Genomic DNA, 72089 nt, shown 5'->3' with positions numbered 1-72089 from the left:
TTTATCATTTAAAAATAAATTGGATAGTTATATGGATGGGAAGGGAATGGAGGGTTATGGTCTGAGCGCAGGTATATGGGACTAGGGGAGATTATGTGTTCGGCACGGACTAGAAGGGTCTAGATGGCCTGTTTGCGTGCTGTAATTGTTATATGGTCATATGGTTATATGGGTATATGGTTAATTAAATTCGAAAATCCAATCATCGCGGGCTGCTACATTTGATGCAAAAAATGTTTCAAAATGCACCAAATATGAGATGGTACTACATCCCATTATAGATACCAATATCATGCAATGAAGTTAAGCCCCTGTCCCACTTAGGCCCCTGTCCCACTTAGGAAACCCGAACCTCAACCTCTGGAGACTTTGCGCCCCACCCAAGGTTTCCGTGCGGTTCCCGGAGGTTGCAGGTGGTTGCCGGACGTTGCAGGTAGCGGAAGCAGGTAGGGAGACTGAAAAAAACCCTCCGGGAACCGCACGGAAACCGTGGGTGGGGCGCAAAGTCTCCAGAGGTTTCCGTTCAGGTTTCCTAAGTGGGACAGGGGCATTAGACACAAAGAGCTGGTGTGACGTTTCGGATCGAGACCCTTCAACCCGAAACGTCACCCATTCCTTCTCTCCGGAGATGCTGCCTGTCCCGCTGAGTTACTCCAGCTTGTTGTGACTATCTTCGGTTGATACCAGCATCTGCAGTTACTCCCTACAAATACCATGCATTGGTCGGAGTGCATTGGCACCAGCGAGAGGTAGGACAGTCATATATATTTTCTCGGGAATGCCAGAGGTTGCGGGGAGACCCGATAGAAGTATGTAACTGTATGAGAGACATTGACATGTAAGACAACCTGATCATTTTTCCCCTAAATATCAAATACCAGAGGAGATAGCATTGTCGTGAGATGGGTGGAAGTTTAAAAGAGTTGGGCAGGTCACGTCTTTGACACAGCGGGTAATTTGAGCCTGGAACGCACTGCCAGCCGTGCCGGTGGAGGCAGATACGATAGGTCGTTTACGAGGCTTTGAGAATGGCACAGGGAGACGCGGGGAATGGAGTGATATGGATTATATGGAGGCAGATTCGTCGATAGACAATAGACAGTAGACATTACGTGCCGGAGTAGGCCATTCGGCCCTTCAAGCCTGCACCGCCATTCAATGTGATTATGGCTGATCATCCCCAGAGAGAGTACAGAGGAGATTTACTAGGATGCTGCCTGGGTTTCAGCAACTAAGTTACAGAGAAAGGTTGAACAAGTTAGGGCTTTATTCTTTGGAGCGCAGAAGGTTAAGGGGGACTTGATAGAGGTTTTTAAAATGATAAGAGGGATAGACAGAGTTGACGTGGAAAAGCTTTTCCCACTGAGAGTAGGGAAGATTCAAACAAGGGGACATGACTTGAGAATTAAGGGACTGAAGTTTAGGGGTAACATGAGGGGGAACTTCTTTACTCAGAGAGTGGTGGCTGTGTGGAATGAGCTTCCAGTGAAGGTGGTGGAGGCAGGTTCGTTTTTATCATTTAAAAATAAATTGGATAGTTATATGGACGGGAAAGGAAAGGAAGGTCATGGTCTGAGCGCAGGTGTATGGGACTAGGGTAGATTATGTGTTCGGCACGGACTAGAAGGGTCGAGATGGCCTGTTTCCGTGCTGTAATTGTTATATGGTTATTATATGGTTAATCAGTACCCCGTTCCTGCCTTCTCCCCATATCCCCTGACTCCGCTATCGTTAAGAGCCATCAGGCTATTAAACCTGGCTCAGCCAAAACTTTGATTATTAATAACCAATTATCTGTTATTTGCACTGTATCATTTTATTTATTCATGTGTGTATATATTTATATCATGGTATATGGACACACTGATCTGTTTTGTAGTCAATGCCTACTATGTTCTGTGTGCTGAAGCAAAGCAAGAATGTCATTGTCCTATACAGGGACACATGACAATAAACTCACTTGAATTTGAACTGGAACTTGAACCCTCTGGAGCTCTCTCTGTCTTTCTCTGTTGGTATCTTGTTGGGCACAGACTGTAACGGGTATAGCTTGGACCCAACAGCAGCACAGCATCAGGCAGGTATAATTGGCAATGAACCTTATTACGATACTGTTACACAGAGTAGTAACACAGGAATGGGTACACCGTACTCACACAGAGGCTCAGGATTGAGCGAGGGTTCCGAAGAGGGGCAGGCAGGAGACGTAGTCGGGGTAGCGGAAGGTCCGGTAACCAGGAGATCCAACACACGATGCAAACAAACCAGCGAGGGACAGACGAAAGGAGAGTCGAAGCCAGGCAGGTAGTCGAGCAGCCGTTGCAGGGATACACCAAACAGCCCAGGAGAGAGGCAGACAGAAACCAGGAGGTCGGGGACCAGAAGGCTGAGGTGCTATCCGGGAAGACGACAGGACGGAATGGCCAGGGGCAGGCAGGTTCGAATCCGTGTAGGCAGTCGGGAAATCGCTGGAGAGTCTTGCATGAATGCTGAGAACAATCTGGCACTGTATGAACGGTGAGGAGAGTCTATATACCGGGTTAATAGGTGATCAGAGGCAACTGAGTGCAACAGGTGAGGAGAGTTGGGCTGATGAGAGGGGAGTGGCAGGCAGGCAGGTGAGGAGAAGGAGGGACCGGTGGAAAAGTACTGGGAGGTGAAGTGGATGAGAATGAGGAGAGGGCAGACTGTGACACGGACATTGTGGGCTAAGACTAGTTCCTATCCTGCTCCGTTTTATATACCTTTTACATAACTAGTTAAGGATGGGGTAACACACAATATCAATCACCAAAATGTGAAGCTCAACTCACCTGAAAACGACGCCATTAAATTGAACAGAGGGATCCATAGTCCAAACTCGATCATCATGGTTTATTGAACGTGATTCCTGTCATGTACATTGCCGCGACCTCATGCCTCCATACAGAGTCAAACCCGAAGAGAAAGTATTTGTTTTATTTTATATTGTAACGGTAAAGGTCGAAGCTTGTTCTACACGGTGGTACTTAATCGGTCGCCATTAACAAACCCTCTGCGCGGAGAGCGAAGACAAGAGTGCTTCGGAAATATGAGCGCAGACGTGCAACTGCAATTGTGCAACGCCCTCCAACACTCTCCACGCCCCCACCATTCATTCTTCCACGTTCCTTTTCTCAACGTTTGAGAAACGCCACCAAGCCTACCCATCACGTATGGTTTAGTTTACAGGGCGAACATGTTCATCTGGCATGACATTCCCCTGTTTCCCCTGACATTTCTCAGACTTCCTTTTTCCAGCTTTTTATAGTCGTCAACTATCATAAACGTTTTATTCTCGCCAGTGAAAGCAGCGACCGAATACATGTTCAGGTCAAACAGTACACGAGCTTCAAACAACGACGTTAAATTCCCTCCGTACTCTGGTTAGAAACATAGAAACATAGAAAATAGGTGCAGGAGTAGGCCATTCGGCCCTTCGAGCCTGCACCGCCATTCAATATGATCATGGCTGATCATCCAACTCAGTATCCTGTACCTGCCTTCTCTCCATACCCCCTGATCCCTTTAGCCACAAGGACCACATCTAACTCCCTCTTAAATATAGCCAATGAACTGTGGCCTCAACTACCTTCTGTGGCAGAGAATTCCAGAGATTCACCACTCTCTGTGTGAAAAATGTTTTTCTCATCTCGGTCCTAAAAGATTTCCCCTTTATCCTTAAACTGTAGCCCGCTACCCATTCCATTCATTTGTTATCTATGTCTCTATATCATCGCCTATATCTCTCGTTTCCCTTCCCACTGACTCTCAATCTGAAGAAGGGCCTCGACCCGACACGTCACCTGTTATTTTTCTCCAGAGCGCCGCCTGCCAAATTGAGTCACTGCAGCTTTTTGCGCCTATGTTCGGTTGAAATCGGCATCTGCAGTTACTTCCTACCCAAATATGCATCCGACGTCATTCATCGCATATTCCCTTTCAAGTAATCTGTACCGTAACCCATCAGGTCCTGGAGCGATATGAGGTTTAAAGTGAGCCTTCTGCTGGCCAAGTCAGACCCCCCCCCCTCCGTGCAGTAGAGTTTCATAGAAACATAGAAAAATAGAAAATAGGTGCAGGAGTAGGCCATTCGGCCCTTCGACCCTGCACCACCATTCCATATGATGACGGCTGATCACCCAACTCAGTATCCTGTACCTGCCTTCTCTCCATACCCCCTGATCCCTTTAGCCACAAGGGCCACATCTAACTCCCTCTTAAATATAGCCAACGAACTGGCCTCAGTTTCCAAGGGATATTCACAGGATGTTGCTTAGATTGGAGGACATGATATGCAGGGAGATTTGGATAGGCTGGCCATTGGACGATTGGGGCGATTGGGGAATTAGCATGGCTCCATGGAGGTACACAAAACTGCGAGGGCCATCGGTAGAGGAGGTAGAATACTCCCCATTGAACGTAGCACCGCCACAAGAGCGCAGAATGTGTGTGAGGCGGGCGTATTGACGGGAAATGTTTGCCACCGTATAGAAGCGTGAAGCATGCTGCCAGAAGTGCGAGTGGGAATAGATGAAATAGCTACGGTTTAGAAGATTTGGACGGACAACTGGACAGCAAAAGCACAGAAAGATGGAACCGAGTACCGGCAAATGAGGTTAAGACCAGATTGGCTAAACGTATTAGGCCAAGGATCACTGTATCTGCTGTACGGCTCATATTCCTATAACTGTCCACTATTGGACCCGGTTCCACTTAGGTATTGCATGGGTCGGGAATGTCGAGGCATGAATGCGCGGCCGAGTGAGGTAGTGGAAACTGAGAGGATAGCGGAGGATCAGAGGCGCTTGAGCATAATGTGGATAAATGTGAGGTTATCCACTTTGGTGGCAAAAACAGGAAAGTAGACTATTATCTGAATGGTGGCCGATTAGGAAAAGGGGAGATGCAACAAGATCTGGGTGACATGGTACACCAGTCATTGAAAGTAGGCATGTAGGTGCAGCAGGCAGTGAGGAGACGCAAATGGTATGTTAGCATTCATAGCAAAAGGATTTGAGTATAAGAGCAGGGCGGTTCTACTGCAGTTGTACAGGGTCTTGGTGAGACCACACCTGGAGTATTGCGTACAGTTTTGGTCTCCCAATCTGAGGAAAGACATTCTTGCCATAGAGGGAGTACAGAGAACGTTCACCAGATTGATTCCTGGGATGGCAGGACTTTCATATAAAGAAAGACTGGATAGACTCGGCTTGTACACGCTAGAGTTCAGAAGATTGAGGGGGGATATTATAGAAACTTACAAAAATCTTAAGGGGTAGGACAGGCTAGATGCAGGAAGATTATTCCCGATATTGGGGAAATCCAGAACTAGGGGTCACAGTTTAAGGATAATAATAATAATAATAATAATCTTTATTTATATAGCACTTTTCAACAAAACCAGTATTTGAACCAAAGTGCTTTACAGAGATTGATTAAATTAATTGAACAGATCAAATGTCAATAAATCCATAAAAACAAAAAAAAGAGAAAAAAGACACAGAACAGTACACTATAGAAATCAACAAGAAACGTCCCCCCACAGCAGAATTCACTGTGAGGGAAGGCACTAAAATTATCCAGTTCTCCCCCTCATAGTCCACCCGAGGTCGGGGTCTATATGTGGCCTCCTCAGCCAACTCGATGTTCTCAGGCCCTCTGCCGCGAAGCCGGATCATCGGCGTCGGGTGAACGATTCTTCAGCGGCCTGGACTGAAGCGGCCGCTTCCTCCCTGAAGACTGCAGTGTCCAAAGTTCTCAGGCCGCGCTGGCCGGACCGCTGACACTGGCGAACTCGGACACCAGGCCCCGCGGTGTTGAAATCCAGTGCCGCCCGCCCGCGGCTGGACGCTCTGCAGCCGCAGCTCAGCGATGTTCCCAGTGCTCCGGAGCTTACCCGAAGGCGACCCGGTAAGGCATCGCCCGGTCCGCGTTGGTGTTGGTGTCCCAGCATCTGCACCGCCGGCGAAGCCCCGCAGTCCCGGCAGGAAACGCCGCTCCAGCGCTGCTCCAGCTCGACGGTAGGCCGCATAGAGAGGACGAAGAAGCGGTTCGGAAGAAAACCGCTTCTCCGACCAGGTAGGACTGGGATTTAAAACTTTTTTTCCCCCCCCCCCCCCCCCCCCCCCCCCCCCACCCACCACATAAAAGAAGACTTCCAATTAAAATTTCACACGGACAGGACTAAAAATAAAAATAAAAAAGGGAGAAAGGACGGACTGCAGGAGGAGCGGCCATACACGACGGCGCATCACCCCCGCAGTCCGCCATCTTGAGGGAGGTCTTTTAGGACCGAGATGAGAAAATCATTTTTTACACAGAGAGTGGTGAATCTGTGGAATTCTCTGCCACAGAAGGTGGTTGAGGCCAGTTCATTGGCTATATTTAAGAGGGAGTCAAATGTGGCCCTTGTGGCTAAAGGGATCAGGGGGTATGGAGAGAAGGCAGGTACAGGATACTGAGTTGGATGATCAGCCATGATCATATTGAATGGCGGTGCAGGCTCGAAGGGCCCAATAGCCTACTCCTGCACCTATTTTCTATGTTTCTATGTTTCTATGAGCATGCAAGGAATTAAGGCAATGGGTCATGTGTGAGCAGGTGAGGCGTGTTCAATCTGGCATCATGGTTGGCACACACACGCACACACACACACACACACACACACACACACACACACACACGCACACATACACATACACACACACACACACACACACACGCACACACACGCACACACACACGCACACACACACACACACACACACACACACACACACACCGTGCTTGAACGGCGTATCCATGTACTGCGCTGTTCATGCGTCTACGCGATACTCCTTCCAGCCATTCACAAATTAACCATGAACCACCTAAATCGCCTGTCTCACGGTGCGAGTTGACCCACGAGGTACCCCGAGTTTAAAACAAATGTAACTCGTTGTAATCACGTATCATTAACGTAGCGGGAACGTCGGAACTCGTGGACGCAACTTAGCTACTCTTGGCGTTAACGGCACGAAACGTGTAGTAACGAAACTGCACCCTCTACTTCCCGCTAGGTGGGCCTCGTACACTTTGAATTGCCTCATTTGGAGCAAAGAAAACTTCAGCGCAAACTTTAATTGAGGCTCTGCTAAGAAGAGCGATGACGCGTGCGTGACGTGCGTAGGTAAGTCACACGTGCCCGCTGCGGCGCATCTTCATGAGATAGTCTTGCCCTCGCTGCCCCAGAAACTGCCGGCCGATCAGCAACTCCTGAAATGGAAATCACTCCCTATCTCGTCGTGGTGATGCTGTCTCGTGTGTTCAGTGAGTCTCTCTCCTGTTTTCCGTTCATACTAGATTAGGTGTACGTGTGGAAAACGGGCAGAAAGTAAAGGGATACGCGCAACATAAAAATGGGCAGTGAAAGGGGGAGATTTTGAACGTCAGCGTTTTAATTGTGATGGCATTTGCCAGGTCAACTGGGAATAATACGCTGCTTTTGAGCAAAAAGGCTCTGAACTCGGGTCGGGAAACGAGAGAGGGATGTTAACCTAACAACACAGCAAATATCTACTAACTGGGCGAATTGGCTCAATCTGAAAATCCCTGTTTGGGACTAGGAAGGCCAGCGGAGGGCTGAAGGGAACCAGCGAATGGTGGAAACGTTCAACAAGACAACAGGCGGCTGTGGAGAGCTCAATAATTAAGTATTGAGACCCGGGGTCCACGGTGGGCGCTGGAACGAATATGCTCGGCGTTTACATCATTTATATTGGATTTCCGCCATCTTAATTTAACGTACGCGATGAAACATAGAAACATAGAAACATAGAAAATCGGTGCAGGAGTAGAGGCCATTCGGCGCTTCGAGCCTGCACCGCCATTCAATATGATCATCGCTGATCATCCAACTCAGTATCCTGTACCTGCCTTCTCTCCATACCCCCCTGATCCCCTTAGACACAAGGGCCACATCTAACACCCTCTTAAGGCCAATGAACTGGCCTCAACTACCATGAAGAGGTGCAAACATTGAGGCAGAGACACGGGAATGGGTCGCTTGCGACTTCGTTCCATCTCACTCTCTCTGTATATATATATATATATTTCGAATATTTAAAACTAAATGCTGCAAAAACTTGAAATGTGGTTGTATAAAGATGAAAGTCTAAGGTGGGTGATTTCAGCAACCGGACAGCATCAATTGGAATACAGAATAGTTAGTAATGTTGTGTGTTGTGTTGTGTTGAGTAGGCCGTCGACAACAGCAACATGTATTGTTGGGTCGAGACCCTTCTTCCGACTGAGTGAAGGGAGAGGGAGACTAAAGATAAGGATGGGTGACGTGTGAAAACGTGACATCAATGCAGACGGTGATAAGGGAATGTGGAATGTAGACAAAAATGCTGGAGCAACTCAGCGGGCGAGGCAGCATCTACGGGGCGAAGGAAATAAGCGACGTTTCGGGTCGAGACCCTTCTTCAGAAATTTAGAACGGTTCATTGTTACCTGAGGGGAAGGCGACAGGGGAGCACACAATCAGTAAAATTAATCGGAAGGACAATTGAACTAGTCAAACTAGGGAGGGGGGGGGACGGGGAGAGTGTGAAAGCAGGTGTTACTTAGAGTTTGAGAAATCAATATTCATAGGGTTGTAAGCTGTACAAGCGAAATATGAGGTACCGTTCCTCTAATTGGGCCGCACTCCGGCAGCGGAGGAGGCTCAGGAGAGAAATATCAGCGTGGGAATGGGGGGGGAAGACAAAGTTGCCTTGAGGATTTGAGTATAGGAGCAGGGAGGTTCTACTGCAGTTGTACAGGGTCTTGGTGAGACCACACCTGGAGTATTGCGTACAGTTTTGGTCTCCAAATCTGAGGAAGGACATTATTGCCATAGAGGGAGTGCAGAGACTGTTCACCAGACTGATTCCTGGGATGTCAGGACTGTCTTATGAAGAAAGACTGGATAGACTTGGTTTATACTCTCTAGAACTTAGAAGATTGAGATGGGATCTTATAGAAACTTACAAAATTCTTAAGGGGTTGGACAGGCTAGATGCAGGAAGATTGATCCAGATATTGGAGAAGTCCTGAACAAGGGGTCACAGTTTAAGGATAAGGGGGAACTCACTTTAAAACGGAGATGAGAAGAACTTTTTTCACACAGAGAGTGGTGAATCTCTGGAATTCTCTGCCGCAGAGGGTAGCCGAGGCCAGTTCATTGGCTATATTTAAGAGGGAGTTAGATGTGGCCCTTGTGGCTAAGGGGATCAGAGGGTATGGAGAGAAGGCAGGTACGGGATACTGAGTTGGATGATCAGCCATGATCATATTGAATGGCGGTGCAGGCTCGAAGGGCCGAATGCCCTCTACTCCTGCACCTAATTTCTATGTTTCTATGTTTCTATGCTTCCTTCACTCCATAGATGCTTCTGCACCCGCTGAGTTTCTCCAGCATTTTTGTGTACGTTAAAGTTAGCAACCGGGAGATGGAGGCCAGGGCGGGTAAAGGCATCAAAGTATTCCCAAGAATTGTTTCTCCAATAATGCAACCGTCTCAGTCTCGTGTGTATCTTTGGCAGGACTTTGGGGTAGTAGGACTTTCGTACGAAGAAAGACTGGATAGACTCGGCTTGTACCCGCTGGATTTAGAAGATTGAGGGGGGATCTTATAGAAATTTACAACATTCCTAAGGGGTTGGACAGGCTAGCTGCAGGAAGATTGTTCCCGATGTTGGGGAGGTCCAGAACAAGGGGTCACACAGTTTAAGCATAAAGTATTTTAGGACCGAGATTAGATTTTTTTTTCACACAGACAGTGGTGAATCTGTGGAATTCTCTGCCACAGAAAATAGTTGAGGCCAGTTCATTGGTTCTATTTAAGAGGGAGTTAGATGTGGCCCTTGTGGGTAGAGGCATGTATGGAGAGAAGGCAGGTACGGGATACTGAGTTGGATGATCAGCCATGATCGTATTGAATGGCGGTGCAGGCTCGAAGGGCCGAATGGCCTCCTCCTGCGCCTATTTTCTATGTCTATGTGTCCTGGCTTGGTGCACTGTGGAAGACTTTGGTGAGAAAGGTCAGCAAGGCGCCTCAGCGCTACCTTGTTCACCATCAGCCTCCAATCTTTCCATTTTGCTCCATAATCTCTCACTAGGTTGCATGCATTCTAAATATCCGGCTGTCCATATTGCAGAAGGCTATTCTATTTGAGGAAGAGACACGTGCTAACAACGCACCGTTAAAGATAGTATTTTTTGGAAGATCAGCCATGATCATATTGAATGGCGGTGCAGCCTCGAAGGGCCGAATGGCCTACTCCTGCACCTATATTCTATGTGTCTATGTTTGGGCTGCAGTAGTCCCTTCCTCAATGCACCTCCTATTATTCTCCCGCCCTTTCTCCTAACAGAGGCCGCATCGGTCCCCGTGCTCACCCAACCGGGAACTGCTGCTGTGCAGGTCGGAGGAAATATCCGGTTCTCGTGCGAAATGACGGGGGGTTCCATTGACTCCTACATCATGTACTGGTACCGACAGCGTCCAGGGAAAGGACTGGAATGGACGACGAGATACTACGACTCCACCGATATCCAGTATGCTCCTGACGTGCAAGGCCGACATAAGGCTACAAGCTCCAACTCGAACCTATACTTGCACGTAAACCACGTCCGGGTGGACGACATTGCCGTATATTACTGCGCTGCTACCACAGCCGTATGATCGGCGGCTGTGCTGGTGAAAAACACCCGTGCGCAGTAACCGCTAGGAAAACCCAGAGGTAGAACCAGACAACATCACTTTTCGCCATCAACAGCTCAAACTGTCGAAGCGCCGGCCGTCCCCTCTCACAAAAGGATCGCGTCAACGCAGCAGCAGAAGTGATAGAAACATAGAAACATAGAAATTAGGTGCAGGAGTAGAGTCCATTCGGTCCTTCGAGCCTGCACCGCCATTCAATATGATCATGGCTGATCATCCAACTCAGTATCCTGTACCTGCCTTCTCTCCATACCCCCTGATGCCTTTAGCCAAAAGGGCCACATCTAACTCCCTCTTAAATATAGCCAATGAACCGTGGCCTCAACTACATTCTGTGGCAGAGAATTCCCCAGATTCACCACTGTCTGTGTAAAAAATGTTTTTTCTCATCTCGGTCCTAAAAGACTTCCCTCTTATCCATAAACTGTGTGACCCCTTGTTCTGGACTTCCCCAACATCGGGAACAATCTTCCAGCATCTAGCCTGTCCAACCCCTTAAGAATTTTGTAAGTTTCTATAAGATCCCCCCTCAATCTTCTAAATTGTAGCGAGTACAAGCCGAGTCTATCCAGTCTTTCTTCATATGAAAGCCCTGACATCCCAGGAATCAGTCTGGCGAACCTTCTCTGTACTCCCTCTATGGCAGGGATGTCCTTCCTCAGATTATGAGAGCAAAACTGTACGCAATACTCCAGGTGTGGTCTCACCAAGACCCTGTACAACTGCAGTAGAACCTCCCTACTCCGCCGCTCGGCCGCAGATCTACCCACTTCATAGGTTCATATGTTCATAAATTATAGGAACAGAATTAGGCCGTTCGGCCCATCGAGTCTACTCTGCCCTTCAGCCATGGCTGATCTAGCACTCCCTCTTTACCCAATTCACCTGCCTTCTCCCCATAACCATTGGCAACCGTTCCTACAAATTGGCGGATCTTTCTCTTAGAGTCACAACGTCACGGGGTCATGGGGTACTCTACCACGAAATATGCCCTTGGGTCCACCCTGTCCATGCCGAACAAGATGTCTAATCTTTGCAAATTCCAAAGCCCCGCACTGGCCCATTTCCCTCTAAGCCTTTCCTATACATGCACCAGTCCAAATGCCTTGTAGTTGTCGGTTAATAAGTCACATTCCTTCCAAGCAACTGGCAGTCAGCTCCTCTGGGTTTGTCATTGCCCATGGCGGAGGCCTATTCGTCCTGTCGCCCGTAAACACAGGGGCGACACAATGGCGCGGCGCATTCCACGCCGGGATATCTCGTTCTGTTCGCAAATTCACTCAAATCTACACACACACAAGGAGCATATTTACCTCATCGCGCTAACTGCATATTTCAACATTTGTTATCAACCTGCGTTTAATTTATTTCCAATTTTTAAACTAAGCAATTCCAATTTCTCCTGCCTCATTCTAGTCCCATCCTGGGAAGGAACGTGTAATGAAAACTCTTGATTCGATCATGGTGTATGGTATGGAGCAGTTTGTTTGTGTACTTGACACACTGTCAGTTCCATGTAGGTATCCCAGGGCTTGAAATTGTTTATAGTAAAGATGCGAGACTGGGGGCAGGACAACGGACGTCGTTAAAAGGTCTTGACCCGAAATGTCACCAATTTCTTTTATCCAGAGATGCTGCTTGCCAGAGATGCTGCTGAGTTATAATTATATAACCATATAACAATTACAGCACGGAAACAGGTCATTCTCGGCCCTACAAGTCCGTGCCGAATAACTTTTTTTTCCCTTAGTCCCACCTGCCTGCACCCATACCATAACCCTTCATTCCCTTCTCATCCATATGCCTATCCAATTTATTTTAAAATGATACCAACGAACCTGCCTCCACCACTTCCACTGGAAGCTCATTCCACACCGCTACCACTCTCTGAGTAAAGAAGTTCCCCCTCATGTTACCCCTAAACTTCTGTCCTTTAATTCTCAAGTCATGTCCTCTTGTTTGAATCTTCCCTATTCTCAAAGGGAAAAGCTGGTCCACATCAACTCTGTCTATCCCTCTCATCATTCTAAAGACCTCTATCAAGTCCCCCCTTAACCTTCTGCTCTCCAGAGAATAATGACCTAACTTATTCAACCTTTCTCTGTAACTTAGTTGTTGAAACCCAGGCATCATTCTAGTAAATCTCCTCTGTACTCTCTCTATTTTGTTGACATCCTTCCTATAATTGGGCGACCAAAATTGTACACCATACTCCAGATTTGGTCTCACCAATGCCTTGTACAATTTTAACATTACATCCCAGCTTCTATACTCAATGCTCTGATTTATAAAGGCTAGCATACCAAATAGTCACTTCATGCCGGAGTCACGCCAGCATGTTGTGACTATCTTAAGTATCACAGGGCAATGTCTGAAATGGATGCAAGAAATTTCGAAATTGAATTTTAACAACATAATTTCATTTCAAATGTGGTATTCAAGCGAGTCCATGGGCAGAACGAATATCGCAGCTTGTAGGACCACTGCCTCGCCGAACCACAAGTTCGACCGCTGTCAGCATGGGATTTGACGATTCTACCTGTGACCGTGCAGGCTTCCTCCGGGATGGTCCAGTTCCCTGTCGGACCACTTTCCAGACATTGTCGGGGAGAAACCAGGAGGAAATCTCGGGGCAGGACGCGTCCATCCGAGCGATAGGGGATACAGATGAGGAGAGTTTTGTTTGGCAGATGTCCGGACAACGGCCAGTGATGAAAACGCAAAAGGCTGTGAATCAAGAGGTTAAGAAATGAAGGGGAGGGAAAGGTGGCCCCAGAGGGAGGGATAAAGGTGGGTGGGGGCAAGGGGCCGGTTTTATGGGATAAATAGGTAGCCCTACAACTGGGCGCAGGGAGCAGATGGGGGAGGGCACGTGTTAGAAACATAGAAACATAGAAACTAGGTGCAGGAGTAGGCCATTCGGCCCTTCGAGCCTGCACCGCCATTCAATATGATCATGGCTGATCATCCAACTCAGTATCCCGTACCTGCCTTCTCTCCATACCCTCTGATCCCCTTAGCCGCAAGGGCCACATCTAACTCCCTCTTAAATATAGCCAATGAACTGACCTCGACTACCCTCTGCGGCAGAGAGTTCCAGAGATTCACCACTCTCTGTGTGAAAAAAAGTTCTTCTCATCTCGGTTTTAAAGGATTTCCCCCTGATCCTTAAGCTGTGACCCCTTGTCCTGGACTTCCCCAACATCGGGAGCAATCTTCCTGCATCTAGCCTGTCCAACCCCTTAAGAATTTTGTAAGTTTCTATAAGATCCCCTCTCAATCTCCTAAATTCTAGAGTGTTTGTTGGATAGTACCCCAATATTAGAGAATGCAATGTTCATGCCGGTAGGTTTTAGAAAACCCACGAGTAATGCGGGGTGCTGTTCCTCTAGTTCGCCAACAGCTTCAACCTTGCTGTGGAAAGAAGGCCAGGACAGAAAAGTCAGTACGAGAATGGGAATGGAAGTCAAAATGGTTAGCAAACGATATATCCAACAAGCCCTGGCCTACCGACCCCAAGTGTTTAGTGAATTATTCGTCTAGTCTATGCTTGGTCTCGCCGACGTAAAGGAAGGACATAGTCGTACCCCCGAAGGCAGTAAACGAGTGTAGTGGATCTCAATGTGAAGCTGTATATCACCTGGAAGGGCTACTGGAGTCTTGGACGGATCTGACGGTGGAGGTGGCGGGACAGATGTTACATCTCCAATGGTTGAATAGGTAAAGTACCTGGGGAGAGAATGGTTAGAGCGTGAAGAGATGGATGCACCGAGGCGTCGCGGATTGAGTCTTCGCCGTGGAAAGCGGAAAGGATTGGAGATGGGAAGATGTGATTGTTGCTGGGTTCACTCTGGACCTGGGTAGGGGGAATGTTGGAGAACCCTGCTTTGAATGCGAAAACTGGTCGGGTGAAAGATAAGCACCATAAACACTCCATCCTAGGTGAAGTAGGAATGTTAGCCCTGCATAGATTGCCAATCTAATCATGATTGAACAATCTAATTTAGATGTGTCATTTCCGGGAGGCTGTGGGCTTGGACCTCAAGATCCCTCTGTTGATGCTGTTGATGGTACTGCCATTACCTATACACGTTCCGCGTATACTCGACGTCGCAATGTACAATGCCTCATAATTGATCGGATTAAACCTCACCTGCCACTTCTCCGTCCATTTCTGTAATTGTTCTAGATAATAACCCCTCGCGGGGCCGGTCCCACTTCGATCGCCGGAGTCGTAGGGAGTTGTGCGGAGCTTGTCCCGACATCGCGCGGGGCTCCGAAAAACTGACAGAGTTCAAAACTTCCGCACGGCGACGGCCTGCCGGCCCGCAGCCGCCTCAACGCCGTACGTCACACACTCGACGGGCGTGCGCAGCGTCTTGGCGCCGTACGCAGCGTCTTGACGCGCGGACATCGCTCGAACTTCACGTCACTCACTCGACCTCCGCGCGCCCCCCGCTTCCGGTTTGGTCGCGCTCGCCGCATGCAGGTCGCATGCTCGTGGGACAGGCCCTTAATAAGTGTTTATAAGGGCAGAGCTGTAGATGCTGTATACTAGGACTTCAGCAAAGCATTCGACAATGCCCCACATGGTAGGCTGCTGTGGAAGGTTAGAGCGCGTGGAATTCAGGGAGAGAGAGCAGAATGGATAGAAAATTAGCTTCATGGCAGGAAGCAGAGGGTGATGGTGAAAGGTTGCTTCCTGCAATGGAGGTCTGTGACTAATGGTGTGCCTCGGGATTCGCAGCTGGACCCACTACTGTTTGTCATCTACATGAATGATTCGGCTGAGAACATACATGGAAAGATGACCAAGTTTGCAGAGGACACAAAAACTGGGCGGTTCTGCAGATAGTGAAGATGGGTGTGAACATTTCCAGCAGGATCTTGATCGATTTGCCAGGTGGGCTTGAGAAATGGCCAATGCAACTTAATACAGAGAAATGTGAGGTGTTCCATTTTGCGAAGTCTAACATGGGCAAGATCTACAGAGTGAATGGTAGGGCTTTAGGGGGTGTCGTAGACCAGAGTGATCTCGGAGTGCGGGTGCATGGTTCCTTGGAGTTGGAGTCGCAGGTCGATAAGGTGGTCAAAAAGGTTTTTGGCACATTAGCCGTCATCAGTCAGAGAACTGAATATTGAATATTGTTGGTCGTTGCAGTTGTATCACGAGGATGTTGCCAGGATGAGATGGTCTGGGCTACATGGAGAGAATTAGGCTGTAACTACATTCCTTGGAGCGCAGGGGGATGAAGGGTGATCCTATAGAGGCGTGAGATGAATAGGTCGGGTAAATGCACAGAGTATCTTAATAGTCTAACATGGGGCAAGATCTATAGAGTGAATGGTAGGGCGTTAGGAAGTGTCGGAGAGCAGAGAGATCTCGGAGTGCGGGAGCATGGTTCCTTGAGTAGCTGGTGGTCAAAAAGGCTTTTGGCACATAAGCCTTCTTCAGTCAGAGAACTGAATATTGAATATTGGGAGGTCATGTTGCAGTTGTATCACGAGGATGTTGCCAGGATAAGAAGGTTTGAGCTATAAGGAGAGGTTTAGGCTGTAACTATAGTCCTTGGAGCGCAGGAGGATGAAGGGTGTGATCTTATAGAGGTGTATACAATTATGAGAGGAATAGATCGGGTAGATACTCAGAGTCTCTTGCCCAGAGTACGGAATTCGAGGACCAGAGGACATCATCATCATCGGCGGTCACTCGAAACCAGTACGATTGGCCTCTCAAGGAGGACGCCTGTGCGTGACTTTGTTTAACGTGGGGAGACTGGTGCACAGCCAACCAACACACGGTCCTTTGATAGGTCTGGGTCAGAATCTAGTGGTATGGAGTCCAAGACGACCGGGGACCCTTTTCTGCTTCAGCCTTCATCCGCCTTCCCAGCCGTTGTGATACTTCCCTAAATTCAGCCATCATCCCCCGCCTGTGCCAGCGGACATAGGTTTAAGGTGAAGGGGAAAATATTTTATAGGAGTCTGAGGGCAGCTTTTTTACCCAAAGAGTGGTGGTTGTAGTTAATGGCCTACCAGAGGAGGCGTTTGAGGCAGGGACTATCCCAATGTTTAAGAAACAGTGAGACAAGTACGTGGTTAGGACAAGTTTAGAGAGATACGGGCCAACCGCGGGCAGATGGGACCAGTGTGTCTAGGACGGGCACCCAAAAGGGCTGTGTGCACGCTGTATCACTATATGACTTCATGTGGATTGTGTCTGAGAATGTCCCTGCCGGAATTTGAAGGCACACCCACGAAATCGATGGATGAATAAAATTGTTGATGTGGACTGGACGATCGCATCGCACATAGAAATGTAGAATCACGAAAATAGGTGCAGGAGTAGGCCATTCGGCCCTTAGAACCTGCACCGCCATTCAATATGATCATGGCTGATCATCCAACTCAGTATCCCGTACCTGCCTTCTCTCCATACCCCCTGATCCCTTTAGCCACAAGGGCCACATCTAACTCCCTCTTAAATACAGTCAACTAACTGGCCCCAACTACCCTCTGCGGCAGAGAGTTCCAGAGATTCACCACTCTCTGTGTGAAAAATGTTCTTCTCATCATCTCGGTTTTAAAGTATAATCAGGACACAGCGTATTGCTGCTTCGCCTTTGCACGCCCCCAATCTCATTGATCGCACCTCTGGTCAGTAGTTTTCACACACCCCACCCCCCCCCCCCCCCCCCCCCCCCCCCCCCCCCCCCCCCCCCACCCCCTCCTTCGCTCATGCGTACAACTCCAGGATGTTTCCACTGCCTTGAGAGCACTGCGCATGTCCTCGTGTGAGTCTGTGGGCAGCTGCGAGGGAAGAGTTTTTGTATTGAGATGTTTCACTGTGGGACTGGGGTACGCACAGTGACTAAAATGCCCCGAGCCGCCGTACATAAACCTCCCTACTGCAGTGCATCGACATCTCCACCACATCAGTTCCAATTCCGCTTGCAAGCGGAAACCTTGCGGTGTGCTACTCTTGTTCTCGCTCTGCACGGTTCCGGTTGCCTGGATATTGATGGGGGTTTTTCCCAGCGCTGAAACATTTCCGCCGGATGGAAGAACGAAGAAGAGTTGGAGCCTCTTCCACCCATTACAAACATAGAAACATAGAAATTAGGTGCAGGAGTAGGCCATTCGGCCCTTCGAGCCTGCACCGCCATTCAATATGATCATGGCTGATCATCCAACTCAGTATCATGTACCTGCCTTCTCTCCATACCCCCTGATACCTTTAGCCACAAGGGCCACCTCTAACTCCCCCTTAAATATAGCCAATGAACTGTGGCCTCAACTACCTTCTGCGGCAGAGAATTCCCGAGATTCACCACTTTCTGTGTGAAAAATGTTTTTCTCATCTCGGTCCTAAAAGATCTCCCCCTTATCCTTAAACTGTGACCCCTTGCTCTGGACTTCCCCAACATCGGGAACAATCTTCCTGCATCTAGCCTGTCCAACCTCTTAAGAATTTTGTATGTTTCTATAAGACCCCCCCCCCCTCAATTGTCTAAATTCTAGCGAGTACAAGCCGAGTCTATCCAGTCTTTCTTCATATGAAAGTCCTGACATCCCAGGAATCAGTCTGGTGAACCTTCTCTGTACTCCCTCTATGGCAAGAATGTGTTTCCTCAGATTAGGAGACCAAAACTGTACGCAATACTCCAGGTGTGGTCTCACGAGGGCCCTGTACAACTGCAGTACTTAAAGGGGCTGTCCCACTGCGGCGACCTAATCTGCGAGTTTAGAAGAACGTGTTCTCTTGTTTTCGCTCCGCACTGTTCCGGCTGCCTGGACATTGATGTGGGGTTTTTTCCCCAATGCTGAAACACTTCCGCCGGATGTAAGCTTCCTTGCCTCCTCCGCCCATTGGTCGCATCCCCCTCTCGCGCGGGTTCGCGTTTGGTTACTTTGCCCGTCGCTCAAGTTAAAGGTTCTGGGAAGTTTCTCTCCGTTCAATGCACTGCGCAGTGGAGCGTTCCGTCACGCGATGTTGCGGTCAGCAGCGAGGTGGAGGTTTTTGTATTGCTTTGTAACACCGTGGGTGGGATACGCACAGTAATACAAGTGCTATCAGCCGCCATACATTAACCTCTCCACTGCAGAGCCTCGCCTTCCAGTCGGTAGCTTGGTTCATATTCAGCGGTATTACCAACATTAGACTTAAAGTTCCATTTAACATTTATTTTGAGGGGTTTTTAACCATTCGTTGTCTTCGAGCGCACAGGAATCGCATGATGGTAGAGATAAACTCTCTTCCCAGACTAGTCTTATCATGGAGAAAGCAACACACACGGTTACCGGGAGATGTGGATGGAATCCGGACTGATCTACTTAAACTGAATGCAACAGGAGTGGTGCCAAGCTCACTTTTGGGGAAGGAACAACACTGTTCGTTGAACCCAGTAAGTACTTAACCTTCAACACCCCCGTCTGTTATTTATTGAAAGTGGGACCACGCAGCATCATCGATCGGGTATTTGACCAGTCGTACTTGTTTGGATGAAGAAGAGTTGAGAACGGGAGTGGGGGTTGAGAGGTATCGCCGGGGAGCCGAGTACATCGTCCCAGTCTCCTGGTTACCGAGTCAAGGTGGTTCGGTGAATGTCGTGGAATGTTTTCTAATGCAGGTCTTCAACTACATTTACATGTACAGTCGAGTGACGTTTGACCAACAAGTAAACTAAAGCATGGATGGCAATTTAGAAATACATCCCAAACGCCCAATTCATAAAACAGCAGATCGCCCGTAGTCCCTTCCACCTTCTTCCAAGCCGTTGCATAGCATTGCAGTTATTAACCCGTCAAGAACCGGGCTGCCCTCTCTGCATATGATACATTGGCAACAGTAAACTGGAGGTGATCAGAGCAAACCCTGGAGACGCAAGGAGCTGTAACTGTTGAAATCTTGAGCAAAACGTAAAGTGTTAGGGTAATTCAGCCAGTTAAGTAGTATCAGTGGACAGACTACGGTTCGGGTCGGGACCCTCATTCGGTCAGCCTGAACGTTTTTGTTTCTGGTCTGCTCTCGTTGGATCAAATGCACAAAGAAATGGCATTTAAGCATGTTGCTTCTAATGAAGTTGAAAATTGCGGGTGATTGTTTAATGCAAGTTGTCCCGTAATCGTATTGAATATTAAAATCCGACAATGTTGTACACCAGTTCACAAATTATCGTTCTGGTTCTGCAAATTTGTCTTTTTTTTTTACAGTATTTTGCTTGCTACAGTGATGCATTATTCAGTTAAGACTTTAAGAATTCATACTGAAATGTGGGGATTGCTTTTGCAAAATACGACACTGCCTCGCACAATCTTCCTTGAACGTAGCTGCTTCGCTCAGAACCATAATTATAGGACTAGGATGTCCCTAGTTCCACTGACAAGTGCGAGAAGTTTATGGAAGGTTAAGGTATTTCATTGGCAAGAAACTACCATAGAAACAGAAACGTAGCAAATAGGTGCAGGAGTAGGCCATTCGGCCCTTCGATCCTGCACCGCCATTCAATATGTATCATGGCTGATCATCCACCAGTATTCCTGTACGTGCCTACATTCTCTTCAGAGAATTCCAGATATTACCCCCTGATCCCTTTAGCCACAAGGGCCACATCTTGATCCCTCTTAAATATAGCCAATGACTGCAGGCCTCAACTGGCCATTCGTGGCAGAGAATTCAATATGATAGGGCTGATCCCACTCAGTATCTGAGTGCCTTGCCTCTCCATAACCCCCTGATACTTTTAGCCACAAGGGCCACCTCTAACTCCCCCTTAAATATAGCCAATGAACTGGCCTCAACTACCTTCTGTGGCAGAGAATTACAGAGATTCACCACTCTCTTTGTGACATTTTTTTTTATCATCTTGGTCCTAAAAAACTTCCCCGTTATCCTTAACTGTGACCCCTCCCCCCCCCCCCCACCCTGTTTCCTAGAAATTAGAAGGTGCAGGATAGAGGCCATTTGGCCCTTCGAGCCTGCACCGCCATTCAATATGATTATGGCTGATCATCCAACTCAGTATCATGTACCTGCCTTCTCTCCATACCCCCTGATACATTTAGCCACAAGGGCCACCTCTAACTCCCCCTTAAATATAGCCAATGAACTGCCCTCAACTACCTTCTGCGGCAGAGAATTTCAGAGATTCACCACTCTCTGTGTGAAAAGTGTTTTTCTCATCTCGGTCCTAAAATATCTCCCCCTTATCCTTAAACTGTGACCCCTTGTTCTGGACTTCCCCAACATCGGGAACAATCTTCCTGCATCTAGCCTGTGCAACCCCTTAAGAAGTTTCTATAAGATCCCCCCTCAATCTCCTAAACCGCTTTCCAACAGCTTTCATAGAAACATAGAAACATAGAAATTAGGTGCAGGAGTAGGCCATTCGGCGCTTCGAGCCTGCACCGCCATTCAATATGATCATGGCTGATCATCCAACTCAGTATCTCTCCATACCCCCTGATCCCTTTAGCCACAATATATCATTGGGGCCACATCTAACTCCCTCTTAAATATAGCCATTGAACTGTGGCCTCAACTACCCTCTGTGGCAGAGAATTCCAGAGATTCACCACTCTCACCACATCACCACTTTCCCTTTGATATCCATGCTGATTCGTCTCTGAATTGTGATTTATGTAGCGAATGAAAACTAATCGCTTATATTGACCTTTCCTGCTATGATCTTCATGCATTCTTTCGTATTGGATGCAACGTGGCTCTGGGGCCTTCATGTCACTGGCGTTATGCGTCTCTGCTTTGGAATAGGTTTTGTGGTGGGGGTTTAATGTAGTGCAAAGAGAAAAATTAACATTCGGCGCTGGGACTGAACTCAAGGTGCAACCAAGTGAGTAAATCAATATCAATTTCACCCTACAAACAGCTTGCAATGTTTACCGTAACATCGTTACTTGTTGTGTCATTCATTGTCCTTTACCTCTCCACATCATCGTCCCTATCTCTCCTATCCCTTATCCCCTAACCAGTCTGATAAAGGGTCTCGACCCGAAACGCCACCCGTTCCTTCTCTCCAGAGATGCTGCCTGTCCCGCTGAGTTACATAGAAACATGGAAACATTGAAAATAGGTGCAGGAGTAGGCCATTCGGCCCTTCGAGCCTGCGCCGCCATTCAATGTGATCATGGCTGATCATCCAACTCAGTATCCTGTACCTGCCTTCTCTCCATGCCCCCTGATCCCCTTAGACACAAGGGCCACATCTAACTTCCTCTTAAATATAGCCAATGAACTGGCCTCAACTACCTTCAACTACCATGAAGCGGTGCAAACAATGAGGCAGAGACACGGGAATGGGTCGCTTGCGACTGAGGGACTTCGTTCCACAAGGGCCACATCTAACTCCCTCTTAAATGTATGTTGGCGTGGATATGGTGATCAAAAGGCCTGATTTCTGCAATAGAAACATAGAAACATAGAAATTAGGTGCAGGAGTAGAGGCCATTCGGCCCTTCGAGCCTGCACCGCCATTCAATATGATCATGGCTGATCATCCAACTCAGTATCCCGTACCTGCCTTCTCTCCATACCCTCTGATCCCCTTGGCCACAGGGGCCACATCTAACTCCCTCTTAAATATAGCCAATGAACTGGCCTCAACTACCCTCTGTGGCAGAGAGTTCCAGAGATTCACCACTCTCTGTGTGAAAAAATGATTCCCTAAAGCAACGTATTCACTCTCATGTACCCCTCGTGTGCCGGGTGGTACATGAAGCATGCGAAATTTAAAGGGCATGTGGGAGGGAGGGTATAGAACTGGCCTCAACTACCTTCTGTGGCAGAGAATTCCAGAGATTCAACATTCTCTGTGTACAAAATGTTTTTCTAATCTCGGTCCTAAAAGATTTCCCCCCTTATCCTTACTCCAGCATTTTGTATCTATCTTCAATTTCACTGCAATTAATGTACTTGTGCGTGTTCCCCTATTGAGAGAGGAGAAACATTGTTCGTAGGGCATCATGGAAGACATATTTTGCTCATCACAGACTTGGTATACAGTGGAAGGATCACATTAAACGTAGACCTTACGTCTAGGTCCAACTGTTACCCGCTTGATTCCATTGGCCTTTACTCCATCTACCGCTTCCACAATCCACGACCCATGACCTCCCAACAGCTATTCATTGCCCTTGTTAAAAATCTTCCATTCCCATCCCCCTGGTAAAATCTCGCCAGCTCCCAGTCAATGGCTCTCCCATGCTTCCTGCAATGTTCGGGAGACATTGAAGAATTTTCGGCCCATGGAATCTCTTTTGACTCAGACTAATCCCATCACCGCCCCCCCCCCCCCCCCCCCCCCCCCCCACACATTCCCTTTAACCTTCGCATGCTTCATGTACCCCCCGGTACACCAGGGGTACATGAGAGTGAATACGTTGCTTTAGCGAATCATTGCAGAGCACAGATATCAGGCCTTCTGATCACCATGTCCACGCCAACATCTTTGCTGTGTGTACATCCCATTTGCCCGCCATAGCACCGCGTCCTTCTACGCCCTGTCCTTTCAAATACCTACCCTGCAATAGACACGCACAAGAGGCATAAGTGGTGAATGCACCTGATTCTCCCGCCTCCTCTGGCTTCGTGTTCCAGATATAAACCATCATCTATCCCTAAAAGAAACTTACACCCCCTTGCTATCTCCTTAATCCCACATTAAATCGATACCACGGAGGATTCTACAGAGATCCGAATCTGTGAAATTCTATGCCACAGAAGGCAGTGGAGACCAATTCGCTGGATGTTTTCAAGAGTTAGATTTAGTTCTTAAGGCTAACGGAATCAAGGGATATGGGGGAAAAACAGGAACTGATTTTGGATGATCAGCCATGAGCATATTGAATGGCGGTGCTGACTCGAAGGGCCGAATGGCCTACTCCTGCATCTATTTTTTTTTTTTTCTATGTTTGTATTGCCTCTTTCTGGATACTCTTACATGGGTAAAATTCTCCCAGAGTCTCAATATTCGACCAAGAATCATGTGTTCCCGATGTTGGGTGAGTGCAGAACCGAGGGGCACAGTTTAAGAATAAGGGGTAAGCCATTGAGAACGGAGACGAGGAAAAACGTTTTCACCCAGAGAGTTGTGAATCTGTGGAATCCTTTAACTCAGAAGGCAATGGAGGCCGATTATCTGAATGCTTTCAAGAGCGAGACAGATAGAGCTTTTAAAGATAGCGGAGTCAAGGCATATGGGGAGAAGGCAGGAACGGGGTACTGATTGTGGATGATCAGCCATGATCAAGGCAAGGCAAGGCAAGGCAACTTCATTTATATAGCACATTTCATACACGAGGCAGACTCAAAGTGCTTCACATAAAAACATGTCATACAATAAAATGAAATAATAAAATGAAATAAAATAGAACTAAAAGAAAAGAAAAGCAAAATTAAAAATGCATTATAAAAAGGGCAAAAGTTAAGAGTGCAATGTAGTTAAGATTTAGCTGAAAGCTAAAGTAAACATAAAAGTTTTCAGCCTTGTTTTAAAAGTGGTCAAAGTTGAGGCAAGTCTTAAATCTTCAGGAAGTTTATTCCAGCTATTTGCTGCATAGTAACTAAATCCTGCTTTCCCATGTTTTGTATTTACTCTGGGAATCACTAACAGATTGGTTTCAGAAGATCTTAGCGGTCTAGAAGTGATCACAGTGAATGGCGCTGCTGGCTCCAAGGGCCAAATGGCTTTGTCTAGTGTCTATTGTCTATCTGTGCATGGAATTACTGCATGGAACACAACCAAGCCGACCTTTCCTGATACCTAAACTATTCGAATACAGGTAAAAGCCTGTGAAATGCTCAATCTTTCAGGGAAACCAATCTATCAGCGTTATTTCCCTGCTTCTCTTTCTAGTGTAGCAAGAAATCAATGGCTGCTGACATTTATACTGACGCTCTTCAGAAATGGAAACCTGAATGGTCTACGAGACCATGGTGGGAAATTGGGACTAGCCCTGATGTGGCATCTCGGTCGATATGGGGCCTAAGGACCTGTTTCCACGCTTTAGGATTCAAACTTCTGAATCGGAATGCTCTAAATCTTCAATACAAATCCCGCCTATCGTCATTTGGGATGAAGTTCATCAACGTGGTCACTAAAACATACCCATATTGCCAACGATAGTGCAATGCAATAGACGCGACACGTTTGCTTATTCACGCTCATTTCGTCCTTTGGGCTGGCTTCATATGAGGTCGTAAGTGAATCATTCACTGGAGTTTAGAAGGATGGGGGGGGGGTCTTATAGAAACATATAAAATTATAAAAGGACTGGACAATCTAGATGCAGGAAAAATGTTCCCAATGTTGGGCGAGTCCAGAACCAGGGGCCACACAGTCTTAGAATAAAGGGGATGTCATTTAAGACTGAGGTGAGAAAAAAACGTTTTCACCCAGAGAGTTGTGAATTTGTGGCATTCCCTGCCACAGAGGGCAGTGGAGGCCAATTCACTGGATGGATTTAAGCGAGAGTTAGATAGAGCTCTAGGGGCTAGTGGAATCAAGCGATATGGAGAGAAGGCAGGCACGGGTTATCGATAGGCGACGATCAGCCATGATCACAATGAATGGCGGTGCTGGCTCGAAGGGCCGAATGGCCTCCTTCTACACCTATTTTCTATGTTCCTATGTTTCTATATGGACTCGGTGGGCCGAATGGCCTGTTTCCAAAAAGTGTCTTTCAATTAATCAATGTAGTTGTATTTAGTTGGACAGTGTCAGGGTGTAACATTCATCGTGGAGGTTACAATACACAGCAGAGGAGATCATTTGTTTAGTGGCTGGTATCCGGGCCCATTAATCCCATTTCAAGTTAATGTGTGGGCCATTACCACTGTGTCGAGCTAAGCTGATCTTCGGCGGCGGCACAAAGCTGACAGTTCTGCCAAGTAAGTGAGTTTAGTTTCCTTCAGGCCTGTGTCGTTTTCTGCTCTGTGATGTATTTTGCTTGTGGTCAGAGAAGAAGGGGGCGATCGCACAGCCGTCGTGGAACGTTAAACAGATGCTAGAATCCTGGGTCACAGTGAGAAAATGTAGCAGCAACAGGTACGCGTTCTGCATTAGCTTCCTGACAAGAGACCTATGATTATATTCAGTCATCGAACAGGGAACGTGGAAGAGTACAGTAATGGAGCAGGCCGTTCGGCCCACAATGTCCGCGCCGCACATAATGCCATGTTCAACTAACCCACTCTCCCTGAACCTGATCAATGCCCCTCCATGTCCTGCTGATCCATTTACCTATGCAGCCTCGTATATAGAAAGCATAGAAACATAGAAAATAGGTGCAGGAGTAGGCCATTCGGCCCTTCGAACCTGCACCGCCATTCAATACGATCATGGCTGATCATCCAACTCAGTATCCCGTACCTGCCTTCTCTCCATACCCCCTGATCCCCTTAGCCACAAGGGCCACATCTAACTCCCTCTTAAATATAGCCAATGAACTGTGGCCTCAACTACCTTCTGTGGCAGAGAATTCCAGAGTATGTGTGAAAATTGCCACTATCGTTTCTGCTCCTCTGACAGTGAATCCCAGGCACCCAGCACTCTCGGTGTAAAAAGCAGCTGCCCACATCTCCTCTCACCTTAAAGCTGTGCCTTCGGTTCAGGAGACTCGCTCAACTCTTAATTCGTGCCTTATTTTCACAGAGCCAGTGTGTCACCGCGCGGTAACAGTACAAATAGGTAGCCCATTCTCAGAGCAGACACACTCAACGCACACTAGTATGCACACTAAGGGCTCCAATTTCCCCCATCCAGGCAAGGGGACAGTACTCCACCCATACGTGTGTGCTGAAGGGTACAAGACCAGACGGCTCTTGATTTAGCAATAACTTGATGTCAATAAATTCCCGCTCTGCTTGATGTCAGGTAGATGCTAATTCAATCTAAACGACAAGGTGAGCATTAGGCTTAAGATAGTAGATCACTGTAAGGTGTCGTGGCTGGAGAGGGCAAAGGAACAGAGATGGGTTGCAGTCATAAGTCATAGGAGCAGAATTAGATCCTTAGGCCCATCAAATCTACTCCGCCATTCATTCTAATGGCTGATCTATCTCTTTCTGCTAACCCCATTCTGCTGTTTTCTCCCTATAACCCCTAATTAATCAAGAACCTATCTATCTATGCCTTCAATATGCCCATTGACTTGGCCTGCACATGCTACGGTTGCAAAAAATTCCACAGATTCACGGCGGTCTGACGAAAGGCATTCCTCCTCAACTTCATAAAGGAACGCCCTTTAATTCTGAGACCATGACCTCCAGTCCCAGACTCTCCCATTAGTGGAAATATCAGTCAAATCTGTGGAAAGGGTTGCAAGTTAATGTTACAGTTCTCAGGCTCTTCGCTAGGCCCAGACACTGCCTGTTCTGCTGACTGCTTCGAGAAAGATTCAATCCAGAGCAAACAACAGTGTTCATAAAGCGGCTGGCTACAGGAACATAAGGTTCACACGTGCAACGGGAGCTATGGCAGTTGGTTCATAAAGCAAGTGGATTGTTGGGATTTCCGTGGTGTGTAAAAACATGGACGTTGTGTTGCTCTTACAAATGATTACTTAGGCCATCGTGAAGTCTCAGAGCCATTCAGCACAGCCTCATTCACGCTAGACCCACTTCGACAGAGCTGACAGATGCATTATGAGGGGCAGTGATAGGGTGGGTAATGAGGACCTTTCCCCGGGATGGAAACATCAAATGACAGAGGATACAAATGTAAGGTACAAAGTTTAAAGGGAGTACAGATAAGGTTCACCAGACTGATTCCTGGGATGTCAGGACTTTCATATGAAGAAAGATTGAATAGACTCGGCTTGTACTCGCTAGAATTTGGAAGATTGACGGGGGATCTTATAGAAACTTACAAAATTCCTAAGGGGTTGGACAGGCTAGATGCCGGAAGATTGTTCCCGATGTTGGGGAAGTCCAGAACATGGGGTCACAGTTTAAGGATAAGGGGGAAATCTTTTAGGACCGAGATGAGAAAAACATGTTGCTGAATTGGAAAACAGTCCTGGGATATAGTAATGTTTGCACCAGAACTCGTCTCAACGCCTCCAATTTGCGAGGCGCTCCCTCTCTGCGCCTTGACCCAGAGTAGACCAGAGAATGGTCCACAATATTTGTGTGTTATCACTTTCGAATATCTGTCGGCCCACATTGTCGACGAGGAATATGATGCCAGGTTAAAGTAATCTCGGCCTGCACGTAATCCATATTCCACCATTCCCTATATATCCCATTGCCTATCTAAGAGTCTCAAGCACCACTATCGTATCTGCCTCCTCCGTGACCGCCTGCAGAGAATTCAACGCATCCACCACTCGCTCTGTTTATAAAACGTTACCCGCTCATTCCCTTTCAGTTTTGCCCCTCTCACCTTCGAGCTGTGCCTTCTAGTCTTTGTCATTTCCACCCTGGGGAAAACTGCTTCTGACTGTCAACCTGTTTACGCCGCTCATAATTGGTTGTTAAAACCTATCGGCCTTCATCCGATACATCTCCAGTGAAAACAACGTGCATGCAAACCATCACCTGTGGACCAGGGCAACATCCCAGCGTGTGACACTCGTAAACATAGACACATAGACGATAGGTGCAGGAGGAGGCCATTCGGTCCTTCGAGCCAAAACCGCCATTCGTTGTGATCATGGCTGATCATCCCCTATCAATAACCCGTGCCTGCCTTCTCCCCATATCCCTTGACTCCACTAGCCCCTAGAGCTCTATCTAACTCTCTCTTAAATCCATCCAATGACTTGGACTCCACTGCCCTCTGTGGCAGGGAATTCCACAAATTCACAACTCTCTGGGTGAAAACGGTTTTTTCTCAACTCAGTCTTAAATGACCTCCCCTTTATTCTAAGACTGTGTGTGGCCCCTGGTTCTGGACTCACCCAACATTGGGAAGATTTTTCCTGCACCAGCTTGTCCAGTCCTTTTATAATTGTCTATGTTGCTATAAGATCCTCGTGATGCAAATTCCTACAAGGTCTACACTGTCATGCCTCAACCCATCTCTTCTCCACCACCACCCGCCGAGTATGGACTGCATTTACATGTCATTGTTTAGCTGACGGGGCAGTGATACCCTTGGAACAATGGAGCTACATTGCCACGGTAGAAAGGAGAAGATGGCGGAGGAAGGGCAATATATTCGATTAGAAAGGAGATGAGGAGGGATGTATTTAGTCCAAAGGTGGTGAATCTGTGGTATTCCTTGCCGCAGACGGCTATCGAGGTCCAGGCAATGGATAGTTTTAAAAATGTATATTGACAGATTCTTAATGATTGAGGGTGTCAAGGGTTTTCGGGCAAACGCAGAAGAATTTGGTTGAACAAGTTAGGGCTTTATTCTTTTCAGCGCAGGTGGTTAAGGGGGGACTTGATAGAGGTCTTTAAAACGATGAGAGGGATGGACAGAGTTGACGTGGATAAGCTTTTCCCATTGAGAGTAGGGAAGATTCAAACAAGGGGACATGACTTGAGAATTAAGGGACAGAAGTTTAGGGGTAACATGAGGGGGAACTTCTTTACTCAGAGAGTGGTGGCTGTGTGGAATGAGCTTCCAGTGAAGGTGGTGGAGGCAGGTTAGTTTTTATCATTTAAAGATAAATTGGATAGTTATATGGACGGGAAAGGTATGGAGGGTTATGGTCTGAACGCAGGTGTATGGGACTAGGGGAGAATACGTGTTCGGCACGGACTAAAAGGGTCGAGATGGCCTGTTTCCGTGCTGTAATTGTTATATGGTTATATGGTTATATGGAGAGGGTAAATAGATCAGCCACGATAGAATGGCGGGCCCAATTGATGGCCCGAATGGCCTAAGTCCACTCCAAGAACTGATGAGCATGAATCGCTGTCGCTTTCCAAGTAAATGCAGTGCACGTCAAAGTGCACTCAAAATGAAATGCTCAGCAAACCTTTAGGAAGGAACTGCAGATGCTGGAACATTGAAGGTACACAAAAATGCTGGAGAAACTCAGCGGGTGGAGCAGCGTCTATAGATGCTGCTGCACCCGCTGAGTTTCTCCAGCATTTTTGTGTTCGCTCAGCAAACGTTGATGGGCCTGCTCGTGTGGGAATACATGTATTTGTAGCACCTGGTACCACAGTGTTTCCGTAAGCTTGTCTTTGGTGGCGGAACTACCCTCACCGTGGAACCAAGTAAGTCATCACCTCCCCCCCCTCTCTTCACATGTATGTATTTAACAGCCTCGTGTGCTAGAAGGAAATAGGTCCTTGCCTGCTCAACCTCCCCTGTAGCTCAGCCACTCGAGTCTCGTAAATATTCACTGTACTCCTTCCAGTTTCGTGACATCAATTCCAAAGTTCCCCAGCGTTTTAATTGCACGTTGATTGTCACTCAATAAGTTACCTTCACTGCAGTTTGCCACATTTACTCCTTGAAGGCCGCTTAACAGCCCCAAAGCGGGAGAGACGCGGGTTCGAGCCGATCTCCTGGCGGTGCTCTCTGGGTTGAGTAATGCCCCTGTCCCACTTAGGAAACCTGAACGGAAACCTCCGGAGACTTTGTGCCCCACCCAAGGTTTCCGTGCGGTTCCCGGAGGTTTTTGTCAGTCTCCCTACCTGCTTCCACTACCTGCAACCTCCGGCAACCGCCTGCAACCTCTGGGAACTTTGGGTGGGGCGCAAAGTCTCCAGAGGTCTCCGTTCAGGTTTCCTAAGTGGGACAGGGGCATTAGTCAACTCAGAGAGTGACTCCAAGGATGGACATATTTCCTTGGAGCACTCGAGGCTGAGGGATGATCTTGTAGAATAAACTAAAAGTATGTGGGAATCGATAGTCTGGGTGTACAGGGCCTTTTCCCTGGGCAGTAAAATTAAGAACTAGATAGCCTGGGATTAAGGTGGGAGGGGAACGTGTAATTGGAACTTGAGGAACAACGGTTTCAGACCGAGGTTGGTGGATATATACAATAAGCTTTGCAGATGAAGTGGCTTGTGCCTGGGACAAGATCAATGTATAAAATACATGTTACATGTTAAGACAAGTAAACGCTTTTACATAGAAACATAGAAACATAGAAATTAGGTGCAGGAGTAGGCCATTCGGCCCTTCGAGTCTGCACCGCCATTCAATATGATCATGGCTGATCATCCAATTCAGTATCCCGTACCTGCCTTCTCTCCATACCCTCTGATCCCTTAGCCACAAGGGCCACATCTAACTCCCTCTTAAAAATAGCCAATGAACTGGCCTCAACTACCCTCTGTGGCAGAGAGTTCCAGAGATTCACCACTCTCTGTGTGAAAAAAGTTCTTCTCATCTCGGTTTTAAAGGATTTCCCCCTTATCCTTAAGCTGTGACCCCTTGTCCTGGACTTCCCCAACATCGGGAGCAATCTTCCTGCATCTAGCCTGTCCAAACCCTTAAGAATTTTGCAAGTTTCTATAAGATCCCCTCTCAGTCTCCTAAATTCTAGAGAGTATAAACCAAGTCTATCCAGTCTTTCTTCATAAGCTGACATCCCAAGAATCAGTCTGGTGAACCTTCTCTGCACTCCCTCTATGGCAAGAATGTCCTTCCTCAGATTTGGAGACCAAAACTGTACGCAATACTCCAGGTGTGGTCTCACCAAGACCCTGCACAACTGCAGTAGAACCTCCCTGCTCCTATACTCAAATCCATTTGCTATGAAAGCTAACATACCATTCGCTTTCTTCACTGCCTGCTGCACCTGCATGCCTACTTTCAATGACTGGTGTACCATGACACCCAGGTCTCGCTGCATCTCCCCTTTTCCTAGTCGGCCACCGACTTTTACATGAAGTAGGAGAATGAAGAGCCAGGTGGCATGTTTAAGATGAATGGCGAAAGAAGATCTAATTGGAACCTGAGGGGCACCTCATTTACACGGACGGTGGCAGGCACAAGGAACGAGCTGCCGGAGTTAGTTGAGGCAGGCACTATCGCAACGTGTACGGAACATTTCGCGAGGCAGGTGGATAGCAACGATTTACAGGGATATGGGCCAAACCTCAGGCAGGTGGGACTAGTGTAGATTGAATATGTTGGTCGGTGGGGGCAAGTTGAGCCGAAGGGCCTGTTTCCACATTGCATAACTCTATGGCGCTACGACATTTGAGCAGGAATGTGGATAGCAAAATATTGATGGGCCGAATGGCCTAAATCCACTCCAAGAACATATGAGCATGAATGAATGAATGATATCTTTATTTCGAACGATTAAAAAAAAAGAAGAAAAGAAAAGATAAAAATGTATAAATAGAATGAAAATTATATATATACATATATATATATATACATAAATACATACACACATACATACATATACATGTACATATATATATAACATACATATACACACATACTTCAGAGTCTGAAGAAGGGTTTCGACCCGAAACGTTGCCTATTTCCTTCGCTCCATAGATGCTGCTGCACCCGCTGAGTTTCTCCAGCATTTTTGTGTACCTACACACATACACATATACATAACATATATGTACATACATAAATTTAAAAATCAAAAGCCAATTTCAACATAATACACATTAGACTCGTTCGAAAAGGGACCGGAGGAAGCCTATGCTTGTCAAGTCCTACCCCCCCATTCTTCGCCATTAACAAATGCAAAATTCAATAAACTAAACTAAAGAACAATAAGAACAATCACCAATAATTACATCTGTGAGATTTACATTCTCCTTCCTCATTACTGGACTTTTCAAAGATATATCTGTTGTACATTTTTTAAAATTGCATTATATTCAGACTTTGTTTAATCGTTTCGTCACGACCATTCCACAAAACCACCCCACAAATGGAAATACATATACTTTTTTAATTGGTCCGAGCATAATGCCGTTTTAAGTTTAGTTTCCCTCTAAAGTTGTAACCCTCCTCTCTGTCTTTGAACAGTTTTTGTATGTTTACAGGTAGCAGTTTATTTTTTGCTTTATAAATCATTTGTGCAGTCTTAAATTCGACCAGATCCTTAATCTTTAATGTGTGTCATTTTAAATACAGTATATTGGTGTGTTCATGATATCCTACATTGTTTCAAGTTCAAGTTCAATTGAGTTTATTGTCTTGTGTCCCTGTATAGGACAATGACATTCTTGCTTTGCTTAAGCACACAGAAAATAGTAGGCATTGACTATAAGACAGATCAGTGTGTCCATATACCCTGATCTAAATATATACACACATGGATAAATAACTGGTAAAGTGCAAATAACAGAAAGTGGTTATTAATAAAACAAATCAGTGTGTCCATATACCACAATATTAATATATACGCACATAAACAAATAAAAGTGCAAATAGCAGATAATGGGCCACCAATAATCAAAGAGTTTTGTCCGAGCCAGGTTTAATAGCCTGGTGGCTGTGGGGAAGTAGCTATTCCTGAACTTGGTTGTTGCAGTCTTCAGGCTCCTGTACCTTCTACCTGAAGGTAGCAGGGAGATGGGTGTGTGGCCAGGATGGTGTGAGTTTTTGATGATACTGCCAGCCTTTTTGAGGCAGCGACTGCGATAGATCCCCTCGATGGAAGGAAGGTCAGAGCCGATGATGGGCTGGGCAGTGTTTACTACTTTTTACTATAGGCAGTGTTTACTATACGAATAGCTCTTTTTTGTAGTGTACTTAGTGGTTGTAAGGTGGTTTTGTAGGTGGTGCCCCATACTTCCACATAGTAATTTAAATACGGTAACACAAGTGAGCTGTACAGAATGTACAGTGCTCTCTCATTCATAGAAACATAGAAATTAGGTGCAGGAGTAGGCCATTCGGCCCTTCGAGCCTGCACCGCCATTCAATATGATCATGGCTGATCATCCAACTCAGTATCCCGTACCTGCCTTCTCTCCATACCCCCTGATCCCCTTAGCCACAAGGGCCACATCTAACTCCCTCTTAAATATAGCCAATGAACTGGCCTCAACTACCCTCTGTGGCAGTGAGTTCCAGAGATTCACCACTCTCTGTGTGAAAAAAGTTCTTCTCATCTCGGTTTTAAAGGATTTCCCCCCTTATCCTTAAGCTGTGACCCCTTGTCCTGGACTTCCCTAACATCGGGAACAATCTTCCTGCATCTAGCCTGTCCAACCCCTTAAGAATTTTTGTAAGTTTCTATAAGATCCCCTCTCAATCTCCTAAATTCTAGAGAGTGTAAACCAAGTCTGTCTAGTCTTGCTTCATAAGACAGTCCTGACATCCCAGGAATCAGTCTGGTGAACCTTCTCTGCACTCCCTCTATGGCAAGAATGTCCTTCCTCAGATTTGGAGACCAAAACTGTACGCAATACTCCAGGTGTGGTCTCACCAAGACCCTGTACAACTGCAGTAGGACCTCCCTGCTCCTATACTCAAATCCTTTTGCTATGAAAGCCAACATACCATTCGCTTTCTTTACTGCCTGCTGCACCTGCATGTCTACCTTCAATGACTGGTGTACCATGACACCCAGGTCTCGCTGCATCTCCCCCTTTCCCAATCGGCCACCATTTAGATAATAATCTGCTTTCCTGTTTTTGCCACCAAAATGAATAACCTCACATTTATCCACATTATTCAGCATCTGCCAAACATTTGCCCACTCACCCAGCCTATCCAAGTCACCTTGCAGTCTCCTAGCATCCTCCTCACAGCTAACACTGCCCCCCAGCTTAGTGTAATCCGCAAACTTGGAGCTTTTGCCTTCAATTCCCTCATCCAGATCATTAATATATATTGTAAATAGCTGGGGTCCCAGCACTGAGCCTTGCGGTACCCCACTAGTCACTGCCTGCCATTGTGAAAAGGACCCGTTTACTCCTACACTTTGCTTCCTGTTTGCCAGCCAGTTTTAAGTTTGTATACTAATCTCTTATGTGCGACCTTGTCGAAAGCCTTCTGGAAGTCCAGATACACCACATCCACTAGTTCTCCCCTATCCACGCTACTAGTTACATCCTCGAAAAATTCTATAAGATTCGTCAGACATGATTTACCTTTTGTAAATCCATGCTGACTTTGGCCAATGATTTCACCACTTTCCAAATGTGCTGCCATCCCATCTTTAATAACTGACTCTAGCAGTTTCCCCACTACCGATGTTAGACTAACTGGTATGTAATCCCCCGTTTTCTCTCTCCCTCCCTTCTTAAAAAGTGGGGTTACGTTTGCTACCCGCCAAAACATGCCTTGCTTTCCCCCATCACTCCAATACTCCGTGCTACTTTTGCTCTCACATGTTTATATGGGTTTTCCAGCAGATTTTGTGATCAAGAATCGCACCCAGAAACTTATTTTCATACACTCTTTCTATTTCAACATTATTTATCATTACTTTTACTTGTGTATTTATTTTGCGTTTTCCAAACAGCATAAGTTTGGTTTTGTTTAAATTTAATGATAATTTATTCAAATCAAACCATGTTTTTAGTTTACTAATTTCTACTGTGACCATCTCCAAAAGCTGCTGCAAATTGTCCCCGTCACAGAAAATATTAGTGTAATCTGCAAATAACACAAATCTCAAGAGGTTTGACACCCTACATATATCATTAATATACAAAATAAATAATTTGGGGCCCAAAACCGACCCCTGTGGGACTCCACACGTTATTTCTAAGCATGTTGATTTGCAGTCCCCTATTTGCACAAACTGATGTCTTTTACTTATGTTGTACAGTTGTACAGGGTCTTGGTGAGACCACACCTGGAGTATTGCGTACAGTTTTGATCTCCAAATCTGAGGAAGGACATTATTGCCATAGAGGGAGTGCAGAGAAGGTTCACCAGACTGATTCCTGGGATGTCAGGACTGTCTTATGAAGAAAGACTGGATAGACTTGGTTTATACTCTCTAGAATTTAGGAGATTGAGAGGGGATCTTATAGAAACTTACACAATTCTTAAGGGGTTGGACAGGCTAGATGCAGGAAGATTGTTCCCGATGTTAGGGAAGTCCAGGACAAGGGGTCACACCTTAAGGATAAGGGGGAAATCCTTTACAACCGAGATGAGAAGAACATTTTTCACACAGAGAGTGGTGAATCTCTGAACTCTCTGCCACAGAGGGTAGTCGATGCCAGTTCATTGGCTATATTTAAGAGGGAGTTAGATGTGGCCCTTGTGGCTAAAGGGGATCAGACGGTATGGAGAGAAGGCAGGTACAGGTTACTGAGTTGGATGATCAGCCATGATCATATTGAATGGCGGTGCAGGCTCGAAGGGCCGAATGGCCTACTCATGCACCTAATTTCTATGTTTCTATGTCTATGTTTCTAACCCGTCTGATTCCATACTTTTCCAATTTTTTGATTAGCAAATGATGATCAATTGTATCGAATGCATTTTTTTTTCAAATCTATAAATACACCAACTGCATATTTCTTTTTATCTATAGAACTGGTAATGTCTTTAATTTACTCCATTAATGCCACGGATGTCGACCTGTTTGACCTGAATCCATGTTGACTATCAACTAGCAATCCGTGCATCTCGATAAAGTTATCTAATCTGCTTACATACAGTGTTTCTAATATTTTCGAGAACTGAGCGAGTAACGACAGTAATGAATCGCTGTCACTTTCCAAGTAAATGGAGTTGACCTCAAAGCGCGCTCAAAATTAAATGATCAGCAAACGTTGACGGGCCTCTTCGTGTGGGAATAGATGTATTTGTAGCACCTGGTACCACACAGTGCCTATGATAAGCTTGTCTTTGGTGGCGGCACTACCCTCACCGTGGAACCAAGTAAGTCAACACCTCCCCCACCCCCCCCCCCCCCCCCCCCACCCCCCCCCCCCCCCCCCCCCCCCCCCCCCCCCCCCCCCCCCTCCCCCCCCCCCCCCCCCCCCCCCCCCTCGCTTTACATGTATGTATATGAATGTTCATCGTAAATTCCTCTCAGCTTTTACGCGTGAAGTACTGCTATGATATAAGATATTGTTTGTGGAAGGTTGTGGTTGTTGGAAGTGGGATGAAGTGGGACCGGAGGCCACAGCCTCAGAATAAAATAACGTACCTTTAGAAAGATGAGGAGGACTTTATTTGGTCCCGATGTTGGGGAAGTCCAGGGCAAGGGGTCACAGTTTAAGGATAAAGGGGATATCCTTTATGACCGAGGAGGAAAATATTTTTCACACGAGAGAGTGGTGAATCTCTGGAATTCCCTGCCACAGAAGGTAGTTGAGGCCACAGTTCATTGGCTATATTTAAGAGGGAATTAGACGTGTCCCTTGTGGCTAAAGGGACCAGGGGGTATGGAGAGAAGGCAGGGATGGGATACTGAGTTGGATGATTAACCATGATCATATTGAATGGCGGTGCAGGCTCGAAGGGCCGAATGGCCTACTCCTGCACCTAGTTTCTATGTTTCTATGTTTCTATGTCAGAGGGTGGTGAATCTGTGAAATCCATTGCCAGAGAAGGCTGTGGAGGCCGGCAATGGATATAGTTAAGGCAGAGATGGATACATTGTTGATTAGTGCGGTGGAGCTGTGGGAAGAAGGCAGGAGAATGGGCTCAAGGGCGAAATATAGGTCAGCCGTGATTGACTGGCGAAGTAGACTTCATGGGCCGAATAGCCTAATCTTGCTTCGGCAACTTATGAAGTTATGAATCACCTGCCATTCAGCTGAACCCACCAAGAAAGGCGAAATTCCCAATAGAACCACTTGCAAATTGACAAATATTCCCCCTCGTTCATGAAGATTTTGAGACTGACTTTGAGCGGAAGACACTGACTTTGGTGCCTTCCCTCACAGTGGGAAACGTTTGATTCTGCAGTGTGGGGATGTTTTATGTTGAACTCTATCATGTGCTGTGTTCTTTATTTTAATGTATAGCTGTAGGGTGATCACATTTCACTCTGCCAACAGGCACATGTGACAAATAAATGTGTCATGTATCTTGATCTTGTATCTTGTAGATTCCATATATAACTTTTTCTTGCTGTTGCCAGAAAGGGAATGGGGTGTTCTTTAAATCAGGACGGCTTGAATGCAAGGGGGTCCCTCAGTGGAATATTTTAATTCTGGGTTTGTTTGGATTGGTGGAGGTCTGTGTCTCTGCCATTGTTAGCGTGAATTTACAATCCTGTGAAATTAACTTTCGGCGGCGGAAAGCAGCTAACAGTTAGAAACGTAGAAACATAGACAATAGATGCAGGAGTAGGCCATTCGACCCTTCGACCCTGCACCGCCATTCAATATGATCATGGCTGATCATCCAACTCAGTATCCTGTACCTGCCTTCTCTCCATACCCCCTGATCCCTTTAGCCACAAGGACCACATCTAACTCCCTCTTAAATATAGCCAATAAACTGTGGCCTCAACTACCTTCTGTGGCAGAGAGTTCCATAGATTCACCACTCTCTGTGTGAAAAATGTTTTTCTCATCTCGGTCCTAAAATATTTCCCCCTTATCCTTAAACTGTGACCCCTTGTTCTGGACTTCCACAACATCGGGAACAATCTTCCTGCATCTAGCCTGTCCAACCCCTTAAGAATGTTGTAAGTTTCTATAAGATCCCCCCTCAATCTTCTAAATTCTAGCGAGTACAAGCCGAGTCTATCCAGTCTTTCTTCATATGAAAGTCCTGACATCCCAGGAATCAGTCTGGTGAACCTTCTCTGTAAGCCCTCTATGGCAAGAGTGTCTTTCCTCAGATTAGGAGACCAAAACTGTACGCAATACTCGGGGTGTGGTCCCACCAAGACCCTGTACAACTGCAGATGCTGGAAAAGTGAAGGTACACAAAATTTCTGGAGAAACTCAGCGGGTGCAGCAGCATCTATAGATGCTGCTGCACCCGCTGAGTTTCTCCAGCATTTTTGTGTACGCTGAGCAAACATTGACGGGCCTCTTCGTGTAGGAGTATATGTATTTGTAACACCTGGTACCACAGTGTCTACGAAAAACTTGTCTTTGGTGGCGGCACTACCCTCACCGTGGAACCAAGTAAGTCCCCCCCCCCCCCCCCCCCCCCCCCCCCCCCCCCCCCCCCCCCCTCGCTTTACATGTATGTATATGAACAATAATCGTACATTCCTCTCAGCTTTTACGCGCGAAGCACTGAAATGATACACAATATTGTTTGTGGAAGGTTGTGGCGGTGGAAGTGGGATGAAGTGGGACCACAGGCCACAGCCTCAGAATAAAAGAACGTACCTTTAGAAAGATGAGGAGGGATTTATTTGGCCAGCGGGTGGTGAATCTGTGAAATCCATTGCCAAAGAAGGCTGTGGAGGCCGGCAATGGATATAGTTAAGGCAGAGATGGATACATTGTTGATTAGTGCGGGGGGGGGGGGTTATGGGGAGAAGGCAGGAGAAAGGGATTAAATGGTCAGCCATGATTGACAGGCGTAGACCTCATGGGCCATATAGCCTAATCTTGCTGCTGCAATTTATGAAGTTATGAATCACCTGCCATTCAGCTGAACCCACCAAGAAAGGTGAAATTCCCAATAGAACCACTTGCAAATTGACAAATATTCCCTACTCGTTCATGAAGATTTTGAGACTGACTTTGAGCGGAAGACACTGACTTTGGTGCCTTACCTCACAGTGGGAAACGTTTGATTCTGCAGTGTGGGGATGTTTTATGTTGAACTCTATCACGTGTTGTGTTCTTTATTTTATTGTATGGCTGTAGGGTGATCACATTTCACTGTGCCAACAGGCACATGTGACAAATAAATGTGTCATGTATCTTGATCTTGTAACTTGTAGATTCCATATATAACGTTCTCTTCCTGTTGCCAGAAAGGGAATGTGATGTTCCTTAAATCAGGACGGCTTGAATGCATGGGGTCCCTCGGTGGAATATTTTAATTCTGGGTTTGTTTGGATCGGTGGAGGTCTGTATCTCTGCCATTGTTGGCGTGAATTTACAATCCTGTGAAATTAACATTCGGCGGCGGAAAGCAGCTAACAGTTAGAAACGTAGAAACATAGACAATAGATGCAAGAGTAGAGGCCATTGGGCCTTTCGTGCCTGCACCGCCATTCAATATGATCATGGCTGATCATCCAACTCAGTATCCTGCACCTGCCTTCCCTCCATACCCCCTGATCCCTTTAGCCACAAGGGCCACATCTAACTCCATCTTAAATATAGCCAATAAACAGGCCTGAACTACCTTCTGTGACAGGGAGTACCAGAGATTCACCACTCTCTATGTGAAAAAAAAAATTCTCATCTCGGTCCTAAAAGATTTCCCCCTTATCCTTAAATTGTGACCCCTTGTTCTGGACTTCCACAACATCGGGAACAATCTTCCTGCATCTAGCCTGTCCAACCCCTTAAGAAGGGTGTACGTTTCTATAAGATCCCCCCTCAATCTTCTAAATTCTAGCGTTTACAAGCCGAGTCTATCCAGTCTTTCTCCATATGAAAGTCCTGACATCCCACGAATCAGTCTGGTGAACCTTCTCAGTAAGCCTTCTATGGCAAGAATGTCTTTCCTCAGATTAGGAGACCAAAACTGTACGCAATACTCGAGGTGTGGTCCCACCAAGACCCTGTACAGCTGCAGATGCTGGAAAAGTGAAGGTATATAGATCTATAGATGCTGTTGCACCCGCTGGTTGATCATCCAACTCAGGTATCCCGTACCTGCCTTCTCTACCATACCCCCTGATCCGTTTAGCCACAAAGGCCACATCTAACTCCTTCTTAAATATAGCCAATGAACTGTGGCCTCAACTACCTTCTGTGGCAGAGAATTCCACAGATTCACCACTCTCTGTGTGGGGGAAAAAATGCTCATCTCTGTCCAAAAATATTCCCCCTTATCCTTTAACGATGTGACCCCCTGTGCTGAACTTCCCCAACATCGGTAACAATCTTCCTGCATGTAGCTTGTCCAACCCTTTAAGAATTTTATACCAAGTAAATGTACGATTCGTCTCAACTGATTGACGTCTTATTTTTTGGCCAGCCGCCATCTGACTCTGACTTGGCCACCAGCCGCCAAGAAGCTAAGACGGTAACGCAAACGGAGCCAGAAGGCCTTTTGATCACAAATCAACTGCAAGAGTCAGTCACCCGGCCACTTCCTCGACTTTAACAGCCTCATGTGCTAGAATGAAACATGTCCTTGCCTGCAAAATCTTTCCCTGTAGCTCAGCCACTCGAGTCCCGTAAATATTCTCTTAAATATACTCCTTCCAGCTTAATGACACAAATTCCAAAGTTCTCCAGCGTTTTAATTGAAGCTTTCTGCACGTTGAATATTAATCAATAAATGAGCTTCACTGAAGTTATGCTTCACATTTACTCCTTGAAGCCTGCTCAACAGCCTCAAACCTCCGGAGACTTTGTGCCCCACCCAAGGTTTCTGTGCGGTTCCCGGAGGTTTTTGTCAGTCTCCCTACCTGCTTCCACTACCTGCAACCTCCGGCAACCACCTGCAACCTCCGGGAACCTTGGGTGCGGCGCAAAGTCTCCAGAGGTTTCCGTTCAGGTTTCCTAAGTGGGACAGGGGCATTACTCAACCCAGAGAGTGCTCCAAGGATGGACATATTTCCTTGGAGCACTCGAGGCTGAGGGATGATCTTGTAGAAGCAATTAAAGTATGAGGGAATCGATAGTCTGGGTGTACAGAGTCTTTTCCCTAGGCAGTAAAGTTAAGAACTAGATAGCCTGGGATTAAGGAGAGAGGGGAACGTGTAATTGGAACTTGAGGAACAACGGTTTCAGAACGAGGTTGGTGGATATATAGAATAAGCTTTGCAGATGAAGTGGCTTGTGCCTGGGACAAGATCAATGTATAAAATACATGTTAAATGTTAAGACAAGTAAACACTTTTACACGAAGTAGGAGAATGGAGAGCCAGGTGGCATTTTTAAGACGAATGGGGAAAGAAGATCTAAATGAAACCTGAGGGCCACCTCATTTACACGGACGGTGGCAGGTGCAAGGAACGAGCTGCCGGAGTTAGTTGAGGCAGGCACACACACACGCGCACACACACACGCACGCACGCACACACACGCACACACACGCACGCACACACACACACACACGCGCACACGCACGCACACACACACACACACTCACACACACGCACACACGCACACACACACACACACACACACACACACACACACACACACACACACACACACACACACACACACACACACGCACGCACGCACGCACGCACGCACGCACGCACACACGCACACACACACACACACAATATATATATATAAGCTGGGCAAAAGTACAACTTTCAATCCACCACCTCACCACCAGAACCATATATATATATCAAGATAACGCAATGATATTGCTTCTTTGACAGCAAATTCCAGAGAGGACCTAGCCTATGACGGAAAAGAGGTTGTTATAGAGGCATATGGGATACTTGTCTATTATGAGATAATGACAATAAACTGAATCCAATCCAATCCAATCCTATCGAATCATAGAGCGATACAGCGTGGTAACATCCCCCCTCGGCCCAACTTGCCCACAACGGCCAACGTGTCCCAGCTACACCCATCCCACCTGCCCGCGTTTGGTCCATATCTCTCCAAACCCGTCCAATCCATGTTACTGTCTAACCGTTTCTTAAACGCTGGGATCGTCACAGCCACGACTGCCCCCCCCCCCCCCCCCCCCCCCCCTCCCCATTCATGGCAGATCGTTCCACACACCCAGCACCCTTGAGTTGCCCAGTGTTCCACTTACTCTGTCCCTCATGCCCACGGACACCTCAATCGGCTCGCCAGCCAGTCTATTTCACTCAAAGGAAAGAAGCCGCGCTCATCCTAATTTTTCCTGCAACGCAATCCTGGAAGCCCATGTGACATTCTGATGATTGGCACTAAATGATAGTATTTGTACTAGCTTGTACTCGCTGGAATTTAGAAGATTGAGGGGGGACCATATATAAAACTTACAAAATTCTTAAGGGGTTGGACAGGCTAGATGCAGGAAGGTTGCTCCCGATGTTGGGGAAGTCAAGAACAAGGGGTCACAGTTTAAGGATAAGGGGGAAATATTTTAGGACCGAGATGAGAAAAAAACATTCACACAGAGAGTGGTGAATCCGTGGAACTCTCTGCCACTGAAAGTAGTTGAGGCCACAGTTCATTGGCTATATTTAAGAGGGAGTTAGATGTGGCCCTTGTGGCTAAAGGTATCAGGGGGTATGGAGAGAAGGGTATGTACAGGATACTGGGTTGGATGATCAGCCATGATCATATTGAATGGCGGTGCAGGCTCGAAGGGCCGAATGGCCTACTCCTGCACCTAATTTCTATGTTTCTATGTTTCTATGTTTCTATCATATTGAATGGCGGTGCAGGCTCGAAGGGCCGAATGGTCACTCCTGCACCTATTTTCTATGTTTCTATGTAACTCAGCACCTTTGGGGAAAGGAAACGGGTGATGTTTCTCTCACGAGCAAAACCCCATTGGTTGATTGTGATTAATTGTATCTTTCTTTTTTCTGGATGTTCTAGAGGAGAAAGCTGAACGAGAGCCAACATTGTCAATCTACTACCCGCCAGTGGGCCAGAGTAAACAAACTAACCAAGCGGCAACGGTGTGTCTTCTCGCGCCGTTTTACCCCAACAAAGTCACTGTCAACATCACTCTGACGGAAACAACCGAGGTCAAGACTGAAAACGTGCTAACCCAAGATGGCTATTACAGAACTTCCGGTTTCCGCGAGTTCCCCCACGCCCCTCCGCCAAAAACCATCGGGTGTTCTGCCACGTACGATGGTCGACTTATCGAAAGGACAGAAAACATAAGCGCACTTGGTGAGAGTTACGAATTATAAAATCAATCGTTTGTACAACCCTTGCTTTTAAGACGGACATTCGCATTATAAGGGTTTCGGCCCGAAACGTTGCCTATTTCCTTCGCTCCATAGATGCTGCTGCACCCGCTGAGTTTCTCCAGCTTTTTTGTGTACATTCGCATTATATTGGCGGTTCAAAACAAAGCTTAAATTGCACATGGTTTATCTGCAACAGAGTTACCTGATCCAAAGCGGGAAATGTATTTGGCACTGGGTATCTCCGGTATTAAAACACTGCAAAGACGGGATGGTTCCAAGAGGGTGGAGCGGGTCCAGGGTTCGAACCTCTTGCCCGAACGCTAGCAGTACTCTCTCAGCGTTGCCGTGTATGCCGCTCTCTGCCATCATCAACTCAGAGACCAGTTTGGGACTAAAAAAACCTTTCCCAATGATCTCGGATTGAACTGAATTATAAAAGAGGAATCAAAAGCGCGGCTGAGTTGTTTCTGCCCTACAATGCAGATAGACAACCGTTAGAGCGTTAGATGGGAAATCTAAAGTCAGTACCGAAAATTACATCATGGGCCCGATTAATAATTCATATGTTCTTTTACAGATAAGCCCCAGCCATTGATCTGCGAAACAGGAACGAGCAGCAACTATACTGTAACAGGTAATCAGGACAGACAGACAAACAGACAGACAGACAGACAGACAGACAGACAGACAGACAGACAGACAGACAGACAGACAGACAGACAGACAGACAGGCAGACAGACAGACAGGCAGGCAGACAGACAGACAGGCAGGCAGACAGACAGACAGACAGACAGACAGACAGACAGACAGACAGACAGACAGACAGACAGACAGACAGACAGACAGACAGACAGACGGATTTGATGAACGAACGGACGAACAGGCGGACGAATGAACTGAGAGAGAAGCAGCCAAGCAGCTATAGGGAGCGAGGAAGAGAGAGAAAGGACATATAGATGCGGACATAACCAGGCCGTTCGCCGTTCAGGCAGAGGTTTGTGGGTGATCAGCCTATCAAGGATGCAAGATGATTGATTAGGTCGGTTATATATATGTACATACAGGCGGGCATGAGAAGAGAGGGGTACAGTGGTGCACTGGCATGTATCCACGCGTTACATCAATACATTACTATAAAGTCATACATGCAGCATATACTGATATACTCTTAGGGCTAGCGGAATCAAGGGGTATGGGGGGACAGCAGGAACGGGGCACTGATTGTGGATGACCAGCCATGAGTGCATTGAATGGCGGTGCTGGCTCGAAGGGGGGAATGGCCTCCTCCTGCACCTGCTGCCTGTGCATCTATGTATCTGTGTAATTGAGTCATAGAGTGATAGAATGACGTGGTGCCTTTCAACCCAACTTGCCCACGCCGGCCAACATGTGCCAGCAACATTAGTTCCACCTGCCCGCGTTTGATCCATATCTCCTCCAAACCCGTCCTATCCACGTACCTGTCTAACGGTTTCTTAAATGTTGGGGTCGTAGAGAAAATGTTGGGATAGTCAAGATAGGCAAGAGACTCTGTGCATCTACCCGATCTATTTCTCTCGTGATTTTATACACCTCTGTAAGATCACACCTCATCCTCCTGCACTCCAAGGAATAAGAGTCCCAGCCTACTCAACTCTCCCTATAGCTCGGACCCTCTAGCCCTGGCAACATCCTCGTGAATCGTCTCTGTGACATTACCGCTTGACAATAGTAACTATGATTCTCAGTTTGAGAATCACGCGTACAAGCGCCTGACATGCAGAAAATGGCACATGCACACTGCTATCATTTTTATATATCTTACAAAAACTTACAAAATTCTTAAGGGGTTGGACAGTCCAAATGCAGGAAGATTGTTCCCCATGTTGGGGAAGTCCAGAACTAGGGGGTCACGGTTTAAGGATAAGAGGGAAGTCTTTTAGGACCGAGATGAGAAGATCTTTTACACAGAGAGTGGTGAATCTGTGGAATTCTCTGCCACAGAAAGTAGTTGAGGCCACAGTTCATTGGCTATATTTAAAAGACAGTTAGATGTGGCTAAAGGGATCAGGGGGTATGGAGAGAATGCAGGGATGGGATACTGAGTTGGATGATCAGCCATGATCATATCGAATGGCGGTGCAGGCTCGTAGGGCCGAATGGCCTACTCGTGCACCTTCATTCTATGTTTCTATGTTTCTATGTTTCACAAGGACCCATTCGACTAAAGGGACGATTTTCTTTTTTGATATACAGATATACCCGAGACCAATTTTATGACGTTGACGGTGATGGGTTTGAGGATTCTGTTTGTTAAGAGCGTTGTCTTCAATGTCTTGATGACGGCCAGAGCCTGGGTCTTCTAAGGTGAGTTTACACCCCAGCGGTACGAACATTAACTTCGACAACTTCAAGTAACCCTTGCATTTCCTCTCTCCCTCCATCCCTCTCCCCTTCCCATTTCCCGACCAGTGTTACTGTCTCCGAAGACATTTTATCTCTGTTTGCGTTACCTTCTCCCAACCAACAAGGATCTATTCTACTAACAAGGATCACCATTCCCTTTTTCCTATTTTCATACATCACATCTAGGGTTAGGGTATGCTAGCTTTCGTTGCAAAAGGATTTGAGTATAGGAGCAGGGAGGTTCTACTGCAGTTGTACGGGGTCTTGATGAGACCACACCTGGAGTATTGCGTACAGTTTTGGTCTCCAAATCTGAGGAATGACATTATTCCCATAGAGGGAGTGCAGAGATGGTTCACCATACTGATTCCTGGGATGTCAGGACTGTCTTATGAAGAAAGACTGGATAGACTTGGTTTACACTCTCTAGAATTTAGGAGATTGAGAGGGGATCTTATAGAAACTTACAAAATTCTTAAGGGGTTGGACAGGCTAGATGCAGGAAGATTGTTCCCGATGTTGGGGAAGTCCAGGACAAGGGGTCACAGCTTAAGGATAAGGGGGAAATCCTTTAAAACCGAGATGAGAAGAACCTTTTTCACACAGAGAGTGGTGAATCTCTGGAACTCTCTGCCACAGAGGGTAGTTGAGGCCAGTTCATTGGCTATATTTAAGAGGGAGTTAGATGTGGCCCTTGTGGCTAAGGGGATCAGGGGGTATGGAGAGAAGGCAGGTACGGATACTGAGTTGGATGATCAGCCATGATCATATTGATTGGCGGTGCAGGCGCGAAGGGCCGAATGGCCTACTCCTGCACCTAATTTCTATGTTTCTATGTTTCTATATAGTAGCTGGATGATGAGCAGATGTTCATTATGTACCGAACACAAAATATAACGGACGAAGGGAGACAAAAATGCTGGAGAAACTCAGCGGGTGCAGCAGCATCTATGGAACGAAGGAAATAGGCAACGTTTCGGGCCGAAACGTTGCCTATTTCCTTCGCTCCATAGATGCTGCTGCACCCGCTGAGTTTCTCCAGCATTTTTGTGTACCTTCGACTTTCCAGCATCTGCAGTTCTTTCTTAAAGACATATAATGGACGAAGCCTTGGAACTTGGGATAACATAATGTGGAGCTACGTAGGAAAGTAGACTACACATTGTTTGAATCTAAGAGCAGCAAGAGGTTGGGCTGCAGTCCCAAACAGTGGCGGACCTAACACTGCCTCGCTACTCCGGCATTCAATCCTGGCCGACGGCACAGTCTGTGTGGGAATAGAACTCACGGCAGATGGAAAGTAACGAGATTGAGAAACATAGAAACATAGAAACATAGAAAATTTGTGCAGGAGTTGGCCATTCCGCCCTTCGAGCCTGCAACGCCATTCAATATGATCATGGCTGATCATCCACCTCAGTATCCCGTACCTGCCTTCTCTCCATACCCCATGATCCCTTTAGCCACAAGGGCCACATCTAACTCCCTCTTAAATATAGCAGGGAGAGGCTTCAGAGGGTAACTAGGACAGCACAGATCATTGGTTGCCCTCTCCCCTCCCTGATGGATATCTACACCACCCGCTGCCTTAGCAGGGCAAAGAATATCATCAAAGACAGCTCCCATTCTGCGTTTGGACTGTTCGACCTGCTGCCCTCTGAAAGGCGCTATAGGTGCATCAAATCCAGGACAAATAGACTCAGGAATAGTTGTTTTCCGAAAATTATAACTACTCTTAATTCAAATTCACACATGCACTGACTTCACAACCCAGCACCCGGACTTCCATCTGTATATATGTATATAGCGCCGCAGAATTGTGCACCTATCCCCCCCCCCCCCCCCTTCTCCCTTCTATTTTTGTTTTCTGTTTCTTGTTTTTTGTACTAAATTATATGTATGCACTGAGTACGAGCAGCTTTTAATTTTATTGTACATGTATAGTGACAATAAATGGCTTATATATCTATCTATCTATCTATCAATGAACTGTGGCCTCGACTACCTACTGTGGCAGAGAATCCCAGAGATTCGCCACTCTCTGTGTCAAAAAAGTTTGCATCTCTTTAATTGAACTTCCTTCTAATTCGTTGCAACGTCTCCCTCTTCCCCTTCCAGGCTCCAGTCATCGCGCGAGTGCATCTTCCCCGAAGAAGACTTCGCTCCGCCAGAGTGGACTCGTGGCGTCAACAGAAACAATTGGGAAATCGGTTCCGGAGACCTCACATCCGGCACCAAAGACGCGCCTTCGCGCCAGTTCGATTTTGAACGCGGCTAAACTTTTCCCGGGGTAATTCCGTGTCCGTTTAATACAGAAGATTTTAAAAACCGGGTATCATAGTTTGGAAAGCTTTAGTTTTATATCACTGGGTAATGTTGTATCAGTGTCCGTTTAGTTTATTGCCACAGTGACCGAGGTACAGTGAAAAGCTTTTGTTGCGTGGTATCCAGTCAGCAGAAAGACGACACATGATTACACTCGAGCCATTTTAGTTATTCAAGTTCTTGTGTTGCAGTTGTCTAATATCTTATACCCGGCAAATTAATTAGATGCGTCATAGCTGAACGTACGTAATGTCCGGCTTCATCTTGTAGTGCTTAGACCGGTGGAAATCGTGTTTTAAATCGCTTATCACATTCACGCGATACATGTGTGGAGTTTATATATCCTGCTTGGACAAAATAATGTTACTGCTATAAAGAAAGCCATTAAATCAACTGTGCTCGCACTTTCTTTGGTTTAGCTGCAATATATAGTCTGGAAACAGGCCCTTCGGCCCACCCTGTCCATGCCGAGCAACAAACACCCCGATGCCAGTTTTATTATGTAGTCCAAGGCCAATTTACAGAAGCCAATTAACCTTCAAGCCCGCCGTCCATTGGTCTGTGGGAGGGGAAACCGGAGCACCCGGCGAAAACCCACGCGGGTCACACGGGTGAAAGCTCAATGTCGACCAACAGCACCCGTCGCTGGGATCGAACTTGGGGGTCACTGGCGTTGTAAGACAGCCTGTGAAAGGCCCGGTTAAGACCATAGTAAATGTTGGGAGTATTCCTTCCGGCCCATTCACTGAACCACCGTCATAGGATATGGCTTGATTCATTCTAGTATCCTTTACCTGCCGTCTAGTGAATACCTTTAGCCACAAGGGCCACATCTAAATCCCTCTTAAATATAGCCATCTGCAAGGCCTGAACCCTTCACAGATTCAACCACTCCAATGATCATATCCAAAAAGAATTTTCAGTTATCTTAAACAGTGATCCCTCGTCTGACTTCCCAACAGCAGAACAATCTTCCTGATCTACCTTGGTACTAGTGTAGCTATAAGATTCCCCCGCTCTCCTGTTTGCGATACAAGAACTCCAGTCTTTCCACACTCCTGACATCAGGGGTCGTCTGCGTGACTCTGTACCCGGAACAAAGGCAGGAAAATTGTACAATCCTAAGGGTCGCACCAGACCCTGTCTGTCTAGAAGCTATCCTAGACTCAAATCCTTTTCTATGAATGCTAACACCATTCGCTTTAATACTGCCTCCTCACCAGTGCCTCTCAATAACCATGACACCCAGGTCTCGTTGCATCTCCCCTTTCACCCTAATCGTCAGTTGAGTGTATGTCCGTACAGACAGCCCCCCCTAGCCAGGATAGAACCTGGGTCACTGGCGTTGCAAGACAGCACTGTGCCGCCCAGCGAAGTGTTCTCTCACAATATCTCGGAAATATATTTAAGTAGGATTTATTTTATTAAGTAGAACCCTTTAGCAGAACGTTAGAACGCACTCTTCAATTCCTCTGTTGTTTCAAGTATCACGGAGCTACCTACTCGCTGGCATTTCAACGGGGTAGCTTTCTACCGGATATCTGCCGATGCATTGGACATTGGCTGAACTGGTGAACAAAGAAGACGGATGGATCGGCAGAAATATTACATTGGAGGATTATTGTCTCGTGTCCCAGAATAGGACAGGGAGAGTAGGGTAATCTGGGCTCTTCTGCAAGTTGGGGCCCCCTCATGTGAAGAAGCTACCAGATTACCAGCTGCATATTCCAAAGCCCCCTTGATGCCAGGGATGCCTGTCTAACTCTTCTGCAAGGCATCTACCGAGGCAGCTCCTCCACCTTGGAGAGGAGAGGGCACAAAGATTTTATAAGCATTTAATTATAGAGAGGCGTCGCTCACAACGTGAATTTTGCGAGTTACTCTGCCAGCTTTTTATTACAAACGTGAATTTAACCAATATTAATGTTTGCCGAGCTACAAATCATTGATGTATTCAGTGCATTGCGCGGATAGAGTGTGTGTGCTACCTTGGGTTACAAGTGAAGATTGAGAACCTTGTATTGAGCAAAGGCTGTCGCTGTTACTGTTTTAAATTCAATTATCAATAAAAAAAATACTATCTCTAATGGTACGTTGTTTGCACGTCTCTCTTCCTCAAATAGAATAGCCTTCTGCAATATGGACAGCCGAATATTTAGAATGCATGCAACCTAGTGAGAGATTATGGAGCAAAATGGAAAGGTTGGAGGCTGATGGTGAACAAGGTAGTGCTGAGGCGCCTTGCTGACCTTTCTCACCAAAGTCTTCCACAGTGCACCAGGCCAGGAAACATAGACATAGAAACATATAAAATAGGTGCAGGAGGAGGCCATTCGGCCCTTCGAGCCTGCACCGCCATTCATTGTGATCATGGCTGATCGTCCCCTATCAGTAACCCGTACCTGCCTTCTCCCCATAATCCCTTGACTCCACTAGCCCCTAGAGCTCTATCTAACTCTCCCTTAAAACAATCCAGTGATTTGTCCTCCACTGCCCTCTGTGGCAGGGAATTCCATGAATTCACAACTCTCTGGGTGAAAAAGTTTTCACGGAAAATCTTCTGGATGGTTTGAATATAAAGCACCATATTTCACAATCCAACTGCTCTGGTGCCCATTATTTTCTCCTGAATACAGCACCTAAAATCGATCTTCACTGTCAAGAGTGAAGAGTGTGGTCCGCTTGCAGAGGTTCGCCGTGTATAAAATCATCAGATGTCTCTTCCCCCAGAGTAGGGTAATCAAGGAACAGAGGTCATAGGTTTAAGGTGAAGGGGGAAACGATGAAATATGAATCCGAGGGTTCACATTTGACACACAAAGGGTGGTGGGTGTACGGAACGAGCTGCCAGAGGAGGTAATTGAGGCAGGGACTATCGCAACGTGCAAGAAACTGTTAGACAGGTACATGGATAGGACATACATCCGTAGGACATGTACAAACGCCTCCGTTGCCATGCTGTGAGAACGGAAAGGTTGAGAAGGAGTTTCTTCCCAGAGGCCATTAGGACTGTGAACTCCTATCTCACCAGGGACTAACTTTACTGAACCACTCGGCTGCTTTTTTTTAATTGCTTTTTTATTCCCTTTTTCCCTTCCGTCCACAATATTTAATATGTAAAAGAATATGTGGTTCTGTTCCATTCTGTTTGTAGTTTGTTTGGTTGTTTGTTTGTTTGTCTTTTCAAACCAAGTCCGCGAGCATTACCACTTTTCATTTCACTGCACATGTGTATGTGACGAATAAACTTGACTTGACTTGACTTGACTTGACTTGACTTGACTTGACTTGACTTGACTTGACTTGACTTGACTTGACTTGACTTGACTTGACTTGTTTGGAGCGATATGGGCCGAACGCATGCCGGTGGGACTAGTGCAGCTGGGACATGTTGATCGGTGTGGGCAACATAGAAACATAGAAACATAGAAATTAGGTGCAGGAGTAGGCCATTCGGCCCTTCGAGCCTGCACCGCCATTCAATATGATCATGGCTGATCATCCAACTCAGTATCCCGTACCTGCCTTCTCTCCATACCCACTGATCCCCTTAGCCACAAGGGCCACATCTAACTCCCTCTTAAATATAGCCAATGAACTGGCCTCAACTACCCTCTGTGGCAGAGAATTCCAGAGATTCACCACTCTCTGTGTGAAAACAGTTCTTCTCATCTCGGTTTTAAAGGATTTCCCTCTTATCCTTAAGCTGTGACCCCTTGTCCTGGACTTCCCCAACATCGGGAACAATCTTCCCGCATCTAGCCTGTCCAACCCCTTAAGAATTTTGTACGTTTCTATAAGATCCCCTCTCAATCTCCTAAATTCTAGAGAGTATAAACCAAGTCTATCCAGTCTTTCTTCATAAGACAGCCCTGACATCCCAGGAATCAGTCTGGTGAACCATCTCTGCACTCCCTCTATGGCAATAATGTCCTTCCTCAGATTTGGAGACCAAAACTGTACGCAATACTCCAGGTATGGTCTCACCAAGACCCTGTACAACATGAGCCAAAGGGCCTGTTTCCACGCTGTATGACACTATGACTCAAAGACTCTAAGTCATGTGATTCAACCCCTCTACAAACGTGGGGAGTGAAGGACGATTCCGTTGCTGTAGATTTATTTTCCAATTAGCAATCTGAATTTAAGTACCTAAGGAGCTGGGGACTGGATCGGCTCAAGGGATTTCTTCGAAAATACATTATTGTGAAATCAACCAGCAACTGGGCTGTTCATTTTAAAAACTAGGTTGCTGGTTGTTTCGATAGAAACAGCGCCCTGATAAGAACACGCCATCGGCTGAAACCAGAGGACCTGTTGACATGACAACCAACGGCAGCAGGATGTGCGTTGGAGGTGCGGTTGCAGCAAACGCGCTCGCAGAATGAGTCTGTTTGCGCAAACAGAGGTGACTGCGGTTACGGTGCCTCTGACTGGAAACTAGAGAAGCGAGGTGGCAGTTAAAGGAGGGGGGGGGGAGGGGGGAGGGATGCAGCAGTGATCAAGAAAACAAAATATTTGCAAGATCAAGCAGGCGTGTTTCTGAGCACGGGAGCCTGCAAAGCCAATTTCATTTCTAAGCCGCAGACCCGTCCATTCTTAGACAACAACGAGGGGGGTATCAGTTATCACACGGTTAAGTTACCGTGCCATGAACCACATGGATAGGACAGGTTTGGAGGGATATGGACGAAACGCGGGCAGGGGGGACTAATGTAGCTGGGACATGTTGGCTGGTGTGGGCAAGTTGGGCCGAAGGGCCACGTTGTATCAATCCATGACTCTAACCACAACATTTATTTTAGTTTCCTGAATACAGTGTTGGCCCGCAACCGTGTTCTCCAAGCGTTTATGACTTTCATTACTTGAAAAAAACCTTATCTACACTAATGGTTTGTTTCAACTGAGCCCGCAGTCCATTTGAACATTTTAACTGCCCAACCCATCCCCATGCTGATGTTTCCACTGTCCACTGTCAAAGTGAGGCCACAAGCAATTTGGAGGAACAGCACCTCATATTTCGCTTGGGCAGCGGTATTATTTTGATTTCTCTAATTTCAATTTCTTCCACGGCCAACTATGGACCATTGTGGGCTCCACCTGTTCTTGCTCATCGGCTCTGCTTTGTTCTGAGCCTTTTCATATCCCTAATTTCCCTCTTCTATGACTTCCAGTCTGAAGGAGGGTCTCAACCGGAAACGTCACCTATTCCCTTTCTCCGGAGATGTTGCCTGACCCGATGAGTTGCACTCGCATTTTTGTCTTTATCATGGTAGAATTCTCTGCACTCATATGCTGGGTGAAATGTTACCTGCATGCTGGGGTAAACTTTCCAAATCGAGGTCCTTTGAGCACATAGTGTCGAGTTTCATCCCCCAACCCCCCCCCCCCCCCCCCCCCCCCCCCCACTCCCCCCCCCCCCCCCCCCCCCCCCCCCCCCCACCCCCCCCCCCCCCCCCCCCTCCCCCTCCCCCTTCCCCCTCCCCCCTCCCCCCTCCCCCTCCCCCCTCCACCTCACCGGCACGTTGTATTTTGTTCAAAATTACAGCATGTGTAGTTTGAACATATCCCTGGGTATAAAGGATGTAATTCACGAGATCACAACATATAATGGGCAACATGATGGCGATGGAATTGTACAGCACGGAAACAGGCTCTTCGGCCAACCGTATATGTGCCCGCCGTCAATCACCCAGCCGTTGTGTTTTTTATGTTTAATGCTAAACTCCATTATCATGTGATGTTGTATTCGTATTAATGTGCCACAGAATGGCAATGGCAACTCGAATTTCACGATACCAATTGGTATATGTGACAATAAATGAACCTTTGAACATTAGTCCGAGAGACGATAGCGACTAGATGGATAGAACAGACACTTCCTGTGTCATGAGCAGATATGACAACCTGTGAACGAGCGCGTTATCTTTTAGTTTAGTTTAGTTTAGTTTAGTTTAGTTTAGTTTAGTTTAGTTTAGTGTAGTTTAGAGGTACAGCGCGGATTCAGGCCATTCGGCCCACCGAGTCCGTATCGACCAGCAACTTTGTTGAGTTTTAATCAATTCTTCGTGCGAAGAAGAGCTTTCCTTAGAAACAAAGAAACATAGAAAAACAGGTGCAAGAGTAGGCCATTCGGCCCTTGAAGCCAGCACCGCCATTCAATACGACCATGGCTGATCATCTAAAATCAGTACCACGTTCCTGCGTTTTCCCCTTACCCTTGAATACCTTAGACCCGGGAACTAAACCTAACTCTCTCTTGAAAACACCCAATGAGTCGGCCTCCACTGCCTTCTGTGGCAGAAAATTACACAGATTCACAACCCTCTGGGTGAAAACGTTTTTCCTCATCTCAGCCCTAAATTGTTAAACTGTGACCCCTGTTTCTGGATTTCCCAACATCGGGAAGCATCTAGCCTGTCCACTCCTTTAAGAATTCTATATGTTTCTATAAGATCCCCTCTCATCCTAGTATATTTCAGTGAATGGAAGCCCAGTCGACCCATTTTTTCATCATATGACAGTCCCGCCATCCCGGGAATTAAGCTGGTGAACTTACACTGGGCTCCCACAATGGCAAGAATGTCCTTCCTCATGTTAGGGGACCAAAACTGCACACAATACTCCAGGTGTGGTCTCACTGGGGCCCTATACAACTGCAGAAGGATCTGTTTGCTCCTCTGCTCGACTCCTCTTCTAATTAAGGCCAACATGCCATTCGCTTTCTTCAATGCCTACTGTACCTGCAATAGCAAGAATGTCCTTCCTCAAACTAGGAGACCAAAATTGCACACAATACTCCAGGTACGATCTCACCTGGGCAACTGTACAACTGCCTCCTTGCTCCTAAACTCAAATCCTCTTCCTATGTTATTATGTGTTATCAATATAATTCAGTCCAATCAACGTCGAACCTGGAATTTATAGAATCATGCATACAGGAAGCATCCCCTTCGGCCCATTGTGTCAGTGCCATCCATCAATTTCCTACTGGTACATTTGATTTCGAAGCTGTGGGGCCTCTCTTGGTGTGGGGCCTCTATGCCTGGCCAACTTTTGTTTCAAGTGCACAACTTCGAATTTCTTAAATGTTGTGAGAGTGCATGTCTTCACCGGCCCTTCAAGCGGTGCTTACAACCACGTCCAATCAGTTCAGTTCCGTTTACTTTATGTTGACGTGTAACAAGGAACGATGCAAACCATTTGTTGGGTGCTATCCAGTCAGCGGAAAGACAATACATGATTACAATATATAACTACAGGCTCTATACGTCGCTGGTAAGGCAGCGTTGCGAATATCATAATCATTTTTGGATACCATTTCTGAGGAAGGATGTGCTGGCTCTGGAGGGAATCCAGGGGAGGGTTGGAAGAATGATCCCAGGACTGAGTATGAGTAGGTTTAACGTATATTGAGTGTTTGCCGGCACTGGGCCTGTACTTGCTGGAGTATAGAAGAGAGAAGGGGTTAATAGACAATAGACAATAGGTGCAGAAGTAGGCCATTCGGCCCTTCGAGCCAGCACCGCCATTCAATGTGATCATGGCTGATCATCCCCAATCAGTACCCAATTCCTGCCTTCTCCTCATATCCCCTGACTCCGCTACTTTTAAGAGCCCTACCTAGCTCTCTCTTGAAAGCATCCAGAGAACCTGCCTCCACTGCCCTCTGAGGCAGAGAATTCCACCGACTCACCACTCTCTGTGAGAAAAAGTGTTTCCTCGTCTCCGTTCTAAATGGCTTCCTCCTTATTCTTAAACTGTGGCCCCTGGTTCTGGACTACCCCAACATCGGGAACAAATTCCACCAGCCTGGCTGTGTGGTCATGAAAATCAATCATTAAAATCAATCAATCATGGTTCCTGCCTCTAGCGTATCCAAGCCCTTAACGATTGTATATGTTTCAATGAGATGCCCTCTCATCCTTCTAAACTCCAGAGTGTACAAGCCCAGCCGCTCCATTCTCTCAGCATATGACAGTCCCGCCATCCCGGGAATGAACCTTGTAAACCTACGCTGCACTCCTCAATAGCAAGAATGTCCTTCCTCAAATTAGGGGACCAAAACTGTACACAATACTCCAGGTGTGGTCTCACTAGGGCTCTATACAGCTGCAGAAGGACCTCTTTGCTGCTATATTCGATTCCTCTTGTTATATAGGCCAACATACCATTCGCTTTCTTCACTGCCTGGTGTACCTGCATACTTACTTTCATAGACTGATGTACAAGGACCCCAGATCCTGTTGTACTCCCCCTTTTCCCAACTTGACGCCATTTAGATAGTAATCTGCCTTCCTGTTCTTGCCACCAAAGTGGTTAACCTCACATTTATCCTCATTAAACTTCATCTGCCATGCATCTGCCCACTCACCCAACCTGTCCAAGTCACCCTGCATCCTCATTGCATTTTCCTCACAGTTCCCACTGCCACACAGCTTTGTGTCATCTGAAAATTTGCTAATGTTACTTTTAATCCCTTCAACTAAATCATTAATGTATATTGTACATATATGCAGTCCCAGCACCGAGCATTGCGGTTCCCCACTTATCACTGCTTTAAGGCAGAGATAGATAGATTCTTGATTAGTACATGGCAGGGGAATGAGGTTACGAGGGAGAGATAGATCAGCCATGATTGATAGACTTGATGGGCCAAATCTACTATAACTTACGACCGTACGACTTTATGGCAATCGAACGATTTACATTGCAGAGGTACTTGATGAGGGCATAAGGTTTAGTTTACGAAGATCATAGTTTGTTTGTTTTTTGGTCGGGGGGGGGGGGGGGGTTAAATACATTATTATTAGTGGCATCTGCATATCATAGCCCAAACCAGTACAGACTTTGTTTAACGGTTACATATTAAATACCCAGGTTTCCAGGGACACAGTTACTAAAGAAGCTGGGATCTCCTTCATCGGTTACATATTAACATTGCCTCTAATTATTTATTTATATTTATAACATATAACCATATAACCATATAACAATTACAGCACGGAAACAGGCCATCTCGGCCCTACAAGTCCGTGCCGAACAACCTTGTTTCCCTTAGTCCCACCTGCCTGCACTCATACCATAACCCTCCATTCCCTTCTCATCCATATGCCTATCCAATGTATTTTTAAATGATACCAATGAACCTGCCTCCACCACTTCCACTGGAAGCTCATTCCACACCGCTACCACTCTCTGAGTAAAGAAGTTCCCCCTCATGTTACCCCTAAACGTCTGTCCCTTAATTCTGAAGTCATGTCCTCTTGTTTGAATCTTCCCTATTCTCAAAGGGAAAAGCTTGTCCACATCAACTCTGTCTATCCCTCTCATCATTTTAAAGACCTCTATCAAGTCCCCCCTTAACCTTCTGCGCTCCAGAGAATAAAGACCTAACTTGTTCAACCTTTCTCTGTAACTTAGTTGTTGAAACCCAGGCAACATTCTAGTAAATCTCCTCTGTACTGTCTCTATTTATAGATAGGAAAACTAAATAAATAAATAAATAAATTAGAAAAATGACATAAACTATCAATAATACAACTTGGGAGATGGGTCCATAGGTCAGAGAAGATAATTATTCATCTAGTCCTGGGTTCAAGCTTCAGTCCGGCCTCCGCGCCGGTCCGATCTACCCCTTCAAGTAATCTAAAAACGATGATCATAGTTCTAGTTAATATTTTTTATTATTTTATACAATTTTTTAACTAAACAACACAAAACAAACAAAAAAAATAAAAAATAAAAATTGAAAAAGACAACAGGAAAAAAAGGAAGGAAAAAAAAATAATATAAATAAAAAATAATAATAATAAAACAAAGCGGCCAGACATAACAGTATTGGTACAATCCACATGGCGCTACACAGTCATGCATTGCAAATGTTTTTTTCACACAGTGAGTGGTGAATCTCTGGAACTCTCTGCCACAGAGGGTAGTTGAGGCCAGTTCATTGGCTATGAACTGGCTAAGAGGGAGTTAGATGTGGCCCTTGTGGCTAAGGGGATTAGGGGGTATGGAGAGAAGGCAGGTACGGGATACTGAGTTGGATGATCAGCCATGATCATATTGAATGGCGGTGCAGGCTCGAAGGGCCGAATGGCCTACTCCTGCACCTAATTTCTATGTTTCTATGTTTCTAAAAGCAGAAGTAAAGGTCACAGGACTACACCACTGCAGATAATATGAAATTATGAAATTATTGGACTTTGAGATGGTTGATAAATGGTCCCCAAACACTTAAAAAGTTGTTTGGTACCTTGGAGTTGTAGAAGCGTATCCTTTCCATCTGTATGATTATTATCATTTCATTGAGCCATTTTTCGAAGCAGGGGGGTGTAGATGATTTCCAGTCTGTTAGGATCATTTTCTTGGCTGCCACCATACCAAGCATCAGTGCTTGTTGTTCTTCAGACGTGAAGTACAAAGAAGTCTCTGAGCATCCAAAAAGTGCTTGTTCTGGATCAGGGAGAATATCTTTTCCATAGACCCCAGAACACCACTTAATTATTTTAGACCAGCATCTTTGTATATGAGGACAGAGACAGAAAATATGTGTTAAAGAACCATCTGCACTTTTGCATCTGTCACATAATGGAGAAAAACGATGATCATAGTTAAGGTGAGAAATGTTGCTGTGGGAATAGACATCTAACAGGGTGGAACGATTGTAATATGTGATAGTAGAACTACATCTGTGGTTAGCATTAAAATAGACGCCTAGGTTGGGCGTCATCCGTGACAACATACATCTAACAAGGATAGGTGAATAGAGAAAATGTAGAAGGAAGCGTGAAAGGGAACTGCAGATGCTGGTTTAAACCGAAAATAGATACAAAAATCTGGAGGAACTGAGCGGGTCGGGCAGCATCTCTGGGGAGAAGGAATGGGTGAATTTTGGGTCGAGACCATTCTTCAGGATGGACGTAGAGGATGCGGCCTGATGCTCCCAAATGCGGCAGAATGGGAGCAGTGTAGAAGGGCAAAATGGCTACCAGTGGCGGGAAGGCCGAAGGGCCCATTTCCCTGGTTTAGAGCTCTAAGACCAGATATTACATGGCGCTGGGTTTATTCTTAGTGAGCATGGAAGGCTGAGGGGTGATATTACATCGGGTTATAAAATATACATATTTTATCCTATAGAGGATAGAGGATAATATATTTTATAATGGAATAGAGTCTTTCTCCTTGGGCAGGGGAGTCCGAGACTAAAGGGCACACGTTTAAGTTGAAGGGGAAATATTGAATGTAATTTAAGAGACAGAATTGTTTGATAGAATCTCGTCTCCTCTTTTAAGCTAAATCGTAAGAAAAGTTCAGCTTGGTTTTAGTTTAGTTTAGTTTATTGTCACGTGTACCGAGGCACGGGGAAACTATCTTGTTGCGTGCTATCCAGTCAGCGGAAAGACGATACATGATTACAATCGTGACATTTCGACTCCACGTCCACTAACCTGCGTTGCTGCCTTTAGGCGAGGCTCCTCGCCACCGTTGTATTGAAAGAAACAGCATGGAATCTGCCCCTTCGACTATGGACCAACCAGTCCACGTTCACCATCGATCATCCGTTCACAATCATGGCTGATCTATCTCTCCCTCCTATAGAAAAATAGGACCATGGAAAATAGGTGCAGGAGGAGGCCATTCGGCCCTTCGAGCCAGCACCACAAATATGATTCATTGTGATCATGGCTGATCGTCCCCTATTAATAACCCGTGCCTGCCTTCTCCCCATATCCCTTGACTCCACTAGACCCTAGAGCTCTATCTAACTCTCTCTTAAATCCATCCAGTGACTTGGCCTCCACTGCCCTCTGTGGCAGGGAATTCCATAAATTCACAACTCTCTGGTTGAAAACGTTTTTTTTTTTCTCACCTCAGTCTTGAATCCCTAAATAAAACGCCTATTGTTCTAAGACTATGGCCCCTGGTGCTATCTCTTGTCTTCTCCCCCAAAAGCACTGACTACGGTGCTAATCAATAATTTATCTATCTATCTATCTATGATTTAAAATATCCATTGACGGCCTCCAAAGCCTTCTGTGGCAATTAATTCTATTGATTCATCACTGTCAAGAAATTCCTGCTCATCTCCTTCCGAAATGAAGGTAGACAAATATGCTGGAGAAACTCAGCGGGACAGGCAACATCTATGGAGAGAAGGAATAGGCGACGTTTCGGGTCGAGAACCTTCTTCAATGAACGTGCTTTAACATAGAAATATAGAACATAGGTGCAGGGGGAGGCCATTCGGCCCTTCGAACCTGCACCGCCATTCAATATGATCAGGCTGATCATCCAACTCAGTATCCTGTACCTGCCTTCTCTCCATACCCCCTGATCCCTTTAGCCACAAGGGCCACATCTAACTCCCTCTTAAATATAGCCAACGAACTGGCCTCAACTACCTTCTGTGGCAGAGAGTTCCAGAGATTCACCATTTCCTGTGTGAAAAGAAAAAGTTCTCATCTCGGTCCTAAAAGACTTCCCCCTTATCCTTAAACTGTGACCCCCTTGTTCTGGACTTCCCCAACATCGGGAATAATCTTCCTGCATCTAGCCTGTCCAACCCCTTAAGAATTTGTAAGTTTCTATAATATGCCCCCTCAATCTTCTAAATTCTAGCGAGTACAAGCCGAGTCTATCCAGCCTTTCTTCATATGAAAGTCCTGCCATCCCAGGATTCAGTCTGGTGAACTTTCTCTGTACTCCCTCTATGGCAAGAATGTCTTTCCTCAGATTAGGAGACCAAAACTGTACGCAACACTCCAGGCGTGGGGGAATAAGTAGAGAACAGTGGAGGAAAGGCCTATGCATTGAGCCTCGAGCGTCGATGTGGCGATGGCAATTCACACGCTAACAGGATTAATGCATGGAATAGGTACTGAGAGGTACCAGGGATTCAATGCAGTGCTCCAACGTGTGTCTATGCATTCTGTTGCATTGGACATGCCCCCACCGTGCATTGACAGCTGCTCCCTCTGGTGGAAGGTCTGCGCGTGTCATTTGTACATTACTCGTTCTTCCGCCCTATGAAAGGTGGTCGACTGTGGCGGGTTGCGCGGGGGGGGGGGGGGGGGGGGGGGGGGGGGCGGGGGCGGGGGGGGGGGGGGGGGGATACCGTGAATGTAGTTCCGAGCCCATCCTCCAACTGACCGTGTCCTTTAATTCCCATTATCGTACAAGGCTGGGCCACCACCCCTTGGCAGCGTGTGCCAGGCACCCACTACAACCTGTGTTGAAAACGTGCCCCGCTCATCTCCTACTGGCAGCCGGTGGAGTGAGGCCAGAATGTGGGTAATATGGTCCCTCTTCCGGGTACCTGTCAGGAGCCTGGCTGCGGTTCCATCGCATGATAGTTCTACGTCCGTCACTCCACATGTAACCTGTCATAGAACATAGAAAATAGGTGCAGGAGTGGCCATTCGGCCCTTCGAGCCTACACCGCCATTCACATGTCGTACCCCTGCTGTAGTTGTCCAACCACCGACCCTCCATCTCATCACCCTCGGTAACCCCGGGCGGAAGGACATCCTTGCCACAGCGGGAGCACAGAGAAGGTTCACCAGACTGATCCCTGGGATGGCAGGACTTTCATATGAAGAAAGACTGGATAGACTCGGCTTGTACTCGCTGGAATTTAGAAGATTGAGGGGGGATCTTATAGAAACTTACAACATTCCTAAGGGGTTGGACAGGCTAGATGCAGGAAGATTGTTCCTGATGTTGGGGAAGTCCAGAACAAGGGGGTCACAGTTTAAGGATAAGGGGGAAGTCTTTTAGGACCGAGATGAGAATTTCTTTTTCCACACAGAGAGTGGTGAATCTGTGGAATTCTCTGCCACATAAGGTAGTTGAGGCCAGATCATTGGCTATATTTAAGAGGGAGTTAAATGTGCCCCTTGTGGCTAAAGGGATCAGGGGTATGGAGAGAAGGCAGGTACAGGATACTGAGTTGGATGATCAGCCATGATCATATTGAATGGCGGTGCAGGCTCGAAGGGCCGAATGGCCTACTCCTGCACATATTTTCTATGTTTCTATGTTTCTATATCTGGCACCCTTTGAGCAAAATAATTCCAAGAATTCTCCTTGGGTCAGAAGCCTGAGGCAGCAGAGTAGCACCGAAAAACACCAATATCTCATTGCCACCAAAGTGACCACTGAGGAATCCATTAATGAGCGAAGTGGCTCAAGCAGTAGAGACGCAACATCATAGACCAGGGTTTAATCCTGACCTCGTGTTTCATCTGTGGGGAGTTTGCACGTTCCTTTTGTGAATGTGCAGGTTTTCTCTGGGTGCTCCAACTGCTGTGTGCTGCTGTGCCTTTTATCGTTTGACATTTCAATCCTTGGGGAAGAAGGTCTGACTGTCTATCCTATCTTTTCCTCTCATAATGTAGATACGTATCCTAATGCCGCTGTCCCACTTAGGACACCTCAGGAGACTTTGTGCCCCAACCAAGGTTTCCGTGCGGTCCCCGGAGGTTTTCGTCAGTCTCCCTACCTGCATCCACCACATGCAACCTCCGGCAACCGCACGGAAACCTTGTGTGGGGCGCAAAGTCTCCAGAGGTTTCCGTTCAGGTTTCCTAAGTGGGACAGGGGCATTACTCTACTTCCAGGTCACTCAGGTCGGCCGACTTGGGGCTCCTGGCTGTCCCGCGAACTAATATTAAGCTCAGGGGTGACCGTGCCTTTGCTGTTGCGGCCCCTAGACTGTGGAACAGCATCCTCCCCTCCCTATCAGATCTGCCCCCACCATCGACTCTTTTCAGAGCATCAGAGCATTGAGTATAGAAGCTGGGATGTGATGTTAAAATTGTACAAGGCATTGGTGAGACCAAATCTGGAGTATGGTGTACAATTTTGGTCGCCCAATTATAGGAAGGATATCAACAAAATAGAGAGAGTACAGAGGAGATTTACTAGAATGTTACCTGGGTTTCAACAACTAAGTTACAGAGAAAGGTTGAATAAGTTAGGTCTTTATTCTCTGGAGCGCAGAAGGTTAAGGGGGGATTTGATAGAGGTCTTTAAAATGATGAGAGGGATAGACAGAGTTGATGTGGACAAGCTTTTCCCTTTGAGAATAGGAAAGATTCAAACAAGAGGACATGACTTCAGAATTTAGGGACAGAAGTTTAGGGGTAACATGAGGGGGAACTTCTTTACTCAGAGAGTGGTAGCGGTGTGGAATGAGCTTCCAGTGGAAGTGGTGGAGGCAGGTTCGTTGGTATCATTTAAAAATACATTGGATAGGCATATGGATGGGAAGGGAATGGAGGGTTATGGTATGAGTGCAGGCAGGTGGGACTAAGGGGAAAAAAATTGTGTCGGCACGGACTTGTAGGGCCGAGATGGCCTGTTTCCGTGCTGTAATTGTTATATGGTTATAGTTATATATGGTTTTCAATCCAGGCTCAAAACTTATCTTTATTCACTGGCGTTTGAATCCCCCTGATGTGGCTGATCTTTGTTTTGTGTCTTTAAGCAGATTATTTGTACCTATGTGCTGTGTGCATTCCTGTGTATGTCTGTTCCTTTTTGTGACTTTAGCTCCCTGCTCTGGTCTGTACAACACTTTGTACTCTGTGTGTCAACGTGGGTATTTTTTAAATGTGCTTTATGAATAAATTTGATTTGATTTGATTTGATGAGGCAAAGGGGAATGTGATTGTTGTGCGCATGGCGGAAGTGACGTCATATGGCGCCACATGCAGAAGGCTCAATTATCTGTTAGTGAATTTACAGGCTACAGCTTAGTTTATCGTCACGTGTACCGAGGTGCAGTGACAAGCTTTTGTTGCGCGCTATCCATAGAAACATAGAAACATAGAAATATAGAAATTAGGTGCAGGCCATTCGGCCCTTCGAGCCTGCACCGCCATTCAATATGATCATGGCTGATCATCCAACTCAGTATCCCGTACCTGCCTTCTCTCCATACCCTCTGATCTCCTTAGCCACAAGGGCCACATCTAACTCCCTCTTAAATATAGCCAATGAACTGGCCTCGACTACACTCTGCGGCAGAGAGTTCCAGAGATTCACCACTCTCTGTGTGAAAAACGTTCTTCTCATCTCGGTTTTAAAGGATTTCCCCCTTATCCTTAAGCTGTGACCCCTTGTCCTGGACTTCCCCAACATCGGGAGCAATCTTCCTGCATCTAGCCTGTCCAACCCCCTTAAGAATTTTGTAAGTTTCTATAAGATCCCCTCTCAATCTCCTAAATTCTAGAGAGTATAAACCAAGTCTATCCAGTCTTTCTTCATAAGACAGTCCTGACATCCCAGGTATCAGTCTGGTGAACCTTCTCTGCACTCCCTCTATGGCAATAATGTCCTTCCTCAGATTTGGTCCAGTCAGCAGAAAGACAATACATGATTACAAACGTGCCATTCAGTGTATAGATACATGATCCAGAACAAGGGGTCACAGCTTAAGGATAAGGGGGAAATCTTTTAGAACCGAGACGAGGAAAACATTTTTCACACAGAGAGTGGTGAATCTGTGGAATTCTCTCCCGCAGAAGGTAGTTGATGCCACAGTTCATTGACTATATTTAAGAGGGAGTTAGATGTGGCCCCTGTGGCTAAAGGGGTCAGGGGGTATGGAGAGAAGGCAGGTACAGGATACTGAGTTGGATGATCAGCCATGATCATATTGAATGGCGGTGCAGGCTCGAAGGGCCGCATGGCCTACTCCTGCACCTATTTTCTATGTTTCTATAGGGCAATAACGTTTAGTGCAAGGTAAAGCCAGCAAAGCCTGATCAAGGATAGTCCGAGGGTTACCAAGGAGGTAGATAGTAGTTCAGCACTGCTCTCTGGTTGAGGCAGGATGATCCAATTGCCTGATAACAGCTTGGAAGAAGCTGTCCCTGAATCTGGAGGTGTGCGTTTTCACACTTCTATACCACATGCCCCAATGGGAGAGGGGAGAAGAGGGAGTGGCCAGGGTGCCACCCGTCCTTGATCATGCTGCTGGCCTTGCCGAGACAGCGTGAGGTATAAATGGAGTCAATGGAAGGGAGGTTGGTTTGTGTCATGTTTACTGGATTTCTTGCGACTCCGAGAAATGTTCTTGAAATTTATCCTATGTTACCACCTTAATAATAACATTAATATTAACGTATTAACGTTAATGTTATTAGAATTTAGAAGATTGAGGGGGGGTCTTATAGAAACTCACAAAATTCTTAAGGGGTTGGACAGGCTAGATGCAGAAAGATTGTTCCCGATGTTGGGGAAGCCCAGGACAAGTTGTCACAGTTTAAGGATAAAAGGGAAATCCTTTAGGATCGAGATGAGAAAAACATTTTTCACACAGAAAGTGGTGAATCTCTGGAACTCTCTGCCGCAGAAGGTAGTCGAGGCCACAGTTCATTGGCAATATTTAAGTGGGAGTTAGATGTGGCCCTTGTGGCTAAAGGTATCAGGGGGTATAGAGAGAAGGCAGGTACAGGATACTGAGTTGGATGATCAGCCATGATCATATTGAATGGCGGTGCAGGCTCGAAGGGCCGAATGGCCTACTCCTGCACCTATTTTCTATGTGTCTATCTTTCTATGTAACATAGAAAATGTCATTGTAATCACGGTGCAACTAGATGGCAAAATGGCACGGCATTTTAGCAAATCGGCCAAAAAAAGGGCTTTGTGCACTCGATCTTGAAAAAGGCATTATCTTGGTGAATTCATCAAAAAAGGCACGTGGCATTTATGGCAAAATCCTGGCTTCAGTAATGATACAGCCTATGGGCTCTGCTGCTCCCTGGCGGCGGTGCGGCGCGGCGCTCCTTCAATACGTCGTTGGAGCGGGAGGGTTTTTGGCAACGGAATTGTGCGTTTTGCTGTGACACTATCAACTGCGTGGTACTTGATCCAAGAACACAACCGATCAACAAGCCTTCACCATTTCACGCCCGAGAATAAACGCCAGTTGCACCGGGCCCCAATCCTGCACTGCTTTGAGACACGCTGCCCCTCGGAAACTTCCCAGTCCGCGTCGAACCGGGGTCCAGACACTGAGACGGCAGGATCCGCCAACTCTCACTTGTAGGAAGGAACTGCTGATGCTGGTTTACACCGGAGATAGACACAAAATGTATTGTATTGTATTGTATTCAAATTTATTGTCATTGTCTCAATTTGAGACAACGAAATGAATTTCCCTTACAGGCAGTATCATTTAAAAAAAATCATCAAAATTTTTTTTTTTTTAAATTAAAAAATAATAATAAATAAATAATAAATAAATAATAAAACATATTAAAAATAAAATTGTAATTGAAATTTAAAAAAGCACAAACACAGAAAGTCCACGACACAACCTAACATAAATGGCACCAAGGTGAGGATGGCACCATAGTCCAGCCAGCCTCCCCTCCGTGTTCATCCGTGGACGGGGCCTTCCGAGCACCCGCAGTCGCCGCCCCGGGTTTAATTTAACACACTCACACCTGCACCCGAATACTTTCCCATTCTGGGGATAATAGCTTACCTTAGAACAAAAATGCTAATGTAGATCATGATATTGAAGTGCCGGCGACGCGTATGGAAAATATATTCTTTAATCGAATTTTACTCCGATTATTTACATTTTTTTAAATAACAAATGCATTGCTTGAAATGTATGGTTATGGTAGTATTTATTTCTGGTTTTCCCAGTGAAATTGTTCTTCGATGGTATTCAATATTTTTACTCTAATATAGCGAGAATAAGTGTGCAGTCAGAGGGTGGTGAATATGTGGAATTCATTGCACAGAAGGCTGTGGAGGTCAATCAATTGATATGTTTTCGGTGGTGATTGATACAGGGAAGGGAATGGAGGGTTATGGTATGAGTGCAGGCAGGTGGGACTAAGGGGAAAAAAAGTTGTTCGGCACGGACTTGTAGGGCCGAGATGGCCTGTTTCGGTGCTGTAATTGTTATATGGTTATATGGTTATTGGGGCTCAGCACGTACGTGGAATCTGGACATAACACACAAAGTTGTGGAGCAGCTCAGCATGTCAGGAAAGCATCTCAACATCTCTGGGAAACATGGATAGGTGATGTTTCTGGTCGAGACCCTTCTTCTGGAATCTGGCACAAGCTCTCGACCAGGAGGCTGGGTGGGCGGTGATGGAACATTTCCGAAGCTGCGGTGAAGGCATCAGGGCGTGGAATTGGAAAGTTGCTCTTCCACCGGACTGCAGACGTGGTGCACTAAGTGGTCTACACGGGGAACTAAACGGGGAATTAACGGACGGCCTGTTAAATAAAGATCACGTGCCGGAGTAATTCAGCGAGTTATGCCCCGGTCCCACTTAGGAAACATGAACGGAAACCTCTGGAGACTTCGTGCCCCACCCAAGGTTTCCTTGCGGTTCCCAGAGGTTCCCGGAGGTTTTTGTCAGTCTGCTTCCACTACCTGCAACCTCCGGCAACCACCTGCAACCTCTGAGAACCTCCGGGAACCGCACGGAAACCTTGGGTGGGCCGCAAAGACTCCAGAGGTTTCCGTGGAGGTTTCCTAAGTGGGACAGGGGCATAAGGCATAATTTGTGGAGGGAATGGATGGGATGGGCGACGTTTAGAAACATAGAAACATAGAAATTAGGTGCAGGAGTAGGCCATTCGGCCCTTCGAGCCTGCACCGCCATTCAATATGATCATGGCTGATCATCCAACTCAGTATCCCGTACCTGCCTTCTCTCCATACCCTCTGATCCCCTTGGCCACAAGGGCCACATCTAACTGCCTCTTAAATATAGCCAATGAACTGGCCTCAACTACCCTCTGTGGCAGAGAGTTCCAGAGATTCACTACTCTCTGTGTGAAAAAAGTTCTCCTCATCTCGGTTTTAAAGGATTTCCCCCTTATCCTTAAGCTGTGACTTAAGCTGTTAAGGGTTTCGAGTCGAAACCCTTCGACAGATTGGTCCTGGAGCATCCGGCTTAAAACAAGTGGCCGGTTAGTTGTCGTTAAAAATGCAAACATTTGGGACTAGTTTAATGCCATGACCTGAAATCCTAGCCTGGTTTTATTTTAGCTTTACATCGTAGACAGTCGGTCTAATATCTGACCTCCTACCAAGGGGTCGGACTTTTTGATTCACTAGTGCTCACGGAAACGGAAACGCAATGATGACAAGGGCCATGACTCCAGAACCAGGGGCCACACGCAGTATAAGAATAAGGAGTAAGTCATTTAGAACGGAGACGAGGAAACACTTTTTCTCACAGAGAGTGGTGAGTCTGTGGAATGCTCTGCAGGTTCTCTGGATACTTTCAAGAGAGAGCTAAATAGGGCTCTTAAAGATAGCGGAGGCAGGGGATATGGGGAGAAGGCAGGAACGGGGCATTGATTGGGATTGATCAGCCACGATCACATTGAATGGCGGTGCTGGCTCGAAGGGCCTCTTTCCGCGCTGTATTTAAACTAAACTAAAACCTGCTCTCTCGTATGTTCAGAATATCGCGAAAATGAGCACGGGGCTCGATAGAGGTCTCAACTACCCTCTGTGGCAGAGAGTTTAGAACAAAGACGAGTAAACACTTTTTCTCACAGAGAGTGGTGATTGTGTGGAATTCTCTGCCTCGGAGTGCAGTGGAGGCAGGTTCTCTGGATGTTTTCAAGAGAGAGCTAGATAGGACTCATAAAAATAGCAGAGTCAGGGGATATGGGGAGAAGGCAGGAACGGGTACTGATTGGGGATGATCAGACATGATCACATCGGATGGCGGTGCTGGCTCGAAGGGCCGAATGGCCTCCTCCTGCACCTATTGTCTATTGTTTATTGTCTATTGACAACCAATAAGCGGGGCGGGTCCCATGGAAGAGTCAATCAATCAATCACTCAATCAATCAATCACCTCCACATAAAGTGCAAGTGAAATGAATTTGCCAGCAGCGGTACAATGAAAAAGAACACACAAAAACGCAACAACAAAAAAAAAATTATCACAAACATCCACCACAGCATTCATGACTGTGGTGGGAGGCACAACATTTGGCCAGTCCTCCTCCATTTCCCCCCGTGGTCGGGACCTCAACCATCCGCAGCCTCCGCTGCGGGCGTCCAGATGTACAGACAAGGCAAAAGTCCAGGTAAGTCTGGAATCGGTGCATCCCCAGCGGAACGAAGTCATCTTCGTAAGCGAGACGGAGTTGTCAATGCAACTCAGTAGATCAATGATATGAGCTTTTTCCATTTACGCCGCAGTCCGGGCGATGCCAAGTTAGACTAACCCCTCTGCCTGCACATACTCCATATCCTCCATTCCAAACATAGAAACATAGAAACATAGAAAATAGGTGCAGGAGTAGGCCATTCGGCCCTTCGAGCCTGCACCATTCGCCATTCAATATGATCATGGCTGATCATCCAACTCAGTATCCTGTACCTGCCATTCTCTCCATGCCCCCTGACCCCTTTAGCCACAAGGGCCAAATCTAACTCCCTCTTAACTGTAGTCAATGTGCTGTGGCCTCAACTACCTTCTGTGGCAGAGAGTTCCAGGGATTCACCTCTCTCTGCGTGAAATGTTAACATGACAACTCTCCCCGCGATACTAAATAGGGGAAACCGCCGCCATTTATCCATATTTAGTTTGCTGAGTTCAGGGGAGAGGAGAGCTTGACCGAAGAAGCGGGTTCACATCAGAGAGTTCAGGGGAGAACGTGGGAGATAGTGGTGGGGATTATCCGGTGTGGCTGTGAAGCTTTGAAGATTGCTCAAGACGCAGAGAGGATCTGGGCGATAACAATATGGGTATCACAAGTAGAGTTGGCGATAATCTATCGAGTCCCGTGCTCATTTTCGCGATATTCTGAACACACGAGAGAGCAGGTTTTAGTCTAGTGTAAATACAGCGCGGAAAGAGGCCCTTCGAGCCAGCACCGCCATTCAATGTGATCATGGCTGGTCAACCCCAATCAATTCACCGTCCCTGCCCTCTCCCCATATCCCCTGCCTCCGCTATCTTTAAGAGCCCTATCTAGCTCTCTCTTGAAAGTATCCAGAGAACCTGCCTCCACTGAGGCAGAGAATTCCACAGACTCACCACTCTCTGTGAGAAAAAGTGTTTCCTCGTCTCCGTTCTAAATGGCTTACTCCTTATTCTTAAACTGCGTGTGGCCCCTGGTTCTGGACTCCCCCAACATCGGTAACACGTGTCCCGCCTCTAGCGTGTCCAAACCCTTAATAATCCTATACGTTTCAATAATATTCCCTCTCATCCTTCTAAACTCCACAGAGTGTACAAGCCCAGTTGCTCCATTCTCTCAGCATATGACAGTCCCGCCATCCCGGGAATTAACCTTGTAAACCTACGCTGCACTCCCTCAATAGCAAGAATGTCCTTCCTCAAATTACGGGACCAATACTTCGATTATGTTGACTGCCATTTTGAGGCAGAGGCTCAAGATTTTTTTTTGATGGTTGGGAGATCCGAGGAGTGTCTACCCCTCTCTTTTAATTCCTGGTCGCGATGAAACCAATCAGTATGCTATTTCCCGCAACCCACAGAACGTCCATAGAACATCCGGCCACATAGCGAATTCCCTCAACATTCCAAGAAGCAAATAACGCGGTATCACCCAACATACCAGTTACTACCGAAGATAGACACGAAATGCCGGAGTGTCTCAGTCGGTCAGGCAGCATCTAATGGATTTAAAACCATGCACAGCACGGAGTCAGCATTGCTAAGGGTTTTTAACGATATCCTCCTGGCTAATGATTCTGGGGATTGTGTGGTTCTTGTCCTGCTGGACTTGTCTGCCGCCTTTGATACGGTGGACCATAATATCTTATTATCTCGGCTACAGCAGTTAGTGGGCATCTGCGACAGTGCCCTGGGATGGTTCAGGTCCTATCTGGCAGACAGAACCATGTGTGTTAGCCTTGCTGGGTTTGAATCCTCTTCCGCTCCCCTGTCATATGGGGTTCCACAGGGTTCGATTCTGGGGCCCCTGCTTTTCTCGCTGTACATACTTCCTCTGGGTTCCATCCTTAGAAAGCATGGCATCTCCTTCCACTGTTATGCAGATGATACCCAGCTTTATTTGCCGCTGAGGGGGGAAGATGCCCTTTTCTGTAAAATCGCTTCTGTCTTGTTTTGATGACATTAAGTCCTGGTTGGCCCTAAACTTTCTTGGATTTAATGAAAAGAAGACAGAGGTGATTTTATTTGATCCCAATGGCTGCCGTGAACCTCCATTTGTGATTTTAGGTCCATTGTCAAGGTACGTGAAGCCAACAGTTGTGAACCTGGGTTTTAGGATGGACAGTGACTTTAAATTAGATCGCCAAATCGGCGCGGTGGTTAAGTCCAGCTTCTTTCACCTAAGGAAGCTGGCGAAGGTGAAGCCCATTCTCGAGCGGCAGCATTTTGAGACAGTAATCCATGCCTTTATTACATCTAGGCTGGATTACTGTAACGCGCTCTATTTTGGTGTTGCTCGTTCTTCACTGGCTCGTCTCCAGTTGGTTCAGAATGCTGCTGCTCGCCTTTTAACATGGGACTCGAAAGAGGGAGCACATATCGCAACGCCAATTCTGGCCTCCCTAACTGGCTCCCGGTGCACTTTCGGGTTCATATTTTAAGTTACTGTTATTTGTTTTTTAAATCTCCTGAATGGGCTCGCCCCGCCTTAACCTCTCTGACTGCTCCAACCCATACACTCCTGCCCGGTCCCTCAGGTCAGCTGGTCAGCTGCTCCTGATGCCGGTACCGAGGTCTAGTCGGCAGGCTCAGAGGGGATAGAGCCTTCTCTGTTGCGCTCCGGCACTCTGGAACACCTCCTGCCGCCTGCACA

General features: G+C 46.6%; 1 protein-coding gene across 1 annotated transcript; it reads left to right on the top strand.

The window, feature by feature from the left end:
* The first annotated feature begins 25191 nt into the window (after positions 1 to 25191).
* On the top strand, positions 25192 to 48208 carry LOC129693315 (T cell receptor delta constant). Its single transcript, XM_055630163.1, has 5 exons — positions 25192 to 25673; positions 43248 to 43550; positions 44148 to 44204; positions 45807 to 45917; positions 48075 to 48208. The coding sequence occupies exons 1-4, from the start codon at positions 25601 to 25603 to the stop codon at positions 45914 to 45916; spliced, it is 543 nt and encodes a 180-aa protein (XP_055486138.1). The 5' UTR covers positions 25192 to 25600; the 3' UTR covers position 45917; positions 48075 to 48208.
* The last annotated feature ends 23881 nt before the right edge of the window (positions 48209 to 72089 follow it).

This window comes from Leucoraja erinacea, unplaced genomic scaffold (assembly GCF_028641065.1).
Source record: "Leucoraja erinacea ecotype New England unplaced genomic scaffold, Leri_hhj_1 Leri_257S, whole genome shotgun sequence".
Taxonomy (NCBI): domain Eukaryota; kingdom Metazoa; phylum Chordata; class Chondrichthyes; order Rajiformes; family Rajidae; genus Leucoraja; species Leucoraja erinaceus.
This window is presented reverse-complemented; position numbering and strand designations above follow the sequence as displayed.

What these genes read in the sequence shown, in the direction of transcription:
- LOC129693315 (XM_055630163.1), top strand. Translation starts at nt 25,601, where the DNA reads ATGTGTGGGCCATTACCACTGTGTCGAGCTAAGCTGATCTTCGGCGGC. An exon ending in AAAGCTGACAGTTCTGCCAA is followed by an intron (nt 25,674 to 43,247) that starts GTAAGTGAGTTT and finishes TGGATGTTCTAG; the next exon opens with AGGAGAAAGCTGAACGAGAG. An exon ending in AGAAAACATAAGCGCACTTG is followed by an intron (nt 43,551 to 44,147) that starts GTGAGAGTTACG and finishes GTTCTTTTACAG; the next exon opens with ATAAGCCCCAGCCATTGATC.